Source organism: Telmatherina bonti (assembly GCF_933228915.1).
Source record: "Telmatherina bonti genome assembly, chromosome: 4".
NCBI lineage: Eukaryota > Metazoa > Chordata > Actinopteri > Atheriniformes > Telmatherinidae > Telmatherina > Telmatherina bonti.
In genome coordinates, this window is record NC_136622.1 from 9409431 (window position 1) to 9475806 (window position 66376).

The following is a 66376-nucleotide window of genomic DNA, read 5'->3' on the forward strand; positions in this document are numbered from 1 at the left end:
AGCAAGAAAAACAGCAGCAGCTCCAAACAGCAGCGAGCTGGGAGTGTGTATTAGTCTGATTTGATCAGCTTCTATCTGATATGAAAGTCTGAAAAGGAGCTGAAAGACTGGCTGATTCCTGCCAGTCATTTCCAGACTGTAGCCTCAGACCTCCTGAACAGACGTGACAGTGGAACCAGAAGAAGAAGAAGCACGTTTCCCCAAATTTACCTCAGAGTCTACCGCTGGCTGTGGTGCAGCGTCCACCATCTGCAGGACAGAGGAGGTGATGGATGTTCGTCACGTTGGCTGTCTACCAAAACTAATCAGATAACCCTGCTTCCAGAGATGTTTGGGATGTTTTTTTTATTAGAATTATGCAAATAGTTCATTTTGAGTTGTTTCTGCAGTTATATAGTTAAGTCTTCTCTCTTCCTCTCATTTACTATCTTGGACGTCTTCTGGGTTGTCATGGTGTTCGTAAGGCGAATGTGGGGTCTAATACTGGAATCTTCTGACTGATGAGATGTCCATCATCATCATCATCATCAGCTGATGCCTTCCTGACAGAGGTGGTGATTCCTGGTCCAGAAAGTAAAAGTCCTGCCATGTTTTCGGATCTACCTGGACATGTAGAACAGGTGTTTACCTGGAAAATAAACTCTGCTCATTAAATTCTATTATTTAAAAAGAAGAAGCGCTTGGACTCCTTTGCTGTATGTTTAATGCTTTAAACTGGGAGATTTTGGTAGCTGGCCTGCATTGCCTCCCTTACAGCCACCCATACTATTGGTTATGTGTCCAGTCTGTTGTCATGGTGAAACGATTTGGGCCAGTTCTGACTGTGAAACCTCTGCAGAGAACTTATTCTGCTCGGTTTGTTGCACGTTGAGGATTTGAGGAATGTGGCCTACAGGTAGACGTCACTGCACCTGTCTACCACTGCCTGTCACGTTGTTCCACTTCGTGCTCCCTACGGCGGTCGCTGCAACATCATGACCTCAAACTGAGAGATGAGGTCTGTCTGAACGGTTTTTCCAGATGTGGGGAACTGACTTCCTGGTTTCTGTTTTAGTTTCCTTCCTGTGTTGCTTTGAAAAAGTATTTACACCCGTCTTTGATTTTTCTTTATAAAACGGAGCTGCTGTGGAGTTTTTATAGTTGGAGCGACACAACGTCAACATCTTTGAAATGTGAATAAGCCTTCAAAGTCAGCGTCATGTACATCCCTGCTTCTGAAACCTTCACATAGGAAATGTAGTAAAATAATCTGAGGAAGAAGTCACAGTGCTGCTGTAGAAGATTAAAACTGGACATGACTAGTTCTCCAGGTGTTTAGTAGAGGTGTTATGCAGGTAAATATCTCAAGAAGGAGAGGAGGAAGTTCCTGGTTCAGAAAGTAAGAGTCCTGCCCGGCAGGTTTATTTATATAAGCAGAGTTTATTTGCCATGTAAACACATGTTCTACATGTCCAGGTAGATCTGAAAACATGGCAGGACTTTTACTTTCTGGACCAGGAATTCCTACCTCTGTCAGGAAGGCATCAGCTGATGATGATGATGATGATGATGATGATGATGATGATGGACATCTCATTAGAGTCAGAAGAATCCAGTGATAGACCCGACATTCACCTTACAAACACCATGACAACGCAGAAGAAGTCCAAGAGAGTAAATGAGAGGAAGAGAGAAGACTTCACCATATAACCCTCTTCATCTCCATGGAAACCAAGAGGACCCTCATGGTTATTAAAAAAAGAAGGAGACACATTAGCAGATTTAGAGCTGGCATTAAACTTCAGACATGATTTATAGTCCAGGCTTCCAGCTTGTGGTTTTTGTCCCACAGTGCAGATTATGAAGACGTCTGTCTCATCAGAGTCTCTGCGTTCAGACGACACCTGGTTTGTTCGAAGGGGAGAAATCAGCAGAAGCTCTGAAGAGGACGGTGCTGTTGTCATTCTGTTGGGATCTGAGGTGTGTTTCAGTGGTCGTACACCAGAGGTCCTCCTGCTGCAAAGTCTGCATGAAGTCGGACTCTCCAACAGGTGTGCAACCTGGCCGGATCTCATCTGGATCATCAGGGGAGGATAAGAGGAGTCTGCTGCCAGCTCTTCAGTGCCTGAGCCTTCGCCTCTGTGGGAACTTCCAGCCTACTGAGGGATTCTCTCAGATCTTTAGTGCCTCTGATGATCTGTACAATTTTCTTTCTTTAATAGGATGAACGTGTGAAACTTCTAGATCAGCTCCCACTGAGGCTCCCTGGCCTTCACAACCTTCCCTCTCTGTTCATGAGAACTTTGGATTTCCTCAAACTGCGACTGAATCAGGACCTTCTTCACCCGACTGCAGCGGTACCAGTGTGACCTGCAGCCATCCTCTTTACTCCGTTTCAGGAGCTGTTCAGATCTCATCCATCATTCACCACATTGTCACCAAGACTGCTGTAAATAAAGATCTTTTTTTTTATCTCCTAGAGTGTTGCATGTAGCTGCGTGATAAAACCATGACACTTTCCCGTCTAACAGCTTGGGGTTTGAGCTGCGTTTGGTTTGGATGCCAGTGCCTGGTGGAGTCTTTTAGCTGACTTTCTCCTCATCAGTTTGCTTTGCTGGATCATCTATCAGAAGTTTGCCTTAATTTCAGGTTAGTTAAAAAGCCAGAATGTAGTTTTTGGACATTTAATAAATATTCTTGGCCTTATGTTCACTTACAGGTAAATAAATTTATTTAGGAACTGAAAGCAACTAGTTCAGCTGTTTTTCATCCCACCATCTCTTTGGAAACTGGATTTTCTGTGATACAAACAGAAGTTTGTTCCTCAGCCTGCAGACTAAAGAAAAAGCCTGCGACTGAATATTTCTCTTTACCTGCACTTCTACAACTTGTTGGACCACCTCCACTGCTGCCCCCTCAGGTTCAACTTTACTGTCAATCTGAGCAAATAAGCAAAGACATGTAAAACAGCCATGCCGTCAAATAGCGCCACGATGAACGAAATCCTTCTCCATTCCCTGAAAGAGAAACAAGACTGTGATTTTTTTCCCCCTTTCATTTACCTGGACCTCTACAACAGGCTGTGACACCTCCACTGCCGTCCCCTGCAGAACAGAGCTGATGTTATTCTCTGAGCACATGCAGATAGATGGAAAACTAATCAGGCAGAAGAAACACAGTAAGCTCTATTTTAATTTCATTCTGCTCGTAGCGAAGCCAGAGAATACAAGCCTTACACTCACACCAGTATCCTGAAAACAGCAGCAACCATGAAGCAGACTTTTTAACATTACCTGTATGTCTACAGCTGCGAGGAAGTCCCGCTTTTACTAAAGCAGTGGTTAGAAATGACCCCAGCTCGGACATTTCTGGGTTTGTTTGAATGCGTTAGCATGGCAGTGGCTGCTGACGTGTATGAAGTGGTTAAAAAAGCAGCTCAGATGCATTAGATGAGGTGGAGGTGATCATTCCACACTGAACTCTGTTCATAAGAACAAAACTGAACTCAGGTCAAGTTAGCTTTGCAGTAAATTAATTAACAAACCAGCCAACACCTGTGAGACTATTAAACGCTGTCGGCAGAAGAATGTGGCTAAACTAGCAGCGTTCATTAGTCCAGCCCATGAGCTGGTCCAGTTCAACATTAACTGGACCATGGCTTTTGTCCTGCTGCACATGTGCAGGAGGGGGATCTGGTTAAATGTGTCTGACATGACATCAGCTGATTTCTCTGCATACAGTAAAAGATGCTGATAAATCAGGATAAATCATCATAGGCTGTTCAATCAGCTTTGGATGTGTTTAGTCATCTGGAAAAATATGCAAATGAGCAGTTTACTGGGAATTCAGCGAGATTCATTTAAATGTGCAAACACACATAATAACAAGAAAACAAAGGAAAAATCTAAATGTGGAGTCTGTGTGAGATGTTTCACACCTGCAGGAGGTTTTAATCTCTGACTCAACCGCAGATTTTCTCCCTGTTGGTGTCCTGATGGTTGTCTGCTTTGTTTTTGTACAGAGGCCATTGGAAAGGAGGGTCCAATCTGGCCTGCAGGGTCTGTCAGGCATTTTCTGAACCGCTTAGTCCAGGGGTGTCAAACTACAGTCCTGGAGGGCCGGTATCCTGCAGGTTTTGGTTGTCTCTGTGCTCCAACACACACCTGACCAACCAACAGGTTGACAAGAAGCTGCTGGATCCATTGATTTGAATCAGCTGTGTTGGTGGAGGGAAACAACAAAAACCTGCTGGATTCTGACACCCCTGGCTTGGTCCAATTAAGGGTCGCAGTTATTATCGGCCAAGAGGCATGGTACACCCTGGACAGGTCACCAGTCCATCACAGGAACAAACAACTATTGACGCTCACTCCTAGGGATAATTTAGAGGAACCAATTAACCCTCACCACCCACACCGTCTTTGGACAGTGGGAGGAAGTACCTGGTGAGAACCCATGCACACATGTGGAGAACATGCAAACTGCACAATGAAAGGCCGCCGTCCGTTCATCCGTTGCTGTGCGGCCACAGTGCTAACCACTACGCCACCGTGCAACCCAACATGCCATTTACACGTCACACTGAAACTAATCTAGGAGAATATAAAAGATGGTAGAAAATCTATCTATTATTTCACACTTTTCTGTAAAAACCTGATTCTCCAGAGAAAATGAGTTCTATAACAGGAAAACAAACAACTGCTGTCCTTGTGAAGAGACAGCAGTCAGCAGGTTTCTGCGGCCTCCAAGCTTCAGTTCAGTTAGTACCCGCATGAGGCACGCTCAGTTTAGAGGATAATAAACTACTGTACCACTGCTGCAGACTTGGCATTTCCTCCACTGGCTGAGGCACTCTTGCCTTTGTGTGTCTTGACTCCTAGCAGTACCTCAAATTGACATGTTTCACACTGTTATTATCCGGCACACCTTAACAGCTATCCCTCAGTATCTCCATGTGGCGTTACAGCTCTTCCTTTACCTTGGGACGGAAGAATTTGCTCAGAGCATCTTTGGCTGTTTTTCCTTTGGAGGGCTCGGCTTCCTTCGCAGCAGCTTTAGGTTCTTCTTTTGCCGCCGGCTTGGCAGGTTTGGCAGCTGCTTCTCCTTTGGCTTCCATTTTCGGCGGCTCTGGAGGAGGTGGTGGAGGGATGGGCATTCCTTTGGGGGCTGCAGGTGGTTCAGATGTTTGTGCAACCTGTTCCAAATGGAAAAGAAATATTTAAGTCTTTTCTATTTCAAACTGGAATCTGTAAACACATTTATTCATTTTGTTACAAAGCTTAGATTTTCTTCTTATTGCAGCCATTAAAAATGGATTATTTAAAAACATATTTAAAATAAAAAGCGTCATCTGAATGTGGACTAATATTCATGGGAACTGTTTGGCAAATGAAAATAACTGACAGGCTGTTTGCTCACAGTGGGGACTGCTGCAGGTTGGCTCTCCTTCTGCGACTATGTTGCAACAGAAAAAGAGGGAAGCGTTAGAAATGCAACATTAAACCGAAGCAAAAAGCTCGTGTTTGTGTTGTGCAAATATTAATCAGCCTTCCAGCATTCCAGCAGTCACTATTCCATGGTGTGATAATAAGCACCCAAAGGAAATAAATCAGAGGTGCCCAAAGTCGGTCCTCGAGTTCAGAAGTTCTGCAAGATTTCCATGTATCCCTGCTCCAACACACCTGGCTTCCATTTAATGCATCCAACAGCCAATGGAGTTCTTCACAATGATTAGTTTGAGAGTTGAGGAGCAGGGATACATGGAAAACCTGCAGGATTGTGGCCCTTGAGGACCGGAGCTGGAATAATAAAGCAGCACTGATACTGAGCACGTGTTCACCTGATCTTTAGCGGCGTCTGGAGCAGTTTCCTTTTTGGCTGTTTTGGTAGGATTCACCTGTAAAACAACAGAGTTAAGATAACAAACAAAATCCACATCTTAAAGTGCTAAATTGTTAAACGTGGTGCTAGTTTACGTGCATGTAGCTGCACCGGGAAGATTTCGGGGTCAGAGGATGTAGTCGATGTAACCAGAACAGAAAAAAAAAAACCCCGATTATTTAAAAGAAACAGCAGCCTTTCATGGATTCAGACATAGGCCTTTATGGAAGGCTAACGGAGGCAGACAGAGTGCACACTGAGGTCCCTGACAGAGCACATACAGTACATGCGCTGTCATTGTGACGGCCATTGTGCTCCGGAGATGGCGTAGGCCTGCCCTCGCTCTATCTTCACAAATCTCAACTTCCAACCGCACAGGCCTCCCTTGTGAGCTCACACTATGGGATGAACAATAGGCCACCACATTCCCGCATGTTCAAAGACTTGATTAGCATGGGGCTGGGGCAATGGTAACTCTTTAAAACGGCATGAGTCCAAAAGCCAACATGATGAAGAGGAAACACAATGGCTGCTTGTTGCAGGTTTTCCATCAGGCCTTGTCATCGTGGCAAATTTAGCTATGGATACTTTTACAGCCTGATACAGCAAAACTTCTCCTCTACACACAACAAAATAGTTCAACCTCACACATACACACCAAATGCAAACACACTTCCCTGTGCTGAGTTTTGTCCCATCAGATAGATGGCCTCAGTAATGAGATGCAGCATCACGAAAACCCAGAAAACTGGTTGGTTTTTCCAGATTCAGTCACACAACCTCTTTTTCTGAATTATTTCCAAACACTGATCCTACAACACACACATTACAACCATCTGGCTGAATATCTGACATAAGGCCACTTACTAGTGTTTTGAAGAAGTTCATAACTGGATTCTCCTCTGGGTCTCTCTCTGCTTGGCTTTCCACAGGCTGACCGTTTCCCTGGTCAGATTCAGGAACTTTGTCTTCCTCTGGACCCGAGTCAGTAGTCAGGCTCTCCGTCTTCGTCCCCGCTTCACACTTTGGCTGCAGGTTAGCTGTCTCCTGTACACCACCACAGAGAGTTAGCCTTTGAGAGCGATTTTAGAACCGCAGCGCAGATATGTGAGCAGTGAGTGTCTTAATCGCAGCATTGAGATGGGAGCACAATTCCAACCATGCCTCTGCCTACTCGGGCCTTTGTCAACAATCACCCTTTTATTAATGTGTGTGTCCCACCCCTCACTCATTGATATTCAACAATGTGTGAGAGTTATGCCCTGAGAAATGTCAAGAAAATCAGCCACCTTGCGTGTCCTCATCAGTGTCTTTAACATTTGGTTTTAGACCATTTTCAGTAAATTCAGCATCTATTTGACTGATTTTCTGTTCTTCTGCAGTTTTAATAAGAGATGTAAATCCACTCTGAAGCAAGTTTTTTTCTTTCATTTGATTGGAAATGAGTACATCAGGTTTGTTCAGATGATTAAAGGCCTTTTGGATAATTGGACGATTATCTTTCAGCATGGCATTTAACCCCAACTGATGCAATGAAGAGCTTCTTGTCTCCTAAACTACCATGTGAAAAGAAAAAGGTGTTGGAAAAGATGCTAGTCTGTTTTACAATGGGCATCAAGGGTGAAGACCTTTCCAACACATACTTAAAGACTGGAATAGTGGTGGGGAACAAATTCATCTTGGAACATTGCAGAAACTTATCAAAACAGCGTCACAGTTAACCAAAACCAATAACAGTCCAACAAAATATTACAGTGTGTGACTTTGGTGTGGCGACAGCTTTTTATTGGCCGGACAGCGTAGCCTCCACAGCGGAGAGTATGCTCTGCACTTGGGTTCCCACATCTCCATTGAAAGGGTTTAAAATGATGGATGTTTGGCCACAAACCACATCATCTCCACATCCTACATGCTTTTTTTTTTTTTTTCCCTTTTTCTGTTTCCTCCACAGATTCCTCAGAAGTGACATCCTCTCAGACCTTGTTCTCTACATCTCTAACAGCACTTCTTGTTGTATTATTAACTTCAACATTAGTTTCTTCAAAGTTGTCCAAACTAGATCCTTTAGACGTGAAAGGCATCACCTCCCCTCTTCGGTACGGTTGGATCGTGCTGCAGGTTCGTCTGGAATCAGATTGCTAAAAAACATTAAACTCCTCCTGTGGATCATCTTTAGCATTGAATCTCAGAACTGGTGGGACCGGCTTCGGATTCGAAAGCTGTGGTCCTAGTTCAGTTATCACAACCTCCCCAACCTCAGCAAACAGTTACGACTTCTAGAAAAGCTCCACGTCGACGCCAACATCTGGAAAACTGAAGCAGATCTCCAGAGCCGATGAGCCCGTAAAGAGCATCAGTAAATATTGTTTCTGCCTTTGCGCAGCTTTTCCAGTTGTTTGTACGCTAGCTAGCCGTCCCAGCAGCTCTTCTAGCTGACTTATTTTACTCCATGTACAGTCAGCAGTGAGATCTTTCAGGGCGTTTTGAACCTTCACAAGAATTTCATCCTCCTGTGGGAGTGGGAAATCTTTACAGACATGACGTGGTTTGCAGGTACAGAATGTGGCTTCTCATGAACTATGACAAAGTTTTTGCTACCATGGTAACTGGTTCTAGGAGAGGATGCTGCCGTTTCATCTGCTTCAGTCCCATGACTTATCTCCCACTCCTCTTCCTCTGCTCTGGATGTGTTTGCAGCTGTGAAATCGGTGGTTTTTAGAAGCTGCACCGACGCGGTCCACCACCACGTCATGAAGGCTGAAAGGGAAAGTCTTACTTTCAACAGCAGCTCTCTTATCTTCTGCTACGGACTCAGACTCTGGAGCTATTTCTGGGTTGTTTCCTGCAGGCTAAAATGTGACAAACATCCATTGTGTGTACATTTATATTCTCACACACTGTTCACCATAAAGATCCCAGCTAGCTGGTTGTTTAGAATGAAGGACTGAACTTTCCTGAATGTTTAGCTGAAGTATTGATGTGACCAGATGGAAAACCTGCAGATATTTCAGAAACCTAAACAGAAGTCTTGATGGACTCGCAGCGGCCGAGAAGAGACAGAAGAATCTGCTTCAAAGAGTTTTTATAACGTAAATATTAATGTTTAGACAACATACAGCTATGTTCTTCTTCAAGTGTTACGTGGTGAAACACAGAAAGTCTGGTTGTCAGAATAAGATAAAGTAACGTATCCTCCAGTCAAGAGTTTTCTGTCATTTCTTCTTCTTCATAAACTCCATGAGAAGACACAGTCTGGTGACATGTTGTAATGCTCTTCTTATCCTGCCGCAGCGAGACCAAAGCCAGTGATCTCTGCCAGAAACAACAAGCAGGAGGCAGAGCCTTTGGTTATCAGGCCCCTCTCTTATGGAATAAGCTCCCAGTTAGTGTTAGGGAAGCAGACACCCTCCCCACCTTTAAGACTAGGCTGAAGACTTATCTTTGTCACGAAAGCAATGGAGATGTGGTGTGGACCCAAACGCGGAGACGAGGGAACAGGGATGCAGGTTCAAGACTGATTTATTTTTAACCCAGGAAACTAAGAACAGACAAACTAACTGAGGTACAAAATGATCCAGCAAACAATGAGTGAACATGAGTGGTATAAATACACAGGAAAAACCGAACGAGAAACAGGTGAAACAAATGAACTAAATGAACCCAGGTGAACCAAATCAATGAACAGGAAATCTAAGAAGCTAACCAAGAAAGGAAAAACTACAAAATAAAACAGGAAGCCCAAAAACAAAGCACAGAAAAACCCAAATCATGACAGTACCCCCCCCCCTCAAGGGCCGGCCACCGGACGGCCCAAAAAGTTCAGAGTCCAGACACGGGTGGGAGGAGGGGGCCCGGAGGAGGGACCAAGGGAAAAAACAAAGTGCAGGGGCACAGGGCCGGGGGAAGAATCCAAACGGCCCAGCTCAGGAAACAGTCTGGGGGCAGCCTCGGCTCTGGAGGACGGCCGGGAGGCCCAGACGACGGGGGCAGCCTCGGCTCTGGAGGACGGCCGGGAGGCCCAGACGACGGAGGAGAAGGAGCGACCTCCTCGCCGGACACTGGAGACGGAGGAGAAGGAGCGTCCCGACCTGGGACCCCCTCGGGAACATGGAGCAAGGGAGGCGCGTCCCGTCCTGGGACCCCCTCGGGAACATGGAGCAAGGGAGGCGCGTCCCGTCCTGGGACCCCCTCGGGAACATGGAGCAAGGGAGGCGCGTCCCGTCCTGGGACCCCCTCGGGAACATGGAGCAAGGGAGGCGCGTCCCGTCCTGGGACCCCCTCGGGAACATGGAGCAAGGGATGTGGACGAGCTCTGAGCACTGGCGTGGGAGCCTGCAGCGCCGGACGGGTTCTGGGCGCTGGCGTGGGAGCCTGCAGCGCCGGACGGGTTCTGGGCGCTGGCGTGGGAGCCTGCAGCACTGGAGACGTGGGCCTCGGGGCAGGCGGGGACACTGGAGACGTGGGCCTCGGGGCAGGCGGGGACACTGGAGACGTGGGCCTCGGGGCAGGCGGGGACACTGGAGACGTGGGCCTCGGGGCAGGCGGGGACACTGGAGACGTGGGCCTCGGGGCAGGCGGGGACACTGGAGACGTGGGCCTCGGAGCAGGAGGCAAAGGGGAGCAATGTTGTTTGCAGTCCCGCCTCCTCCTGGCCATCCCAGCAGTCCATTTAAGCCCTAGCGATGGAGGAGACCAAATAGCCAATCTGGACCCCCAGTATGGATTGGGTGCTGGCTTACCCTGGCTTGGAGAGTTCATAGCAGCCCGTCTGCAGAAGAGCTCATATGGGGTCATTTTCTCCGCTGGATCCGCGTCTGGCTGGATCATTCTGTCACGAAAGCAATGGAGATGTGGTGTGGACCCAAACGCGGAGACGAGGGAACAGGGATGCAGGTTCAAGACTGATTTATTTTTAACCCAGGAAACTAAGAACAGACAAACTAACTGAGGTACAAAATGATCCAGCAAACAATGAGTGAACATGAGTGGTATAAATACACAGGAAAAACCGAACGAGAAACAGGTGAAACAAATGAACTAAATGAACCCAGGTGAACCAAATCAATGAACAGGAAATCTAAGAAGCTAACCAAGAAAGGAAAAACTACAAAATAAAACAGGAAGCCCAAAAACAAAGCACAGAAAAACCCAAATCATGACAATCTTTTTGATAAGTCCTATAGCTAGGGATGGTTAGCATCCCTTAGTTATGCTGCTATAGGTTTAGACTGCTGAGGGACATTTCCTGCTACACTGAGCTTCTTTCTCTCTCTCTTATTTCTCCCCCCAATAACAGTGTTTTTGGGAGGACAACAGCAGTTCCTGTTGTCTGTTGTCTTTCTGTCCTCTTCCCCCCACGCAGCAGAGGCAGATGGCTGCCTGTCCTTGAGGTTCTGCCGGAGGTTTCCTTCCTGTTAAAAGGGAGTTTTTTCCTTCCCACTGTCGCCAGTGTGCTCGTTCAGGATTGAGTTGGACCGTCCAACTCAATCTGTTGGTTTCCTTATATAGGCTATTATGAATTGGCTTTAATTATATTTTCTTCTCTGTAAAGCGTCTTAAGATGGCATTGTCGTGATTTGACGCTGAAATTGAAACAGAACACTAGCGAACTCCCGCAGGACTGGGACATTTACCGTGTACCTTACCCGTTAATGTGTTTTCTAACTATTTGTCCTTGAGCTCTTATGAATGGTAAAATGCCTCACTTTCAGTGTCTAATGTTTGTTTTCTACAGGGAATAAAATATCTTCATATCTAATGTAGATATTTCATAAAATATCTACATATCTACATATCTTTATTGTTTTTTTTTTTTATTTCCATTGTATGCAGTGCTCAGCATCTGGGGGATCAGATGCAGAATATGTTCCTATCCACGCTTCTGGACTCACCTGTTGGGCATCAGTGGAAATCTGGTTTACATCCACTTGATCTTTACCGGAGTTCTCCTTTTCTTTCTCTTCTGCCTCCTTGTCATGAGCTCTACGATCGACTTTCTTTTTGAACAGTTTACCCAAACCATGAACTTTCCCTTCCTTACTCTTCTTCACCTCTTCCTCCTTACTGGTGTCCTCTGTGGTTTCTGAAATAACTTGATGGTCTTCACTCTGAGTGTCTGACTCAACCACCGTGTGATGAGTTGAGTTTGAAGATTGGGGCTTTCCATTCTGATGGATTGTGATGTCGCTCTTCACTGGAAAATAAAAGGAACAATAACTACTGAGAATTACATTAAACTAGAGTAATAATTAGTTCTTAACACCTGCTGCTGCATCTGTAGGTCAGATAACAGACGTGTGTTTTTTATGAATAAATATTAAAGTTAAGACGTTTACAATCATGCCGTGTCATATATTATGTATTTTTTTACATCACTTTTTGGTAAAAAAAACGTAGCTCAAAACCTCTCTGTCGTCAACCTAATACTTGTCTTCTGCCCCCTGGTGACATATAACATGGTGATAAACTGCACAGAAATATACACAGACATACTTTAGTTTTTTTTTCTTTTACATTTTTTAAAGGTGAAAAGTGACACAAATGGGGAAAAAAAGGTTTCTGTGCTCAACAGCATGTAAACTCCTGCATGGTTTCTGACTCCTAAAGAGAGCTGCCTGGGAGTGACATTTCAGTGATTTCTTTGGATTTGCAGAACATCATCAAAGTGAAGTTATAGCACATCTGGATCTTTATGTTGGTCCAGTTTATGTGCTGCTTCTGTTAGACACATGAGATGCACTGATCCAGGTCCTGATAAGGCAATGCCGTCAGGAAATATGATGCTCATTACCATTGTTATGCAGACGACTCTCAGCTCTGTTTGTCCATAAAACCAAACAGCTTCAGGTTTGTGTTGAAGATGTCAAAATCTTATTTTTAAATCTAAAGTTGTTTTTCTCTTTGTTTTCATTCTGAAAGACTCATACACTCTCTGCTCTGTAAAAATTATTCCTATTATCATTATTATTTAAATCTAGAAAATCAGAATAATCATTCATAACACTCAGACAACTCACTTATAATCCTCCAGTTGATCAGTCAGAGCAAGGCAGACCACGTTCTCTGGATTTATCCTCCTAATTTAACATTTTCCCGACAACATACAAACTCCAGAATAACTCTTTGCCATCTTAACGGCAGGATTTTGTTCCACATCATTCTCATTAAGCTCCTCCTTCCTGTAAAGCTGCAGTTTATTCTTTTATTATTCATCTTCTGTTTTTTATTGCTGTTTACATTATGGGACATTTTGGAAAATATCATTTAAAAGTTACTGTTTTAAAGCACTTAATGTTGTAGTTATGTTTGAAAAGCATTGAGCAAATTTTCATTTGTGTCCACTTAAACATTCTACGTGAAGTATGTGGGCTGAATTTCGAAACCCACTTTTCCCATTTGTTACTGAATGCAGCATCAGTCAGGAGGGAGAGAAGTGTCACAATGAAATACAAGAACAAACAATTAAATGTTTCAGAAAATCATTGTGTTTTATTCTAATCATATTTGTTTTAACCTCATTTGTGTCTTTTCTGTCTATATTTTTATTCATTGAACTGTGTTCACATACTTATTTAAACATCCAAACTCATTTGAACATTATAAACTTATATGAACAACATATTTATTTGTTTTTCTACTTTGTTTTGTTTTTGTTTGTTTTGTTTCAACAAAGTTTATTTATTTTTATATGTTTGTTTTTATTTTTCTCATTGGTTTAGGCTTATTTGATTGAAATTTTATATAAGTTGTATTGCTTCTTTAATAAAAATTTTAACACATTTATATTTGATTTTTTTAATAATTAAATAAATAAATATGTTGGCACTGTGATAGACTGGCAACCTTTCCAGGGTGCACCTGCCTCTTGCCCGTGGATTGCTGGGACAGGCTCCAGTTTCCCGTGACCCGTAACTGGACTAAGCAATTAATGTCTCATTAATAAAGTAATACAGGAAATAAATTCATACACAGTAGTTAACAAAAAAGTGTAATAAATTAATAATTTATGGAATGAATAATTTAATGATTTAAATATGTTCAGTTTAATTAAGTCAATGTAAAACATACATCAGTTATCGGAATATTTAACTATTAATGTTTTCTGAAATGCACATTTATGATTATTTATTTATATATTTATTTCCATTTTAATGAAATAATGACAGAATAAATAAGTGAATAAACTCAGTATTTTTGTAATATGTTGTGACATTTCTTCCTCAGCAGTTTATTATGTTATTACAGAAGCAAACGTGTAATTCTTGGTAAAAGCTGCCAGCTGAAAGGAGATAAAGACAACAGTGGATCCCAGCATTCATGCAGCTGATCGGATGGAGGAATTTATGACATACTGGCTGCAGGTTATGTGACTCTGATGTCCCTGTCTGGACCAGTTCAAAGCTTGTCTTCAAAGCTAGAAGAGTCTGGAATCATGCTTTCATAACAGCCTGGATGAATCTTTAAGGAGCAGACTCTGCAGAAGACAGGGGTGTGGTGATGCGTAGCGACTAACTTCTGCCTTTAAAAGGTGCTGCTATGAACAGAAGTGAAAAAAAGGGAGGAAAATAAGCTGCTCCTGTGCATCGGTTTTGGATAAAAGCATGTCACAGATAAAGACCTCAGGAAGTTGCGTGAACAGACGTGAAATAACAATATTGATCGATCTCCTCTAATCATGTCCTGATTTTTTTTAATGTGCTGCTGCTCATTTGATGATTACACAGCTGTCGCTCTCAGGGTGTTCTGCTCCTTGCACACAGCATTAACCTGCCTAATTCTTCCTGAGGTAAACATGGGCTAGTCAGAGCAAGAAAGTGACATCTTTATCTCCAGTCAACATAACAGCTCTGCACAAACTTAGGAGTTGGTGTGAAGTGCACAGCGTAACAAAGCACACCACGGCAGGTCAAACAGTCGCTCCTTGTCAGAGACAACGCCTACAGCTTACATTAGGACATTCAGGACACTGGGAGTCACTGTGTTTATACAGTAGTATGTATGTATGTAGTACAGTGGATGCAACATACGGGTCAGGTGATGCAGAGCAACACGATACAGAATATTCATGACACACAAATAAAAGACATAAAATAAAGTTTAAAAATGTGTGTTTACTCATCCTTATTAATAACGTGGCTCAAATTTTTGCTCACACTGGAGTGACTTCATCATATATAGGTTTATGCTGAAGTCACTCCACATATGTATGTAATTATGAGATGAAAAGAATAAAGAATATGTCTCACCGTCAGTCTCCAGTCCGTTAGATGTGATGTTTGCAGACAGGCCATTTACTGATCCATTTTTATGTTTTTCTGAAACGTTCCCATTCTACAAGGTAAAAATGTAAATGTCCATGTGCATCAGCTGAAGGGAACAAACAAACTTTTTCCTCTTGCTGACATGGAGCAACATGGAAAGTGGTAGTTGGTGTCGTTTTACCTGGGTTGCATCTATGTTGTTGGACTGCTCGTTTCCCATGGTTTCCCTGTGGAGAGTTTACAGCTTTCACCTTCCAAACACATCCAGAAAAAGAGAATTGTTAGCCTTCGTCTGGGTACGCTGACAAAGAACCAAACAATGCTGAACTTCTTAAATATGGCACCTTGTTTCACCCCCGCAGGTTAAAGAAACGCTATCCTGTCTTGAACTACAGAAATGTGCTGTCAGAGAGACGGATGTTTCCCTCCTGCCTGACTGTGCATACAGGCTTCTGCTAACAGGCTGTTTTATGCCAGCTTTAAAATGGGTGTGACTGCTTTTAAGCCACCACTTGGATTACTTCCATCTACAGAAACATGGTTTTCCTGCAGAGCGTATTACTTCTCTTTAATAAACATGATCAATTCATGCAAATTTCTGTGAATTATGTGGAAAAAGCCCCAACATGATGGTAAATGAGGCTGCTCTCCTATTGGTTTGCAGCACAAACTGATGAGAGAGGCAAAAGTCATGAAGATGAAACAGGATGCATGTGGAGGATGTTCATCTGGCACTCGTCCATGCCTGCAAAACAAAACAACAAAAAACCTCCTGACGACTGACAGGAAGAGAAATCTTATGCATTTTCATATTTATCTCATCAGAGCCCATCATGACATTTATGATAAACACAGTTTCTGAGACATTTAGCATGACTTCTTTGTAAAAACTTTGCTTAAAGTCCAATGAAGCACAATCTATACTTGTCTTCTAACACTTAATGGGCATCAGAAAGTAGAAGAATACACTGTATGGGCCCCATTACATATGATATGTAAGGATCAAATCACATGGTAAGATATGGTAATTATTCCTAAAAGTCATGCTTTTCTTTTATATTTTGTAAAACGGACAAATAAACATTTCATATAAAAATATAAAACTTTTCTTGCCATTGTCTCATACAGGTCTTAAATGATTACGTTTTTATTGATCTCATTTTTATGTTTTTAAATCATATTGATGTTATTTAACCTAGTTTTGTACATAAACCACTTGAGTGGATATTAGTGAGTCACCCAAAATGTGACTGGAAAATAAATAAATATATGATATAATTGAACATAATTATGCAAGTGTGCCTTTTCGATAAAGAGGAAAAGAAATGATACAGCTATATTTTATAGATTTAAATGATAAAATTATGATAACATATCAACTTTTTAAATAAATTTTTTATAGAATACATTAAAATAAATCATAAATCATGATAAATTCTAAACATCACGAATAAACAAAAAGAAAACCTCATTGCATATGTCTGTAGAGGAAACGGGCGGTGTAGAGCGGTGCAGGGCGGTGCAGGGCGGTGCACTGGGGTGCAGAGCGGTGCAGGGTGGTGTAGAGCAGTGCAGGGCGGTGCAGAGCGGTGTAGAGCGGTGCAGGGCGGTGCACTGGGGTGTGGCCTGGCTGCTGCTCGGTGGCGGTCTCGGGGTCCTGGCTCTCCTTTTGCATGGGCTGGGCCCTCTGCCTGTCTGCCCTGGGTGGTCGGTGCCCAGTCTGGACCTGCTGGGGCCTGTTCCTCCTGACCACGGGGGGCTCTGGCAGGGGTCCCCCTCTGCCACCTCCTAGGTGGTTGCATGGATGGCTCGAGGGTGGGGCGGTCAGGGTCTCTGCTTGGGGTGGCAGCTGGTTGCCCGGGTCTCGGGGTTCTCCTGGTCTGCTTCTTGCCTTGTGTGGGAGGGGTCACATTGGCATGATCACTCTACTCCGAACACGTCCCACTCTGCATGTTCTGAATGTGACACAGTCTCTGAGTCGTCTTGGAGGTTTATCTACGAACAGCAGCTGGTTTTCTTTCTGTGTTTCTCATTTATATTTATCCTGTTAGTTTCTGGTGCTCCTGACAGTTGTTGGCTTTGTCCACCCACAGAGGAACCATGAATCTGTGGTTAGGCCCATATGTGTTTATGAGTGTGTCAGTGTGTATGTGCATGTGTAAATATGTATGTGTGTGGATGTAGATGTGTATGTATATGTATATGCGTATGTGGAAATGAATGTATGTTTTTTTTCTTTCTCTCTCATTCTGTCTCTATCTACAAGGTATTTTCTCTGTCTCCTCCCAACTCTCTCTCTGCTGTCTTCTGTTTTTCTTTTTTTTTTTTCTTTCACTTTCCCTGTTCCCTTTCTATCCTTTCTCTTTCCTCTCCGGTCTGGTCCAGCAGTACTATACGACCTCTGTAATACAAACACTTATGACAAATAAATGACAAAAGAATCCAGAATAACAAGGGGATCATTATATCTATAAAACTCCCCTTGGCAAAGTAAATTTGCTCATCAGAACACAGCATCCAAACAATCATTCTGCTTGCTTAAATGCTGGACAAGACAAAAAAAAAAAAAAGCAAACACTGTGAGAAAGGGCCATTTTCAGTATTGCACGTGTGCACGTAACTCAAACGAAAATGGTCGGACACTCAGAAAAACCCTACAGGGCAAGCTTCCAACAGGTAGTAAAATATATATAAGACTGATCCAGGTAAAGGAATCATTCCGGATATTATGATCCAGCATAGGGGCCTTTGGAATTTTTATCACAGCAAAAGTACAAATAACTACAACATGGGGAGAACTGTGGCCCTTGGCGGAGGATTGCCCTCTCCGAGTGCTTTCCTACTTTACAACAGAAACGTGTTTTACACAAACTACTCCCTCTCATGTTTAGTTGTCTCTCGTCTCCATTTACTTTGTCTTCTTGAGCTCGTTATACTCGTCCATCTATTCATCCTCATAAAACATTCAGTTAGCCATCAGTCAAGAAAAAAACGTGACTGATTGATACTATTCTCCATCTCATCTATGAAATATTTTTCAGTATTTTTTAAATGCCGCAGTTTTATTCCAAGTTCTGAGGAGTTTAATTACACCTGGTGTAATGACTCTGCAGGTAACCTTACCTGCCTGTGGATCCTTGTGGAGTTAAGGTGGGGACCTTAACATTATTATTGCTCTAATGTGTACGCTTACAGATATTTATTGTAATCCCAATAATTTATTTAATATCATGTTTATTTCTGCACATTTGAACAAACAGGAGGATGACTTAGTTTTTAGATTGTAGGAATCTCATAAACCCAGCAGCATACAGACGTCAATCCCTTCTCCTAAAACCAGGGAAAGTCTTTCCCTGAAACTTATACTAGCTTTAACACACACAAAATTATTGAATAAGAATACAATAATAACAATAATAACAAAGCAAAAGTTGTTAAAAATGCATAATAGTTGCTGAGGAGGATGTTAATCAAGAGATCTGTTTGTCCTGAAATGCAAATGTATTTCACTGCACAGCACAAGAGCACATTTAAAATAGTTGAGTAATAAAAAGTGCATTATTTATTGAATATTTAATGAAAGAACTTGGAATGTATGGAAACAATGTCCTGATTGTAGCCTATAGGCTGCACACTGGGTGGGAGTTGGATTCCCCCGTTGGGACTTCATGCACACGCTGCAGCTGAGGAAAAAAAAGAAAAACCAAAGCAGAAACTTTATGTTAGGAGAAAAAAAAGATAGAAAAATGGCATTTGTAGGAGCATGGTTTGACTCTTGATAATACAGGCTGGATGTAGACGGCATAACAATCAGTGGTGGCGATAAACTTGGATTAATGCTGCTCCTGCATTACAGATGTACAGTATGCAGTAAATATTTAACATTGGGTGCAGTCCTGTTTGCTGTCCAAATATGCACAGAGCAGCAGTTCCGGTTGATACTTCATCTGTTTACAATGATTGACAGTCATGATCATAAGAAGATGAGGGCTTAATCATTACTTGGGCTAACCGGTGGTGAAGTATTGCTTAGTGCTGTGACTCCATTGTTCACCTAAAAACTGCTACATGGTCAAGAAGATGCAGTTAACTGGTGATAGAAGTGACCATAACTGCTTCCCACAATGAACCAGATCCAGAACCAGGAAGGGAAACCTTCCTTTAAAAGAAACATAACTTTTGGATTTGAAACTTCTTTGTTTTGATGGTACAATGGCATTTATAATCTACATCAGTACATTGCCTTGCCCAGCTCTAATAAACCACACTTCATTACCCCCACCCCACCACCATCCTCATCCCAGTACATCAGCTGCTAACTGAAGGTTCTGCTTCCTGAAGTAAAACTAGGAACTGGTTCCACAGAGAGAGTTCTGATATCTGAAGGTTCGGCTACCTAAATAAAGAAAACCACGCCTCTTTGCAGCTCTGTCTGCACCACAGACTGTATATAAAGAGATGGACGGAGCCTCTGTGACGTCACTCATAGGTTTCTGAAGAGCTGAATTGAAGCTCGGTGGGCGGTTCCTACCGTCGCCATTTTGGCAGCGTCATGTGCGTCGTCTTGCCCGGAAAATACAAATATGGGCAAAGAGGTGGACCTGAAAGGGCAGCCATGATGCCATGGATGATTGACATCGAACGAACTCAGCTTTCTGGAGCTAAGAGCTAACCACAAGATAACAGGAGCTAACCAGCTAACGGAGGTAAGCGGGCTAAAGCTAAGTCACGTTGTTAACCGGCTAAAAACCACGGCTGTTCTATGTTCTTCTTACTTGAAGCTGGAGATTGGTACCTGTTAATCAAAAGGACACGCCCCTAAATTTGCCAGAACTTTGAGATTAAATTACTTTTAAACGGGCAATTTAGAAAAAAAATTCACTCCCCCCACAGTTGTCATTAAGGTAAACCTGACCTATAAACCTAAAATGGATTTCTGAACCAGGCTGTAAACATGTTTATTTCATTGGAGTCTATGGGGATTTGCTCTGTTTTGGAGCCAGCCCCTAGCGGATGAATGGGGAACTGCAGTTTTATGCACTTCCGAACAGGCTTCACTTTTAACTGCCGGAGGTTGCCACTTGGTCTGCACCCATTGGCCGAAGACGGTAAACCACGCCTCCCTGCAGCTCTGTCTGCACCCATTGGCTGGAGATGGTAAACCACGCCTCTCTGCAGCTCTGCCACACCCATTGGCTGGAGACAGTTAACCACGCCTTCCTCCAATGCCTCGTCGCTCCCATTGCTTTAGGTAATTAATTTAATATATATTAATAGTTAATATAAATAGCATGTTAGCATGTAAATACAAATAGTGAAGAAGAAACTCGGAAGGCAAACATGGCTGAGAAAATGCAGGAAGGGTTTCCTGATCTGGTTCGGTTTATTTGCCTCCTCCTGCTAAACAGCCAAGAAAGAGAAAATTGTTGGTGGAAAAAGCTGCGAACTAGAAAAACACTCGGAAAACACAAACCTCTGCCAAGGCCTTCAAAAAATTCCTGTATCCAAATGGTGATCCAGATCACCACCAAAGTTAAACCTGTTCTTCCTTTTCACATTTCCATCAACTCTTGATATTTAATTAAAATCCGTCCATAACTTTTTGAGTTATCTTGAACACAAACAGATTAACGTTTGCAAAAACCCAACCTCCTTGGCGGAAGTAAGAAAAAAGCCTTGGACCATGCAAGAAGCAAAACCAGAGGGGGAGGAGCCAAGACAGGGCACCACTTTCTCATCTTGCTAGCTCCCCAACATTACCTACCCTGGCTTAAAATTAATTCATGCTTTATTTTCCTGTATTTTCTATTTTTTTCTGAATACTAACTTTGGTTGAAAATCTTTTTTTGTTTTTTTTGTTTTTTTTGTCACATATTCCCTTTTTTAATCTTTAAATGTTCATATTTGATCTCATGTAGTTTGTGAAAAAGTTGCATAAATATATAAATAACTGGTCATTAGCTGTGGTTTCTGCTTATGTTCCTAAGTGTTGACTACCTGCACAATGTGATGTACCATCAAGAAAGTCTGTGGGACCGCTTAGCTGCCTGGCAATGTAAAGCAGAATAAATGTTCTGGACACTTTACCAGTTAGACTATTGTAACTTTGACAACTGTTGGAAAGGTCAAATGAGCGTTTTGAGACTTCTTACAAACTTGGGCAACACTGTGGTGCTGGGGCTTGAGTGGAGAGACAGGACATCTGCATGGGATGTGAACAAAAACAACAGAAAGGAAGACTTGCTTTCTAAACTAGACACAGTGTTGCTGAGAGAAGAAAAAGACCATGCTCACAAACCTGTTTTGACTAAATATGTAAAGTAGGATTTAAGTTCAGTCATCTTCAGTTATGCGTCATCGGGCAGTCTTTCAGATGGAGGTACAGGGAGGAGCTTTCTACGTAGAACTTCCCCCTTCAACCAGACGTGTGGTTAGATGTATTCTGGTGGCAGCAGAGAAGGATCTTGGCTACACTCCGGATCTCGACATGCTGCCCATTTTCTGTGTCACAGACAACCACTTCCTGTTTGTTGCTGTTAAATCTTCTAGACAGGTCTCAGAAAACACTCAGGTTAGCAAGAAGATGGCTAATAAATTCAAAAGGTGTGCTAGTCAGAAGCAAAGTCACAACAAGCTGAACATTTGGCTGAAAAGGTTCTTCTTAAAGCCCTAGATGGTGGGTGCATTGAGTTTTTTTGCACTAAATTGCACATGCAGGTTTTCTTTACTATGAAGTTTCAGTTTAAATCAGCACAATTAAGCTATTTCTTGAATGTTTAGTGTTGTTTAGGGAACGAAAATGTTGACTTCCTACAAAACGCAGGTACACATGTTATTCCGAGTTTCTGCAAAAACTCTCTGTTGCAGTTTTTCCAGGGAATATTTGTCAGCAGAATAAATGTTCTGTTAAAGATTTATTCTGCCATTCACTGTGTTTATGCTACAAACCATCCCTCCATACAATCTAACTGAGTTTAGAAAACATGAACAAAGACCAGAGGAAGTTAATGGCTCCACAGGCTGAGTAGCAGCGCCATCTGCAGGTGGAGTTGCAGAGACATCAGAACCGTTCAGGTCATTCCTTTGTGTCTCTGTGGAGTTGCAGCAGTGACAGCAGTAACTCATTAAGCTGAGAGATTTGTCCTTATATCTTCAGAAAGACTCCTATTTTGTTATTTTGATCTGAAACACTTGCACAAAACATACTACTGCTGTGGGCGCCCCACCCGACTGGACTGGGGATGTCGTGGGAGTTCTTTTATTTTATTTAAGGTGGCAACCCTAGTGGGTACTGAGGTACTTTTTGAGTATCTTTATAGCTATTCTGAGCTCCAGTGTTCAAATCTTGATTTACTGACTAATTTGTAGTCCCTAAATATGACATGGCTAAAGCTAACCTAGAGCTAGCGTATCACTAGATTAGCACAGCTGCGTAGCATCATGGGAACATCAGGTTAAAAACTTTCACAGAAACAAAATCTCCTCTAGAAATGTGCGGTCAGGTAGGCAGCATTTCTTTAGGAGCACTAGTTAGGAAATTTAAAGTGAATTTTATTTTAAACAGGTAGTGAAACTGGTGATCCATGAAGGTCTGGAAAGACGTTTCTGTCCTCCTCTAGTGACCTGTCAATCACCTGAGGTGGTATCTTGGGTGTTCAGTCAGATTACAGCTCCAGCTCTGAATGTATTCCAATAAAGTTGGGAAAAAAAGACAACAGGAGGTGATTTCTTTATTATTATTTAACTGCACATGCCGACAAATGAAGCGATACTTTATAACTTGCAAGATGTTGGTGCTGTACCCATTTCCAACACCAGAGGGCAGCATGCTTCAACTCAAGACTTTCTGCAGCAGCTCCTCGTTGAACCTTTAAATGTTTTCTGTCTGACCTAAAGACTAAAACAGGACATAACATTCAGCTTGGCTGTCACGCTCTGGTGTATTCTGTTCTTCAGTTTTCAGTGTTGGGTGTCTGGTTTGGATCTTGGTAAATTCTGTTACCTTTACATACTGCCTGCTTGTTGGGCCTGATTCATGGTGTCTGACTGCCGCACCTGCTGCTCCTGTCTTCAGTCTCTCAGTAAAACATATGCCTAGTTTGTCTGCCTCTTTGTTTTGTGTGTTTTTTCCAGTCTTGAGTTCTCTCCTGAGCTTTGTTTTTATTTTTTATTTTATTTTCAGTTTGTTGTCCATTCAGCCTGAGCAGCACTTGCTGTTAAACATAGATGTCTGCCTGTTGGTTCATGGTCCAGGGTTCGGGTCCCTTCTGACCGTAGACTGTAACAAGTTATTTCATGTTAATCAAAGCATCTCATTGTGGCATAGTTACTGTTAATCCATACCAACACAATGTCAGAAACAACCAGATTTAGAATTGTGGGACTTTTATTGAAACCAGTTTTTGTAAATACTCTTTTGTGTTTCCTTTTTTTAATCTACAGTCTTCATTAGCAAACCCAAAGACAGAACAACAACACCCTCTTCTCCCAGCAACCACTCCAAATACTTCCTTATTTTCCTCACTGTAAGACCTGGAGTTGGGAATCCTTTCCTTCATCTCAGCATCGAGGTAACCTGACAAATCTACCATGGCTGATTCCTTTTCCCTAAATTCATTTTAAGGTAGAGAGTTTTGAATGATGAAAAGGTGCACTTCAAAAAAGTACAAAAATACAGAACATGCACACAAAGTGCCCTCATGCGTACAAAAAGTTTGACTCGGAAGCACAACAGATGGTGACTATAATGCAGAAGCATGGAGTAAAAAGCTTTCTGAAACACTATTTCATCCCACTTCCAGCTGCATAGACACAAATCTATAGATTATACAGCTTGGATCACTTTTCCCCTTCACTTACCAAAGCTTTAAAACACTCATTTGTGGCTCTATAGGACGATGAAACACAGTGACAACTCTCAGCTGCGGTTTCTCTTCCTTTTCCCGAAGAGATGCGGCAGAATGACAACCATGCAGAGAAAAGAGGACGTTTCACAGTGTTGCAGACCTCACAGGAAGACTTTACAGCAGCTAAATAGAAGTCATGACACTTTCTCCTGGAAGTGAAAAGCAACAAATGAAAACATGGCCTGTGTTTACACTAGTGTTCTGAGAACACAAGCACACGCCGCTCCCAACACGTCTTTTAGCTATTTAAAACCAGACAGTCTAATCAGGTTCAAGGCACAGTGGAGACACATTTCAGCTTGTATACGTCATCAACATTCATTCAGCTGCAGCTAGCTCATAAAACATATGAAATCCCATTATCTGCTGATTGAGTGCTAGAATGAGCCAATGAAAGGTTTCATTAAAAGCCACAGCAGGGAGGCGGCAGGCTGTGACACACTGTGATGGAGTTAAATTCTGCAGCACTACCCTGCCTCTACAGCATCAGCTCCAAAACACACGCCACCATCCAGCCAGCAACATTTACAATGTTCAGATGAGGTTTTAGTCGTTCAGTGTCCTTCAGGGTCACCAAGTTCTGGAAAGAAAGGAGTTCCACAGAGCTTCACATGGCGACACCAACAAAACCTTGGATCAGGCTGCTCAATTCCTGCTGACCATCAGCGATGTCTCTGATCTGCGGTCCGAATGGAGGAGGAGCAGCAGCATCTGCCTCCCACACCACCGGGGACCTGCAGCAGACCCACAAAAATCACATCACAGAGTCACTTTTACAGTTTTAAGAAGAATTATACAGCCATGGTTCTAAACATGCAAACAAAAACAAACTGCAATAAATTCACCCTTAAGATAGCGCTGGGCGATTAATGGGATTTTAATCTCAACTACGATCTGGGTTTTTAACAATCATAAAAATAAAAGGGTGTGATTATTTTTCTCTCTGCAGTTTCCTCTCCTGCTGTCTTCAGCTGCTAATCGAGCGTCTCTGGCGTTGCAGCGCTGTGCTGTAAACTCCTCCCACAGCCGCTTTGCTTTCATTCAGACACTGTTGCCAACTTGGCGACTTTCTCGCTAAATCTGGAGACTTTCTTTTGTTAAAAGCGACAAATCTAGCAACTTTTACTGGAGTTATTAGAGACTTTTCTGGTGCTTTGGCGACTGACTTGAAGGCACATATTGTTCTGCAGTTACTGTAAGGAATGAGCAGCGGGAGCCTCTCCCGTCCTAAAGCACTCCCAGGCAGCCAGTCTCAGTCGGCTCCGGCTGCAGGTCAATGTAGAATAACTGCAGTAGGTTGTGGAAGTTCACCTAAACATAGTTTATACCATTGTCAGTGACAACTGGCTGCATTATTTTCCTATACATAGTTCGGCCAGTTAAACACTGTAATATCCCTCCGTTACGGGACGTTACCATAGCAACGCGTTAACCAGCTGGTTCAGATCAGCTGTCCTTTAACAGGTGAATGAGAGAAACGCGCTGCAGCCTGACAGCGGTTGTTTGGCATAAAACGTACATTGAGGTCAACGTAAAATAGTTCCTATATAAGCGGTAAAAGCAGATTAAACAACTCAGAACCGTGCATTAGACGGTTATAATGCACGACACGGAGTCAAGAACACCATGACGTGCAGCGTTGTTTAAGAAATACTGGATAATCGTGTTAAATAATCGAGATCTCAATTTCTGTCAAAGTAATCGTGATTATAATTTTAGTCATAATCGAGCAGTCCTAACTTAAGCTCGATCTTTTCAGTTCAAACTGGTAAATACATGAAATGTTTAAATGTTGGAGTCGTCATAACAGACCACAGAGGCTAAATCCAGACCTGACCCTCACTGAAAACAGAAAAATGAAGGCTCCATACTGTCAAGCAGCTGAGATTAAAAATGGTTTCCAGGAATGAAAACAGCAGCAGCTGCTCTCCTGAACTCCTGAATTTTCATGGTGTGTCTGCCAACGCTGTAGAAAACAGGCCCAAACGTGGCTCTGCCAAGTGCCAGAGCACTTTCTCAGGAAACACCCAAAGTTCTTGGTTTTAACTTTTGCTACATATTTTTCCACAGTTCTGAATGTAAAATGAGATTAAAGTGGTTTGCAAGTCATTGTGTGTGTGCTGCATTCATTTCATTCCATTGATACCTTTATTCTAACATTCAGCTCAGAGGACGGGGTGGGGCAGGGTGAAGGGCATGCACATGCACTTTGTTTGTGTGCACATGTGTGATTATGTGTGAAAGAAACTATAATGAAGTGTGTGATTTTAAATTGCTGTATACTCTGCTGTGTGAAGGCTTTTTATTTTCCTCTTGGTACAATGTAAAACTCTGTGTTGCTTTGAACATGAAAAGTGCTCTATAAAGAAAATAGATTTTATCATAAGCAGGGATTTATTTCCTACCTGACAGTGGAAGAGGTCTCAAGATAAAATGTGAACGAAGAGAATGGCCAGCCCGATGTTGAGCAGGATCACCATGCAGACCATAATGGTGTTTGGGCCCTTACAAAGACAGAAGCACATGTTGGAGAAGAACACATTCAGGAGATAATCAGTATAAATGCAACTTTTAGTCTTTTGTTTTCTGGTTAATCCTAGAACTTGTTTAAGAAAACAGGAACATAAACATGAAGCCGCCACAAAGAAGATGATGCAGGCAAGAAGTTGTAGCAGCTGTCACATAAACCATACAAATATATCATTTCAAGATGTTACAAGATTTAAAAAAAAACAACAATATGCTGATCATAGTGGCATTTGAAGGAGGGAGATTTGAGGTTTGTGGACCCTGACCACTGCTGGTTGGGATGTTGTGGGACGGTGAAGCCCAATAAGCCTTTCTCTGCGACGCCCCGTCACAGTCATGATCTCCAGCCTGAGTCCGAGTCAACCCACAGCCGTACGAATGGTCTGAGTTTTTGTTGCCACGGTTACCAACTAGCGTTTGAGCAAGTGCAACAATTTAGAACAATCAGGTTGTTTGACCAAAACATTTTTATAGGCGTCCTCCACAGTGGTGTGCAGTCAGGGTAGGCAGAGAGAAATAAATGTAATCATTCCATTTTAATACTTAGTTTATATAATTTTCACCATCTTTTGTATTTATTATCTTTAATATAATCTTTCAGATGATTATTTCATATAGCCTGAAGTACCTATCGATTTGAAATTTAAGGCATTTTATTTTATTTCATAGCTCAATAAAAATGACTCAACAGCACCTCCTCCTGGCCAGACAGAGAAGCTGCACAGTCCTGCCTTTTCCGCTTGTATTATTGCAATTATGTGTGTTCACACATGTGCAGTCCATTTCCCCATATAATCATACATGTAAAAAGATAGTGCACTCTAGCTGCACTATGCCAATGGTCTACATACATTTAAAAGGATTAATGAAAGTTGGTTGACGTGCTCAACGAAGGGATGACCCTGCTAGAGAGGCTTAAACATTTTCAAATCTTTCATTTGAGGAAAAATGACAACATACAGTACTGGTTGTGATGGCATACAAAGTTAAATAGTCTGGGGACTACTATTGAATTATTTGCAAGTTTTTAATGGTGACTCACTATCTTGATTGTGTTAGATTGAGCAGGCACAAAATAATAATAATAATCATAAAAATATTCAGATTATCAAGGGCAGCCCTATACATGAGATGTCTCCCATGACAGAGCAAATCTGTCTGGTAAAAATATGGCATGTAGATTGCTGTTCTGTATGCTGAGATCCTGGACAGGACAGGTTAAAAATTTTAAAAAAAAAAAAATCAAAAATCAAAAATCAAAAATTGAAAATCTGGATTTTTGGTTTCACAATTTTAAAATTATTTTTAAAATTTTTTTTTGTTGAATCTTTTTTTCAAACAAATAAAATAATCCATTATGAATTTTTTTTTTGTTATTTTTCTTGTTTTTATTGATCTTTTTATTTGTCTTCTTGGACATTACAGCAGCAGAATGATGATCTGGCTAAATGCTGTTTTTTTTCCTAATTAAAATCAAGAAAAATGACGAGCAAAAAAAAGTTTTATACTTTTTTTATTTTTTTATTTTAATCTACAAAAATCAGCAATATTGAAGAATTGTGAGAATCGCAATTTAAATTAAATCAGCACCTAAAAAGTCGGAATTGAATCGAATTGGGACAAAAGCATATCGTCACAGCCCGACTGCCTACACAATAAAATGATCATTTATGTGTTTGGTGCTATTTGCAACTGCCTGTCTGCCGAACCCTACAGCTCACGGCACATGCCTGGTCCTATAACACCTTTTACCTGACGCCTTGGAACAAATCGGAATCCAGTATTCACCCAGACCGTGATTTTACTTCATATTAACCAGTTTTCCAACGTATATGTAATTGTAGCTATAACTGAAGCCCTAAACCATAGAAACCATATGGTTCTGTGGTTAGACAGGGAGCTTTAGGAGATGACTTGGTCCCCTAATTCACTGGATCTTCATCCAGTCCAGCATTTTAGTGCTCCAAAACCAAATCTTTCAGAACTTCAAGCTGTTACTGTCGACAGCTTACTGTCAGATTACATAAGACTTTGAAGAGGTCCACCGGAGTCCATGTTCTGATGGTTCAGGGCTGTTTTGGTGGATCAGTATAAATCAGCTGATCGGGGTCATGGCAACCTGGATGATCACATTCCTTTCTGTCTTTCCTTTCTCAGGCGTGTACTGACATGGCTGCAGTGGGTGTATTATTGTAAATAACATTGCAGCTAACGAGCTAACGTGGACCAGCAGACTGTCTTCCAGTGGTGCAGCTGAGCTGCAAATGGGTCTAAAACGGAGGAGGATGTCCTCATGCCATCTTACCTCCAGTTCTGAAGATTCTGCATCGACCTCCTGAGTCAGGCTCACAGCCGCGGCTTTCAGGGATGGTTTGGCCGCCGGGGCTTTGGCTTCCACTTGCTTTGGGGCTGTTTTAGGTTCCAGACTGGGAGCAGGTCTCGGGGATGGAGCTGGACTGGGTTGTCGTTTTGGTAATGGCCTCGTCTCTGCTTTGCTGGACGGCCTGCTCCCTTCTCTGGACTGCACTTTCTTCTCTGAGGCTGATGGGGATCGTTCGTGGACTGATGGTGGGCTTTCGGTTTGTACCTCGGCGGCTTTCGGCTCGGGGGTCACAGCTTTGGGGGGAACACTGGAGCCGGGGCGCGGTGCTTCGTCTTCATCTGGCGAGATGAGGCAGTTTCTTACGGGCTCAGCGGGAGCTGGGATGACATCTGGAGCTTTTGGTTCAGCATCAAATTTCTGCAGTGGCTTGATCTCCAGGTCAGAGCCCTGCTCGTTCTTGTTGCTCTGACGACTGGGGGAGCGAGAGGGGCCACGGCTACCTAGGGACCCCCCTGCTTCAGGTGGAGCAGCTGAGGTGGAAGGAGTAGCTGGACGACTACTGGGTGCACTGTTGGGTTTACTGCTACTTTTACCGCCTTTACTGGATTTGTCTTCATTCCAGCCTTTTGGACCGAGGAGTTTCGGGTCCTCCTTGATGATGATAGCTGGACTGGGGGAGGGGGTGCGGCCCAGGGATGAACCTGGCATGAGGCTGTCCAGTTCATTCGGTAGGGGACTTTCAGGTGGGGTGGGCAGCGGCTCCTCTTCAGCCAACAGGGGTTCATGCATGATGGTCTCGACATTCTCACCGTCCTCCAAGACCTCCTGCAGTACTCTCTTCTTCAGATACTCCGGACCTGAGGAACCAGGCCAGTCAGCACATTAGACAACAAACAGTTTATTATTTTTGTTTCAGACTGTTGAAGAAGAAAAACGCGAAGTAACACTTCCATTAGTCATCTCAAAACACTCTTTCAGATTCAGTCCAGTTCACTGTAGTCCAGCTATAATCCACTTCAAATGGATCCATTATATGGTTTATATTAGTCCAGTTAACTGGACTGAACAAAGTGTTTCATAACGTAAAGAGCCGGCTGAGGAAACCAACGGATTGGATCAGATCTTCTGTAATTTGATTCTACATCTGCAGCTACATGAGGAGGCAATGAAGAGGAAAACCTCCATCAGGACCAGGATCAGGAACGAAAACCTCCATCAGAACCAGAACCAGGAACGAATTGGAGGAAGTGTTTGTAAGTATGCAGCCTTTCTCTCAGTAAAACTGCAGCAGACCTTCGAGCCTGTCATCGGATCAGAACTTCTTTCTGATGGTCCGTTTGTCTGTGTGAAGCTCTGGTTCAGGAGAGAAGCAGCTGCTTTACTTTTGTGTCGTATGTGTGTCAACAGTGAAACTGATACGGTCCCTTCAACTCAATAAGATGTTCCTTTTTTTAGACGTTCATATTTGACTCCCCTTGTGCTGAGCCTCAACAGGGAGGTCGACCAGCACAGACTGCCAGTAAAGTACAAACTATATGTGTTATTAACAGTTTATGTGAGCCAGTCCTTTCAAGATAAAGTAAACTCTGACTCTGCACCAAACATGGTGATTTGTGTTTGTATCCACAAATATAACCACGAAGAAAGGACTATTTTCTGTTTTAGGCATTGCATGGTGCTTTTGAGTGTCTTAAAATGATCATAACAGTAAAAAAATGGAAATCAGTTATTGAGTGTGATCTGCTTCATGTTATGTAGCGTTAGGATTTCCTTTTGGATGGTAAAGTGATGCGATTCACTGACCTGGTTGGTAGAAGGAAGGGGAGAGCTCTTTGGCCACCAGTCTGGCGATGCTGGATTCACCGTTGGAGGCCTGAGCTGCCTGTTCTGCTCCATCTGACTTGCCCTTTGCATGAGCTGTCCTGCAGTCAGAAGACAGAAAAGAAGTTCATCATTTACGGCTTCGTCTGGTTTAGGATTTATAATAATCTGGATTAACACTGTTGTTATATTAGTCTCTGTATCTGAATGACGCACTGAATCAGCCTGGTCGCAGCCAGTACTGGTAGGGAGGGGCAAACTTAGTTTGTTACAAAGGTCAGGAAACAGTACACAAAACATATCAATCAACATTAGCAAGTATATTTTTGGGATATTAAGAAATGAGTTAAAAGTGAGGAATTTTATGGAAAATATGAGCTAATTTTGAATCTTATGGCAGCAACACATCTGTAAAAAGTTGGAACAGGAGCAACAAAAGGCTGGAAAAGTAACTCAAATAAAAAAAACACTTAAGCAGAACATGACAACAAATCAGGTTCATTGGTCAATAATATGAGTATGAAAGGAGCATTTCAGTCTGTCTTTCAGTTGTAAAGATCAACACAGGTTCACCAATCTGAGACAAACTGGGTCTAAAAATGTGGAACAATTTCAGAAAAACGTTCCTCAACATAAAACTGAAGACCTTGAAGACCAAACCATCTGAAGTGTATAAAATTATAAAGATTCAGATATTCAGAAGGAATCTCTGTGTGCATTGGTCACGGCTGGATGCTGGGGATCCTGAAACTCGAGATTATCTACTGGAAATCACTGAATGGACTCAGGAAGTTTCCAGAAATCACTGTGAACCCAGTGCACCCTGAAATCAACACATTCAGGTTAAAGCTCCTTCATATGTGAACAGGATCCGGAAACACGCCGTCTTCTCTGGACTAAAGCTCATTTAACTCTTCCATGCATAGTGACCCTGTGGTGGAAACCTATTTACAAGCTTTTTCTTGCATATTCATGAATGAGGAGGGTATTTTCGTAAATAAACCACTTCAATGGATTTTAGTGAGTCATCCAAAATGTTTCACTCACTGTAGAATAAATAAATATGTGATATAATGGAACATAATTATGAAGTGTCCTTTAGCGATAAATAGGAAAAGAAAATGATACAGCTTTATTTTGTAGAAGATTTAAATAATATAATTATCATTATATATTATTTTATAAATATTTTATAGAATACATTAAAATAAATCATAAATCATGATAAATTGTAAATATCATCAATAAACAAAAAAAAGTATCATTCCATATGTCTGTAGAGGTAAAATACTGTATTGAAAAAATGTTGCATTGTTATTAATTCATGCATGAAAGGGTTAAAATGACAAAGTGGAACTCTCCTCTGTGATCAGATGATTAACATTTTCCTGTAAGACCAGAATGAGACGACATTCCTCTCCTACAGCTCCAGCCACTGGTCTCCTCGCCTCCCAGACCTTTACAGACTGGTGATGCTACACAGCCTGTTCAAACCTTTCTGGAAATGACGTTGTACACCAGCAATCCAACGAAAGCTTGCTCTTTTTTCCAGTTTGGTGAATTTAGATATTTTACATAAATAATTTCATAAATGAACATTACAGTTCAGGTAAAGCAATAAATCTGGAACTTTCTGCCACTGAAACATGAGAATATTGTGAGTTGCAATATTAAATCCTTACAGCAGATACATGATTTTTTTTTCTAGATGCTATTTATCATTATGACTCAGATTAACATGAGGACTTGTAACATTAAAATAATGAGCTGTAAGAGTTAGTGGTTTAAAATTGTGTAAACATGGCCTGCTGCGAATGTTGGGGTGAAGGACGGGCTCGGTTGCTGCTCGTGTGCCTCTGACGACAGAAATAAATTAGACTTGTTTTGTAGCTCAACAACACGAGTTACTGCACACCAAGAAATGAGGGTCAAAATGTTGTGTCTGTGTGTATGGCAGGGCTCCAGCATATACCTGGAGTTGATTCGTGTCATTTAATATTTTGCTTCCTTTCCATTTGTATTAAAACTGATGCAAAATGTCATGTTTTGAAGCTGAAAACAAGCTGTACAGTAATTAAGATAATACAAACTTTAGGACTTCTGCAGATCTAAAGCTGTTGCTGCTGTTCTTTTTTTTTTTACCACATTAACTCAGAGTATAACTGACTGTGATCAGGCTGCGGATACTGGACATACTGTAACTTTACACTGAACTGGAAATAGCTCCCTGGTCAAATTGAAGACTCAGTGGGAAGATGCTTCAGACTCTCCTGAAAGTTCCTGACTGATCCAGCAGCAACTTCATCCATATATACCTATTCATGACCTCTACCTAAAATAATCCAGTTAGTTTGATGTTTTCAAAGAAATCTCATGGCATTCCCAGAACCCAAGATACTGGCCCTGACAGTGATCAGGAAAATGGCTAAATAAAGGTGGTCACCATGCACATGCAAACTCTGTAACTGTGTGCAAATACAACAGCCGGGCCATAAAATAGTGGAAGACCAGTTTTTATCACTATATGGACTGTAACGTGCTAACACGACAAGTGAAAAGAAACCCTGATATTTTGGCCAATGGTTGTATTTACAACTGAGCGTACTAACCATTAGGGAGACAAATAAAGACAGAAAAGTTTATATAATATACAGAAACATGATTGTGGACGATTCTCCAAGTCCATTTATGTTCTATGTAAAAGACGAAAACCAAGCATTTTGTTCATCTTCTGCATCATTTATGTGTATAATTTGTCTCTGATGGAGCCAACGGAGCAGTATCTGCAGAAACCGAGGTGCAGTGTTGAGCAGTGTAGCTCACACCCGCATTAGAAGAAAAAAGAAGCCAGGAATGGTTGCACTGACCACCATGTTCCTGTTTTTTCTATAAACCTTTCAGCATGCTGCCACCTTTCATGTCTCTTCCTAAGAATGTACATAATCATCATCTCCTCTACTGATGCCATGTTTGCTGTTGTCTGAAACTGGCGGCAGAACTCAGAGGTGAACTTTGGACTGACCTCTGGCGGATGTATTGTCTGATAACCATGTTAACGTAAAGCAAACAGGTGACAAGCAAAGCGTGACAATGGTGGTATTTAAAACAGAAATACACATCATTACATAAAGGTAACAAAAATGAACCTTAACAACTGAAGAGTGAGGGTGTCAGGAATGGGTATAAAAGGAGCATCCACAACAGGTTTAGCCTTTCCAAACAGTTAAAGGGAAATTTCATGGCAGCACTGCATGTAAGCCATCAAGCCACCATTGTGTATATATATAAAACATATAGCATAGAAAAACATTTTCACTTGAACACCAGTTTAACCCAAGCAGCAGCCTCCAGCCGTTAAGACTCAAGCCTATGTGGAAGTGGCAAAAATTGCAGTTCCACCCTCATCCTCTAGGGGAAAGGGAATCAACGTCCTTTAAAAAGCCAACTTCTGAGCAGAAATAAACATGTTTACAGCCTGGTTTAAAAAACATTTTAGGTGTAAAAGGTCAAGTTTACCTTCATGACAAGTTAATGGGGGGCATAGGGGATCTTTTTTTTTTAAACCCATCTATTTAGAAATAATTTTATCTTGAAATTCTGTATAATAAGAGGAATGTCCTTTTGACTGACAGGTATTCCATATCCAGCATCGTGGCACACGACGCTGCCAAGATGGCAACGGTGGAAACCACTAAATGAGCTCATTGGGCAATATCCTAAATACAGCTTATTGTTTAACCAGAACAAAAGTGGGTGGACTTTAATACACAAAAGTAAAACGACACCTTGGAGATATGGTCCTGAAAGTTAATAGTTAAGTTGTCAGGCTCCATTATAACCACCAGTTTCTCCAAATAAACAATACATTATATTAACTAAGATGTCAACATGACAGCACAAGCTTATACAAATCCCCTACTTAAATTTAAACCTCTAGAATTGTTGAAAGCACCGGCATGTCCAAATCACATAACCACTTTTAGAAGCTCAACAGCAAGACGCATCCACAGAGTCTCCATTTCAGCTTCTGCCGACACACTTCCCACCACCTACCAGTTTTTAATGGTTTTAATTTGCTAGAAAAACCAGTAATGATAAAAACACCATACTTTTTATGTATATCTCCATCACATTTGGTGCAGGAAGAAATAGTAAAACCAGGACATTGAATGGAAAAAAACCAACATCTCTTCCCAGTTGTTGGATAAATGCATCACATCGACCAATTAAGAAGTTACATGACAGCGAGATGCTTTTGGTTAAAATTGTTGGAGTGCAGTTGACTAAAATCCCTCAAAGTCAGGCTGAAGTGTGGTTTCTTGGTGGACAGGATGAATAACACACCCCTGTAACATGTTTTTCTTCGTCTTATGCTGACACCTGACTGTTTCGTAAAATAGTTTAATAAGTCAAGAGCAGAAATCTGGAATGAATACTGATTCCTGAATCCCTCTCTGCAGTTTCCTCAGATCCTAAACAATCCATCTGTCAGTGAAACTGAGATGTTGGAGAAAATTAGAATAATGAGCTGTGGATGTCCAAGTTATCTTGCTCCACTGCCTCCATAGCGACTGTCTCCAGGCTGCAAGGCCAGATGATCTATTTCTGCAGCTTCTGTACACCGTGTGGTGCAGGATGTGTTTTCACTGAATTATACAGTAAATAAAAAGTTACAGTAGAAACAGCGACATTATGACCAGTTTTCAATCATTTTCCAATATGGCTGAAGAAAAACCAGCAGCATGGTGGTGTAGTGGTTAGCACTGTGGCCTCATCGCAAGAAGGTTGTTGGTTTGAGCCTCGGCTGGGGGGGTTTAATGGTGGTCTTTCTGTGTGGAGTTTGCATGTTCGCCCAGTGTATGTGTGGTTTCTCTCCAGCTTCCTCCCACTGTCCAAAGACATGCATGTTAGGTTTACTGGTTATTCTAAATTGTCCCTAGGAGTGTGTGTGAGTGGTTGTTTGTCTCTGTGTGATGGACTGGTGAGCTGTCCAGGGTGTACCCTGCTTCTAGCTGATGATTGCTGGGATAGGCTTCAGCTTGCCCAAAGTGGACAAGTGGTTAAGAAAATGACTGACTGAAGAAAAATGAGAAAATCAGCCCTTTTTGCAGTTTAAAAATATCTTAAAAATAATAAAAACAACATTTTGATTCGTCCGACTAAAATTATTCTTTTCTTAAAAAATAAAAAAAAATAAAAAAAATAAAAAAAAAAAAGATCCAGAAAGTGGAAAAACTGAGGAAACAGTGAGGAAAACTCTCGCAGTCAGGTTAAAAATGACAGAATCATTAACTTATAAATATTCAAGATGAAATAAAATAAAATAAAATGGATGGATGGCAAACCGACACTAACAACAGAAAATGAAAATCACACTCAATGAAGTCAATTTCTTTCATGTGAGATTAATGAATTAGAAATAAGAATATATTAAAGAATAACTAAAAGTCCTGTATTTGTGAAATTATTTCTTCTGACTGAGGCTTCCTTCTCAAATCAGGTCTGATTCATCTGTTCTACAAAACTCCACAAACACCAGAAATATCGGTAAAATCTTCCTGAACCACATAAACTATGGCTGAGACGATATGCTTTGGTCCCGATTCAATATTATTCCAATTTTTAGGGTGCAGATTCTATGTAAATTGAGATTCTCAAAATTCTTCATATTGCTGATTTTTGTAGATTAAAAACAAAAAAACAAAAAAAAAAACTTTTTATTTGCTCGTAATCTTTCTTGATTTCAGTTAGAAAAAAAACAACCCAGCAGCCAGACCATCATTCTGCTGCTATAATACCCAAGAAGACGAGTAAAAAGATCAATGAAAACAATAAAAATTACAAAAAAATTATAGTGGATTAATATTTTTAACTGAAAAAAAAAAAAGATTTTTTTAACAAAAAAGTCGATTTTCAAATTGTGAAACAAAATATCCCGATTTTCAATTTTTCAATATGACTTTCCCACCCTGAACATAAACCCCGGTGGATTCTGCACACAGACTGATGCTATAACAGCCTTAGTCCGCCTCCTCTGTTTGCCTCTGCTGGCGGTCTTCAGGACGGGTTGCAAATGGAGACTCTGAGATTACAGTGAAAAGTTTCATGTGTGCGTGCTGTGAAAGTGTAAAATCCTTTCATTGTTTACGTCCTGCATGCATTTTGCTTTGTCTGAGTTTGACCCGGAACCTCCAGGAGCGTTTCTGTCATGCTGGAACGTCCTGCTGGATCTTTATGGAGGGTCTTCAACAACATGAGGGAGCAAGGAAGAGACTCAGTCTATATAACTAAAAGAAACAACTTTTTAAAAATAAAATAAAAAAATGACTTTATTACCTGACAAGTTAATTAAACCTCCACATTTCTCAGAAGTCACATGATGAGGAGAGAAATCTCATCATGCCTTCCTCCTAAACAATCGATTTTCACCTTTTTTTTTTTATTGTTGTTTCGCATTAAATAAGGAACTTTTCAACCCAGTCCTGACCCGAGGAAACACATGAACTCTGCTTGATCACAATCCAACAAAAAGTGCTCACATCAGCAGTAAAGTGTGAAATCCAAGCTTCAACACTACAGCAAGGTGTGGTACATGTATCCGTCAATCCTTTATACCCAAGCACTTGTTTATGAGCTGTGTCATATTTTTATCCATTCAACCATCCGACACCACTGCTGACGCAAGACGAAGCAGGACTCTAACCGCTGCCGTCCAGCAGAGGAGTCGAAGCGCTCAGGAGGCGGCATGAGCAGAGAAATATCAGCCAGCTGACTTATTCACCATGTGGACAAACATCTGATCCACAACATCTGGCACACAGGAGGTGGTCGACATTAAAGCTTAGGTTTCTACTCTGTGTCCAGGCAGGGAAGATGGGCTCTAACAGGACGGGGGAGGGGGATAATCAGCTGTTGCATTCCCCTACGATTGTGATCCAGCCTGTCCATATTTAGTCAGGGCTCCTCTGTGACTGCACAGCCCGCAGTGTGCGTCATTTACACCCCGTCCTACCACGCAGGCTCCCCTCCAGACGGGCAGCTGGCAGCCCACGCTGAACAACAATGTCCACAGCGTGTGTGAATACCAGCAAACACTTTACCTTACTGCACTCCAACAGACAGTTCTGCCATCGGAGTGCTGGATGCACATGTATTTTTAACCCCTGACTTCACCGACAGGAGGAAACCGCTGCCAGGAACAGATGTGTCATGTCTCCTCTGATTATATAATAAAGGATTGGGTTTAGTGTTCTGGACCACTGGAGCACGGCTCTTTAGTTAGAGATGTAGAAGAAAAAAAATAATCTAAGAAGTCTAATAGAAGAAAAAATAAAATAAAGGATGAGGAAGAAAGGGGATTTAAGTGACTATGAATGACAGGTTGTTGGTCTGAGTGTTTATCCACACACAATCATCTCCAGGGTTTACAGAGAATGATCTGAAGCAGAGATAACATCCAGCGGGCAGCAGTTGTCTGGACCACAATGCCTCAGTTAGGTTAGAGGGCTGAAGACAATGGACAGACTGGTTGGAGATTATAGGAACAGGAAACTTAGCACTGCTTCCAAACAAGATATGCGATATGTGTTTGTGTGTGTGTGTGCGTGTGTGTTTGTATGGATGTAAGCCAGACCATCATTTTGCTACTATAATGGCCAAGAAGACAAGTAAAAAGATATACATATATATATATATATATATATATATATATATATATATATATATATATATATATATATATATATATATATATATATATGCCTCACAGCAAGAGGGTCACTGGTTCAATCCTTGGCTGGGGAGTGGTCAGTGGTCTTTCTGTGTGGAGTTTGCATGTTCTCCCAGTGTATGCGTGGGTTCTCTCCGGGTACTCCGGCTTCCTCCCACGATCCAAAGACATGCACGTTAGGTTAATTGGTTACTCTAAATTGCCCATAGGAGTGAGTGTGAGCGTGAGTGTGGTTGTTCATCTCTCTGTGTGGCCCTGCGATGGACTGGCGAGCTGTCCAGGGTGTACCCTGCCTGTCACCCAAAGCCAGCTGGGATAGGCTCCAGCTTCCCTGCGACCCTGAATTGGAATAAAGCGGTTCAGAAAATGAAATATATATATATATATATATATATATATTGGAGTATTTTCATTTATTTGAAAAAAATTTGGAATTTTAAACAAAAAAGTCCATTTTGAAATTGTGAAGCAAAAAAAAAAAAAATCCAGATTTTTTATTTTTGAATTTGATCTTCCCACCCCAACATCGGGGTCTCTCCTGTCAGCTAAAAACAGGAAACTGAGGCTACAATTCACACCGACTCACCAGAACTGGACAATAGAAGATGGAGAAACTGGTCTGATGAGTCTCCATTTCAGCTCAACATTCAGAAGGAAGGATCAGAATCTGCTGGAAACATCAAGAAAGTCTGGTTCATCCTGCCTTGGATAAACGCTTCAGGCTTTTGGTGGTGCTAATGGGGAATATTTTCTTCGTCCACTTTGGTCCCATTAGTACCAGCATGACCTGGTTTAATCAGCACAGCCTACCTGAGTCCTGCTGCTGACCATGTCCATCCCTTTAATGAGCACAGTGTAGCATCTTCTGATGGAAACTTCCAGCAGGACGATGCACCATGTCACAAAGCTCACATCATCTCCACCATGACGATGAGTTCACTGTCCTCTAACGGCTCCACAGTCACCAGATCTACATCCAGCAGAGCAGCTCTGGGATGTGGTGGAACGGGAGATTCTCATGGTGATGTGGTGGAACGGGAGATTCTCATCACGATGTGGTGGAACGGGAGATTCTCATGGTGATGAGGTGGAACGGAAGATTCTCATCATGATGAGGTGGAACGGGAGATTCTCATCATGATGAGGCGGAACGGGAGATTTTCATCATGATGAGGCGGAACGGGAGATTCTCATCATGATGAGGTGGAACGGGAGATTCTCATCACGATGTGGTGGAATGGAAGATTCTCATGGTGATGAGGTGGAACGGGAGATTCTCATCATGATGTGGTGGAATGGAAGATTCTCATGGTGATGAGGTGGAACGGGAGATTCTCATCATGATGAGGTGGAACGGAAGATTCTCATCATGGTGAGGTGGAACGGAAGATTCTCATCATGATGAGGTGGAACGGGAGATTCTCATCATGATGAGGTGGAACAGGAGATTCTCATGGTGATGAGGTGGAACGGGAGATTCTCATCATGATGAGGTGGAACGGAAGATTCTCATCATGGTGAGGTGGAACGGAAGATTCTCATCATGATGAGGTGGAACGGGAGATTCTCATCATGATGAGGTGGAACGGGAGATTCTCATCATGATGACGTGGAACGGGAGATTCTCATCATGATGACGTGGAACGGGAGATTCTCATCATGATGAGGTGGAACGGCAGATTCTCATCATGAAGAGGTGGAACGGGAGATTCTCATCATGATGACGTGGAACGGGAGATTCTCATCATGATGAGGTGGAACGGCAGATTCTCATCATGATGAGGTGGAACGGGAGATTCTCATCATGATGAGGTGGAACGGAAGATTCTCATCATGATGACGTGGAACGGGAGATTCTCATCATGATGAGGTGGAACGGCAGATTCTCATCATGATGAGGTGGAACGGGAGATTCTCATCATGATGAGGTGGAACGGAAGATTCTCATCATGATGAGGTGGAACGGGAGATTCTCATCATGATGAGGTGGAACGGGAGATTCTCATCATGATGAGGTGGAACGGGAGATTCTCATCATGATGAGGTGGAACGGGAGATTCTCATCATGATGAGGTGGAACGGGAGATTCTCATCACGATGAGGTGGAACGGGAGATTCTCATCATGGATGGGAAGCAACTGTGTGATGGACTTTGTGACTTTACAACCAATTCTCACCAGTAACAGGTATGTATTTCCATAATATTTTGCCAGCATCATAATGTCTCAAAGCATATTTAGTATTTCAAAGTTAAATGTGTAATTTCTCACCTCTGACCTTTGTGGGTAAGGGATGAAGCAAAAATGTACAGAAGGTGAATTAGACCAGAGGTTCTCAAACTGGGGGTCAAGACCCCAAAGAAGGTCGCCAGATAATCCAAAAACATACATTTATTGAATAAATCTGGGATTTATTTATTTTTCCTGTGAAAATGTAACCATGTGTGCAGAGATAAATCTATGAAATTAGTGCTGCTAACTTTTTAACACATTAATCTGAGTTAATAAAATTTTGGTGCGAATTTTGTTACAACGATGAACCAAATCCACCAAAAACCACTTTATCCTCTTTATTTATGATATTCTGACAGTTTTTCAGTTTTACATTTAGATGATGCTTCAGGAGGACCCATCTCGTATGTCACACAAATAAACAATCGATTTTGATAAGGGGGGGGTTAAAAACACTAACTTGTGTTAGCCTGGGGGTCACGGCTGAATTAGCCAAGTGAAATGTGGAAAATGTTGAACAGGGTGAGTCATGACTGTGAGCAGACTAACATCATCCACCATCACATCGGTAGGTAGACAGCGAATGTTTATGTGGTGACATGACCTGTCGGTTGAAGTGAAGGCACTTAGTGTGGAGACAAGGACATTCATGTGAAATCTTCTTTTCTGAAATTACTCCCCTTCATTCTATTTTTAAATCTTTTTTAGTTCACTTGATTTTAGATCATGCATTTAGTCATTTCTTAAAAAATCTTAATTGATCTATTTTTAATTCTATTTAAAGGGGTGCTATTATGGTATTTGGAGTTTTCTGAGCTTTCTACAGTGTTACAGTGTTGAATCCTCATCAGACATGTGAACGGCACTGTTTTTTATCACCTAAACGCATATTTGAGTTTAAGTTCCAGCACTCTCTCCGTTCGGTTTCCATGGCGATGAAAAACGTGTTGTTTTAGAGAGCTTTTTCTACTTCGAAATCCTTGTGACATCCCGGGGGATAAGGTTCGGTGATTGGTTACCTTCTACTGGTTAACTAGGGCATGTACAAATACATCAGGCTGGTGGAAAACGTGGGATAAAGTTATTTCCAACGATGGCTGGTGAGTTTACCAAAGAGAGACATCCTGCTGCATTCGTTGCTGTGGGTTGCTGTTTTCCACTTCGTTTTCAGGGTCTGATTCAGGTTCCAACATGTAGGGCTGTATGCTATGTGTTGACATTGTATTTTGTTTTTTTTATTGAGTTCATATTAGCCTAATCCTTCTGTTTATGAGATGTTACAATGACAGCGAAAGCAGTTGCTGTACACGCTCTTGATGTAGTGCAGTGTCAGCTGACCAATCAGTTGCAACTTCTATCTGGCGGGAGGCGGGGCTTAAGGCGGAAGAGTCTCAATCCACTCGTTTTGCCCACAGGCTGATCTGACAGCCTACGGAGAGGGTCGGTCTGAAGTAAATAAAGCGATTTGTGGAAATAACTTGATCAACCCCAGCCCTTCTGGTCTCAGAAATAAAAATAAATTAGCCTGAAATGCACAGAATAGTTCCACTTTAAGTATTTTACAATGTTTTCATTTTAATTAGTTAGTTATTGGGGTTTTTACTTGTTAAAATGTATTAAGTTATTTAATTGAAGTTTATTTCTTGTTAAGGCCCATGGCCTGTCATCTATCTCATCATCACTCATCTCATCATTACCTGGGAGATTAGCTACACCTGGTGTTCTCCTTGGCGCTGCCCTTAGACTGATGTGCTGGTTGCTGATTGGTCGCCTACACTCCTACCTACCCGTGATTGGCCGGACCTCTGCTGAGCAACAGAAAAACGACTGTCAACATTCTTCATTCAGGGCAGCTGTGTTTGGTTGGTGTCACAGTGTGCCACTCATTCACTACCAATGAATGAGTTTTGACTGTTTGCGGTTTGAACTACTGTGTTTAGTGAACTTTTTTGTTTTTATGATTATTTATTGATTGGTATAAGTTTTGGTTTATGCTTTTGTTGTTAGGTTTGTTTTGGCTTTTGGGTTAGCTCTTTGACTAACGCCTGTGGATCCTGATGCCTTTCAAGGACCAGTGTGTCCTAAATAAAGCCTTCATCTTTGTATGTTTCTTGGTTTCTTGGTATTAATGTTGTTACCCCGGACAATCTCCATCTGGGGTCGTAACAATATTAAGTCATTTAATAAAAATATTATTTAATCTTATTTTCAGTGTTATCCAGATTTTATTTTTTAAATGTATTTAGTTATTTCTTGGTATTTTTAACTTAGTTTTAATCATTTATAAAGTTTTGTTTGAAGTTTTAATATAATTGTTTCGCAAAAGTTCATTTTGTTTTATTACTGAAATGTTTTTCCTTTTATTTATTTACTTATTTATCAAAGGTTTTGTTTTATGTTAGCTTATTTAGTGAGTTATTTTATCATTTCTTTAAATGATTTTAATATATAGACCTGTCACAATACGGAATAAGTCTATTAATCGCATGAAAAGAAAAAATGCTCGCAATAAGTTTCATGTCTTTCTTTTCTCTCTAACTAACTCCGAGCGAGAGCCGCATTTGTTTTAAGAAAATCTTAACTAAACAGGGCAATACTAAAAGATTCCATCAGTGCTTAAAACAACCATTAACTGCAGTTTTCCCAGCTGGGAGGAAAACACGAACAATCTGCCTGAATGAACATACATGTTACAAACGTCAATTCCACAACTTTACGATGACATGAAAAATGACATAATTAAGGCAATCAAAGACATTCAATTTTACCATTTCCCTTCTGGTCAAGTCCAAACATATCCCCGTATAAGAGGTCTCTAAACATCATGTAATTGTGTCACATGGTGTTTAGAGACCATATGTTTCAGGTAATAACATTGCCAAGGAGAAATCCTGATGTGTTTTATCAGACTCGGGACTGTAAGAGTCTAGTCGGCACATCGAGCTAAATGTTCTGTAGAAATTAAAGTATGTTGATCTCTGAAAGGATGTACATGTATTATTATGCATTATTGTTATTTTACTTGAAAATGGTCTCAAAATGACAACAATAATCACTTAGCGCAATATTATCGTCTATCGCAATAATTTCTGAGACAATTAATCGCATGGGTTAATTTGTAACCATGACAGGCCTATTATTATATATACATCAGTTTATCTTCAACTGTGTCTGACTGTTCTTCCCTTGTCATCACATTGTGCCTAGTCTGGTAAAAACAGATATGGGCAAGTACTTAGGTTCAGTTTGTTTGTCTTTATTTGTTTGTTTTTTATTTTAATCTATATTTTAATTAAGTTAAATTAATTCAAATAAAGGCTGCACAGTGGCGCAGTGGTTAGCACTGTGGCCTCACAGCAAGAAGGTCACTGGTTCAATCCTTGGCTGGTTTGGTCAGTGGCCTTTCTGTGTGGAGTTTGCATGTTCTCCCCGTGTATGCGTGGGTTCTCTCCAGGTACTCTGGCTTCCTCCCACCATCCAAAGACATGCATGATAGGTTAATTGGTCACTCTAAATTGCCCCTAGGAGTGAGTGTGAGCGTGAGTGGTTGTTCGTCTCTCTGTGTGTGGCCCTGCGATGGACTGGCGAGCTGTCCAGGGTGTACCCTGCCTGTCGCCCAAAGGCAGCTGGGATAGGCTCCAGCTTCCCCGCGACCCTGAATGGAATAAGCGGTTCGGAAAATGAATGAATGAATGAATAATTTAAATAAAATGAAAAATACTTTATTTCCCCAGTAGGAAATTTCAAAATATAAAGATTTATATTCTTTCTGTCAGATTCACTTTATTCAGGGTCTAATATCTGCAATCCACTTTTTAGTTGCATGTTTGTAATAACAAAAACATCTGCAAAACATTTAATCAATGATCTGCTTTTAGGTCACATCCTAATTTAACAGCTTTGATGTAAAATGGAAAAGCCTTGACCTTCCCAAGACGAACATTTCTTTCTAACAATGTGAATAAATCATGAAGCAAGGGAACTATAAGTTGTGTGTCTGCTTCTATCCTCAGACATGCTGAAGGTGAGCTTAAAGGACTGAATTACTCCTGCGCACTGCTTATCCAAGCAGTACAATATTTAGATTTCAATCTGCTGGGACAGTGGTCTGCCATCTATCAGTGCAGCGTCTCGCTTCTGTAAACACTGAGCTGAGCTGCAGACAGAAACACCAGCACCTTGTTTGGTCACAGTAAAACTAAAGGCAGATATGAAGAACACACACCAACACTGACAAGCAGCTGATTTCTTTTGACTCTGTGTCACAGTGCACTGAGGTTTAAAATCATCTGTTAGAGAGGCTGTATGTGAACACCATTGTTAGACAACATTTTGCTTCTGTTTCTTTCTCTTTTTGTCATCAGAGCAGCATCTGAACTCTGATGTTAAAGGTCGCTCTATGGCGTAGCTTCATCAGAAACCCACCTGAGCTAAAGACCATTCGTAACGACTCGTTTATCATCACACACATGTACAACGTCCCAGCAGACAGATGGGGGATGTGGCACATGATTCAGATTTTCAGATTTCTTTATTGTTATTCAACATAACATCATAGATGCACTGTAGATCGAGCTTACGATGCATTTTATGGCCACAACAAAACAGACTGGACAAGCACTGAGAAAAAAGACAAAGAGAATAACAGAGTAAAAAAACAGCTAAGATGCAGGATAAATACATAAATATAAATATCAGTGCAAAAAAATATATATCTGTGCAAGGTGTCTGTGCAAAAAGTGGTGATGACAGGAGGTGGCCGACATAAAAGAAGAGAGTTTGTATCCAGGCAGGGAAGATGGGCTCTAATAGGACGGGGGAGGGGGATAATCAGCTGTTGCATTAGGTCAGTGTTTCTTAAATCCAGTCCTCAGCCCCCCCCCTGCCCTGCATCTTTTAGACACGATCCACCTCCAAAGCACCTGAGCCAGATTATTGAACTTCCTCATCAAGTTCTTTGCAGCCTGTTAACGAGTCCTTTATTTCATTCAGGTGTGTTAAAATAGGGTTGCCTATAGAACATGCAGGGCGGGGGGGCTCCTGAGGACCGGAACTGAGAAACACTGCATTTGGTAAACAATAATATTTTAATTTTATTTCTTCTCATTTACCTGTAGGTTGAAATCAACAGCTCCTCAGGCTGAGAGCGCACCCTGTCCACCTCACGTTAACGTCAGGAAAAATATTGCTGGTCAGACCGGTCGAATTAAATTCATTTGTTGTCATTAAGCGGGCCACAGTCCAACGCTGCTGCCACCCCAGCGTGTCCACAGTGGCAAAGGGAACTGAACTTTGTTTAATTATTAAAAATAAAATTTACCTTAAAAAATGACCCAGTCTGTTGATAAAAATAGACACATGCAGCTTTGTTCTTTCTGCATTCTGATAAAAAAATGTTTAAAGTGAAGCGATAGAATCAGATTTTCAGTACAGAAAATATAATCATGTAGCCTAAAGGCTGAATATTAAGCAGGTTATGTCCCAGCAGGAAACAGGTGACCTCCAGCAATACACATGACCACACAAAGTCATGGTTACACCTTGTTTTCACAAGAAGCACAAAGTAAAACTTCTTAGTTAAAAAAAAAAAAATCACTTTTCATTGTATGTTAGAATATTTCCATCACACATATGCAGTGTGTTTCCTTACAGCTCAGTCTTGTCTTAACCGAGTCTTTATGCAGGAAGTATGTTTGATTTTAGCCAAACTCCACTGTCTTTTATACATAAAGGAGGTGAAAAATGTGGTATTTAGTGTGAAATGACTACTGCATCTTCAGGGCAACTAGACTGCAATCAGTAATCCCTTTTCACTCACAACACTTGCCATGTTTCCATGGACACTTTTCCATCATTCAGTCTGAAATCATCCTGATTAAGATTTCAGGGCAGCTGTTTCCATGGGAACTAATCTATTCCGATCTGGTTTGTACATGCGCTAACATTTAAGAAGAACAGTCTTCTGACATGCACAGAAATTTGTTTACATGACGGGATTTATCAAAAATGGAGATGTCTATGAACTGATGGGCACACTCGTGGTTTTTGCAGTACTTTTAAGCAGCAGCTTGCGCTCCTCATGTGCTCCTACTGCAAACAACAAAGAGGAAAAGGTGTAGAGACAGAGTTTGAATTGTCTCTGTCCAGTTAATTTGTATTCACCACCATCTTCCCAAATTAGGAAATGTCACTCTAGTCAGAGTCATGCGCTGTAAGTACGCAACCTGACAACTTTCTGATTCAATGTTGTCATGATGCAACAATCGGTTTGGGAAAAAGGAATATTTTACCCCTGTGAAACTGATCTGAACCCCAAACCGAACAATTTGGTTGAGATATACACATTTTCATTCTGATAGAGCTTTCAAACCGATTGTAATCGACATTCTGCTGATAAAGATGCAATCCTGGCTGTGTCTCAGTTTAGGATCCACGCCAGGGGTGTCTAAATTCACACCTCCAGATCCACCATCCTGCCACTTTTAGGCGCAACCTTTGTCCAACCCATCTGAATCAAATGAATGTCGTTACCAGGCCTCTGCAGAGCTGGATCACATGCCGAAGAGGAATTCAGCTGTTTGATTCAGGTGTGTTGGAACAGAGATGCATCTAAAAGCTGCAGAATGGTGGATTCCGAGGACCGGACTTACGCACCCCTGCCAAGTGTACTAAGCCAGTGTAGGCCAAAGTGCATAGACCCTTAGTAAATACACTTTGGCGTACACTGGCTATGTGGGCAACGGCGTTGCCTACGTAGTTCTAGCCTTCCTTGGCCACTTGCCATTCATGAAATGGGACACCCTACCAAGCCATACCACTGTGTTGGCCAGTGTTACGTCCCATTTCTTGTTATGCAAATCTGACTGTGTGATCTCTGCTAGACCATTGGTTGACTGCCATGTTTCCACCCTAGTACTGGCTGCACTGCTCCTTCCGGGATTGGCCGCTTCATCCTCATCTTCAGCTGGGCCAGCTCGTCAGCCCTATTTAAGGAGCAGGCTAGCATCATTCAGGGCAGCTGGGTGTTTGCTCTGTCTGCCTCCCTTGTCAGCCTGGAAAGTGGTTTTGTGGTGTGGTAAAGATTTGTACTTTGTATCTTTGTGTTTGTGAGCCCCGTTTTTTGTAAGCTGTCTTAAGTAACTGTGGTTTTGCTTTGAATAGTTTGTCACCATTTTGTTGTTTGGGGTGTGACTTGTAGCAGGTAAAGCCTGTTACCACTTTTGTTTTGGTCCTTCATTTGTCACGGGCAAATTTCATGCCTGCAAATAAAACACCTTTTAACTAAAATAATTTATCTGTAGGTTTAATGCTTACAACCCTCTCCCCCTTTTCACTGGCGAGCTGGGGGTTTGTAACAGCCAGCAACTGAAGATACGACAGCAGCCAAAAGATCGATCAAGAAGCAAGCCATTCCAATTCTTCCCCGTGTTAAGTTCACGGTACGAAACCCAAATGAAATGATCATTTTATTTCTCATCATTTACCTGTTCCTTGAAACTGAAAGCATTTTTTTTAGTCAGTTGACACTTGAAAATGCATCAGTCGCCCCTGATCCTTGTAGAGGACGCGGTTGCATTTGCATGACCACAAAACACAACCGACCCATAACATGTAGTACACACACACACACACACCCATGCGCATAGTCGCACGCCTGCAAACATACGCACACGTAGACGCACACCCACACCACTGCACACATAGATACACACTTATATCCACACACACATGATGCTGCTGCTCTATTCATGGTTTTTACCATTTCTCCTCCTAATGATGTCTGCTGTGTTTTCTTGGAATCTTTACAATACTTAATATTTCTTTATATGTGTAAAAAATGTTCAGTTTGTCTGTGAAGGATTTGTTGCTGTGGCATGTTTTCTACTTTTGTTCTGTTCTCCTCTTTTCTTCTTTTTCTCCACTTGTTTTTCTATTTTTTCTTTTTCCATTCTTTCCCTCGGCTGTGTCTCCCATTCTGGTCCCGTCAAGCAGTTATAAGAGCAGAAATGGCAAAAAAAACAAATTTATAAAATGAATAATTAAATAAAGAATAATATTTAAGAATCAACTCTCATTTCCAAAAGAATTCTCTTGGAAGAGTAAATTTGTTCAGTAAAACATGGCAGCCAAACCATCACTCTGTTGTCATAATGGTGGACAAGACAGGTTAGAAAAGAACAATAAAACTAAAATAAAAAATTAGAAACCCTCCTTTGAATGCTAAATGGAGTGCAGGTCTGTTAGGTAGATTCAGAGGTGCCTTCTGAGTGGGACTTTGCTTGGTGGGCCACTGGGACGCATGTTGCCACGACTGAAACACAATGTCTATTTTACACATAGTCTGAAAAATTGTGTCTGTCTGCTAGTTTATGACACAGAGACATAATAATAATAATAATTAAACTATTATTATTATTGTTGTTGTTATTATTATATTATTCATAATAAAAATAAGAAGAATTACTTTATTTTCATTATAATATTATCATATATTGTGTATTATTATTGTATTATAAAAAGAAATTAAACTAAAGAATCAGGAGAACCAAAACTGAAAATACTCGACACATTACTTTAGCAGCTGACAGAGATCTTTCATCACTTGTGTTTTCTAGCTGACGTGTCACAGTTGCCCTACTGAAGGAGGGGGGTTAACTGGTTTTTCTGTCCATTTGGATGATTTCCACCATTGTCTGCAACCAGTTTGTACCAGTCATTTCTGTTAAGCTGTCAGAGCTAAAGTTCTGTGTTCAGAAGCATGAAAACATGAGTCTTTAGCAACAGGTTAAATTTTTCCACACTCTTAAGTAAACTGAGTATTTCTTAACTTTAGTTTGTAAAAGGTAAAACTGATGCTTTAGCTTTATGATCTACTTACCTGGAAGCAGCAATCTCTGCCTTCTGCTTGGCAATGGCTGCAGCCCTCTGAGCACCCTCTACCGCCCGCTCCACCTTTTGCTTGATCTTGGTTCCCTTCAGCTGAATCACTCTCTTCTTCATGGCCTTCACCAGCATGTTATTCATGTACTTGCCCTCCTCCTTCCCTCCTTCAGCAAACGTGGTGCAGCCATAGCCGTGTCTTTGGTTGTTGAGCCACTCGCCCTCATACTTCAGCCCACTGGATCTTTCACTTATTCCATACCCTGAACGCTTGTCGTTCTTCCATTCGCCCATGTAGACCTCCGTAGTGGTAGCGTCAATGTCAGACTCCACTGGGGGGAAATCCTCGGCTCCGGCTAGGCTCTCATCCCCGCTGATAGTGGAGTTAGTGTCACTAGCGTTGGAACTGAGAGCTGACTCCGTTCTCAGGAAGCTAATCTTGCTTTTCTGGCTGGACAGCGATGTGCTCGACTCAGACTTCTTCAGCTTTCCCAGCAGGGAGCCCCGGCGAAACAGGCCTTTCTTCTTGGGTTTCACTGCCTCGGGATCCACCTGGAGAGTGAGAGCGAAGCCTCCACGGGATGGTCCCAGGTGGGTAGGGGTTGCAACAGGTGTCTCTTCACCAGAGGCATTGGTGGTGGTGATGACAGGGATATCTTGCTGTAAGACGGTGCCATTGCTGTGCTCACTACGAAGTGAAGTTAAGGAGGTACGAAGAGGGGAGCGGACAACTGCCGCCATGCCATAGGGAACGCTCTGACGAACACCGTAGCCGTGACGCATCCCACCAGTGAACTGACCCTGGAAAGTACCTTGAGACATCAGAAAGAAGGAGTAAGTCATCTGACAGCAGCACAAATAAAACCAGCGACATGATGAGATGTCAACCCCTTTGCTCCAAACCAAAACCAGCAACTACTGGGAGGTTTACTGGGAGTATAAATCCATACAAACATTCATAATCCTGTTGAAGTTAGTTTTCCATGGCTTTAGCAGTCACATTTGCTTAAAAGGGTCAACATTCTTAAGATGGTAATATTTTCTGTTATTAGCTCTTTGCTTAGGTATGATAGACCAATATTTATCCAGTTTTTATTCATAGACAGTTCAAGAAAAACACACGACCACATTATGAAAGTGTAATGTTGTGTACATCTATTGGCACAAAAAGTGAGATTTTTTTCTGCTAATGCCGGCTTTTGATTTGACAACTGGTTCCTGTGTTGTTATGCTACAGTTATCCATCAAATTTTGCAAAAGAAAGACTCAACAGAGACATCTGTACAAGCAAAATTAAATCTTACTGTGGAAGTTCTTATGACGTTTCTTTTTTTTTTTTAATCTAAAATATTAAAATGTCTGAAGAAGAAAAAACCAATTCTGCTCTCAAATAAAAAAGCACTTGTTTTTATCAAAGATACACCATTTGTTGATTTGTTATCTTAATAAGTGCTCCGACAGGATTTGATCATTTTATCAGGCATATGAATATATTACAGTAAATTTTATCCAAACAACAAAAAAAATAATTAACAATAAAATATCACTGAAACCATTTAGCATTTGGGCGTTGCTATCATTACTAGTTGTGAATGTTGCACTTACTAAAACTCTTTCTTTTAAATGTCTGATATGTTTCTGTCAAAACACATTTAGGGATCAGAAGCATTATCCTAATTTTCAACTATGCATTGAAGCAGTGACAATTATGGTGATTAAGATGATCAGCATCATGATATGGTAATTTTGTGCTTGTTAGCCAGTTAATGTTAGCATTAGCTAAAAAAAAGAACCTGACTAGCACACTTTTAATGCTAACATTTGGAAGCTAATGCAAACACAACCTGGTAAACACATATTCAGAGCTAAAATTAGCCAGCTACTGCAAGCTTTCCATTCAATACAGCTTTCTTTGTATAGCACCAATTTACAAAGAAGTCATTTCAGTGCATTTAACAAACAAAAATCATTTAAGGTGATCCAAATTAAACAATTCCACATTCTTCCTATTTATATCAACTGTGTTTCCACAAGCTGATTCATGTAGGCCAGGCAAGGCTATTTCATTTGTATAGAACATTTCATTTAAAAAAAACAATTCAACCTTCTTGACATAAAAACATCAAAATCATTACAACTGTTGTAAAGAGAAGACAGCTAAAATAGAGAAACATGCTATAGATAGATAGATAGATAGATAGATAGATAGATAGATAGATAGATAGATAGATAGATAGATATGTGTTGTGTTTTTCTGTATCACTATAGGCTATGTTGTAAGACTTGAAATAACCAACCATCCTACGGGGATGAATAAGTTTACTTTGACCTTGACCTAATGACAAAATAATAATAGCATTAGCTAACATAACCTGGCTATCATCTTTTTCATGCTAACCTGAGCCAGCTACTGTTAGCATTAGCTGGCTAAAATTAGCATTTGTCAGAGCTGAGAGTTGCTGGCACTTGCTGTCATTAAAACTAGCCGCACCTTAGCCAGAATGCCATAGTTATTTTTAGAATTAAACGTCTCATTCGTTAATACCCTCACTGACAAGTCATCTAAGGGACTATTCTCAGGCTAAAACTGACGTGTGGATTTCAGTGACAGCGAGGACTCAGTCCCTAAGGCCAAGGGGGCATGGAGCTTGTGGGTTATTATTACATCCTGGCATCTGGTGCTATCACATCCCCCACCCCAGCTTCCAGCAGACTGGGGTTAAAGTTGATGAGTCAAGGAAATCACTGCTATTGTAGAAACATAATAAATTTTATGCTTTACTTCTTTGTTTTCTCATTCAAACTCAACTGACTAAGCTGCAAGGACAGAAAATTTACTTCAAGCTTTAAGAAAAGAGTTAGAAACTGTAAAAAAAAAAAAAAAAAAAGAACTTCCTCTGAGTAATTTTGTTTTAAAAAAATCTCTCATCTCATTTGTAGGAATTTGAAATATTAACAAAACATTACTGGTTTTTGGTGAATATTCAGTAAGACTTTCATTTTATTTTTACTTATCAGTAACAAGAAGGAAAGATGGTGGTCTTCATGCACTTTATTAGTAAATTGGTAAGTAAATCAACTGCAGTTTAAAATACGGTGACATGCAAACAGTCTGCTGTGTACCTGCAAACTGTTCATTCGTTACTTCATTGCACAAAATTTAGGATATTTTGTTTTAGCAATTTTGTAGATTAAAATCCATATTTTTCCCTCACTGTGGGCCAAGGAATAGTTTAAAAAAAAAAGGAAATATTCCCATGGGGTTTGATTTCCACAGCATCGCTTGACTGACAGCAGCAGGGTGGTATTTTCTTCTGGTTACACACACATTATAAAGACCAGGAAGATCTTCAGACCTCTGTTATTTGTCTGCAAGACTCAGTAGAGTGAGAAGAACCATGTTATATGTTTGTGTAGTCCACAGCTGTAATCAGCATATAACTAACAGGTAAATTGCATTTAGCCAAACTTCAGTAACATCCCAACAAAAACTGAATGGGACCAATTTGCAAACTATGCCTTCTCTTCATACTGCTTAGTAAAATGGGTAAATAAAATGGGGTTTAAAGTTGAATTTACAACAGAGCAAGGTTAGATAGTTGATATCTGTAACTATTTTTACTTCAGGACTCACTTCCTTTATGCTGAATGTAACCAGGCGATGAGGGATCATTAATAATCAAATATGACTATTCTACCTCATACCATAAAGTTACCCTGAGACCCAAACCCCCAACACAATGCACACACAGCAACAAATGTTGACAGTTTTAATTACTTTTGACACATTTTACTGTATTTTATTATTGGGTGGCGCAGTGGGGGTAGCAGTTAACACTGTGGCCTCACAACAAAATGGTTGGTGGTTCAAGCCTCAGCTGGGGGGAGGTTTAAACAGCGGCCTATATGTAGAGTGGACTTTGCATGTGTGAATGTGTGGGTTCTCTCTAGGTACTCTGGCTTCCTCACACCATCCAAAGACGTACATGTTAGGTCAACTGGTCCCAAGGAGTGAGTGTGAGCATGAATGGTTGTTTGTCTGGATGGACTGGAGACCTGTCCAGGGTGTACCCTGCCTCTTGCCCAGTGGTAGCTGCGATAGGCTCCAGCTATCAAGACCCTGAACTAAGCGGTAAAGAGAATGGATGGATGTTCTTCTTTTTCTTCTTCTTCTACTTGCTCAAAGTGTACTTACTGCTTCAAGTAATCTTACCCCTCCCCCTCCACACAAACACACACTAACACACACACATCCCCACCCCTCATGCCACTCCGACATCAAATATTTTGCATAATCTCTTGTAAACTACATACACCCAAATGCAAGTGAATGCAACATGTTATGTATTTAATGTAGCTCTACATTACCATCATATCATGTTCTGGATCAGGGCTACTTGGTGCAGTCCCAACACACACACACACACACACACACACTCACACACACACATACACACACCACCACCACCATAACCTTTCAGAACCCCAGGTTAGACTATGGACAGCATTTTGAAGCAGAATAACACCTTATTAAACCCACAGGGTGAAAATGTACTCTCATGAGATGCTAAAACCGCTAAAGAAAACCTTAATTCCGTGATTTAACGATTTCTTTTTTTTTTTTCTTTTTTTTTTTACTTTCTGTGGGTGTTTCTCAGGACTCTCACCTCCATCTGCATAAGTTTCTGTTCCGTATCCATCCTGGAGGCCGTTATTCCAGGTTCCTTCATACTTGGCCCCGCTGCCAACACTGACCCGGACCCCGTACCTGCCCTTGAAGCCATGAGTCCATTCCCCCTTGTAAATCCAGTGTCCTTTGGTTTCCACTCCCAGACCGTGGCGCTTCCCCTGCGACCAGTAGCCCTCGTAGGTGTTCCCGCTGGGCCACGTGTAGACCCCCACCACTTCGAAACCATAGTTCCAGGAACCGGAGTACTCCCCCTGGCCCTTGGGTCCGGTGCAGATGCCGTGGCCGTGGGCTTTGCCCCCCTCCCAGCCTCCGCAGTAAGCTCCGCCGTCATCAAACTCAAAGCGACCTCCGCTCATTCCGCCCCGCTGCCCGAACCGAAGCGCGCCGGTCTTAGTTGGTTGGAGGAATTTGGGGTTGTTCTCTGTGACCTGCCAGCCCCTCCACCTGGCATCTAACCGGACTGGGGTGTCCTGGCGTCTTCTGGAGTTAGATTAAGGACTTTCTTTGCGAACACATTTAACATTTCATGTGTTTTTTCCTCCCTCGTCTCCAGGCGGCTCTTGTCTTTAGTTAGTCGATGAATTAACTTTACATGTCTCCCGGTTTGTTTCTGTCTGGATAAGCCAGGGGTCTCACATGGCTCCTCGGGCCCCTCTCCCCCTGTCCCTGCCACCCAGCTATCTCCTGACAGTCGCTGCTGGTGGAAATACTCCTGCAGACCTAACAAGGCGACCAGTCCACACACACACACACACACACACACCCTTCCAAAAATACAACCCAATCCTTACTCTGCTGCCTGCAAGGAGCCATGCCAGAGTCTGAAGTGCATGCCATTCAGGGTTTTACCCTGCGCACCTCAAACCACTCTCACTTTAACACACTTCTTCTCACATAAATCCACCTGGAGAAGTAAGCAGAAGTATCTATTCTATTCTATTCTATTCTATTCTGCAGTCATTTAGCAGACTCTTTTATCCAAAGCGACTTACATATGTGTGAGAACAACACAAGCACTAAATAAAGCAGTAGAGCAAAAAAATGAAAGTCCTTCATTCAGTAGCAATGTATGGTATTAAGTTCCAGGACAAGTAGAATTCTTTTTAACTAGCTGATAAATGTTTATCACAAGAAAACTTGTGAAACTCATTTTAGTTCAGTTCAGGTTCCACGTTCAGTAAGCCAGTAAGCCGGACCAGTAAAATAACATCATCTATAAAAATAAATATTCACCTCATGTTCTTAAGTAAAAGTAAATAATCAAGAAATATATATATATATATATATATATATATATATATATATATATATATATATATATATATATATATATATATATATATATACATATATATATATATATATATATATATATATATATATATATATATATATATATATATATATATATATATATATACACTATTCACAAAAAGTTAGGGATATTCAGCTTTTGGGTGAAATTTCACAACAAGCCTAAAATGCATTCAAACCTGTACAGGTGAACTTAATGTGATCTTCTCTAAGCTTTTAAATGCACATTTCCAACTGTTAAATGTTTCAATAAATTTTGCACAAGTTGCTGTTCTCTAACAAGGAGCTTAACGGCAAAAATCACGGCAGGTGTGTGATCCTTGAATTGACCAATAAATGTCCTGGTTCAATTAGAGCTGGTGTTTAAACAGTTGTCCTCATCATGCTGTTCACATTTTGACATCACGAGACCAAGACGACACCTAACAATGGAACAACAGTCCCTTGCCATTGCGATGCTTCAAACAGGACGTTCTCAGACAGAAGTGGCCACTGAGCTTGGAGTGTCACAGAGTGTCATCAGCAGGTTGCAACAGAGATATGGAGAGACTGGAAGAGTCACAGAAAGGCCTAGAAGTGGACGTCCTTTGGCCACATCCCGTGCTGATGACCGCTACATTGTGAACACTGCCCTGAGAAACCGGATGATGAATGCCACTCAACTCCAGGCACGTTTAAGAGAGGTGAGAGGCACCCAAGTGTCACGTCAGACCATTCGAAACCGTTTCCATCAGCGTGGTCTGCGTGCTAGACGACCTGCACGGGTACCTGACCACACCACCAGGCACAGGCATCATCGTCTTGCATGGGCCAGGGAGCATTTACGCTGGACGAGGAACCAGTGGGCCTCAGTGCTGTTCTCTGATGAAAGTCGATTCACACTGAGCAGAAATGATGGCCGGCAACGATGTTGGAGACGTCAGGGAGAGCGCTATGCATCAGCCACTGTTGTCACCAGGCCAGCTTTTGGTGGTGGCGGTGTTACAGTGTGGGCAGGGGTGTCCACTTGGTACAGAACTGCCCTACACTTTGTGAATGGTACAGTGACAAGCCCATACTACCTGAATAACATCATTAATCCAGTGATTGTGCCCCTACATGAACAGCACAGGCCTAATTTCATCTTCATGGACGACAATGTTCCTGCTCATCGAGGCCGCATCATCAGGGAACGGCTGTTGGAGACTGGTGTACCTCAAATGGAACGGCCTGCACTCTCTCCAGACCTGAATCCCATTGAAAACCTGTGGGATCAGCTGAGCCGTCGTGTAGAGGCTCGAAACCCTGCACCCCAGAACCTCAATGACCTGAGGGCTGCCCTTCAAGAAGAGTGGGATGCCATGCCTCAGCAGGCAATAAGTTGCCTTGTGAACAGCATGAGACGTCGTTGTCAAGCTGTAATTGATGCTCAAGGGCACATGACGAGATATTGAGACGTTCAAATTTTTTGTTGTGGTGTAACTACCATTGTTGTTACCTTTTGTGCTGAATGAATCTTTTGAGATGAGGAAATCAGTAGTGCATCCTTCTACTTAAATGTCTTACTTTTATGATATTATATCACTGTAGCATGAACATATTGCATTTTCCATAAATTTCACCTGAAAGCCATATATCCCTAACTTTTTGTGAGTAGTGTATATATATATATATATATATATGTGTGTGTGTGTCCTATATATTCATGTACATCTCAGAAAATTAGATTATAAAACAGTTAAATTTTTTTGTTACTCATTTCAGAATGTAAAACCCATATATTATATAGATTCATGACACATAGAGTGAAACATTTTAACCATTAATTCTGTGAAATTTTGAAGATTGTGGCTGAAAGATAATGAAAACACAAATTGCAGTGTCTCAAAAATTAGAATATTACATCAGATCGATGAAAAAAGGATATTTTAAACAGAAATGTCAGGCTTATGAAAAGTATCTTCATTTCCATGCACTCAGTACTTGGTTGGGCCTCCTTTTGCGTGAATTACTGCATCAATGCGGCATGGCGATGGAAGCGATCAGCGTGTGGAACTGCTCAGGTGTAATGGAATCCCAGGTTGCTTTGATAGCAGACTTCAGGTCATCAACATAGTTGGGTCTGGTGTCTTGCAACTTCCTCTTGACAATTCTCCACAGATTTTTCATGGAGAATTCAGATTAGCTGAGTTTGTTGGCCAATCAAGCACAGTAACACTGTGGTAATTGAAGCAGCTTTTGGTACCCTTGGCAGTGTAGGCAGGTGCAAAGTCCTGCTGGAAAATAAATCAGCATCTACATAAAGCTTGTCAGCAGAAGGAGACATGAAGTGCTCTAAAATGTCCTGGTAGATGTCTGTGTTGACTGTGCACTTCAGAAAACACAGTGGACCAACACCAACAGATGACATGGCTCCCCAAACCATCACTGACTGTGGAAACTTCACACTGGACTTCCAGCAACATGGATTCTGTGCCTCTCCACCCTTCCTCCAGACTCTGGGACCTTGGTTTCCAAATGAAATACAGAATTTGCTTTCATCTACCAGTCCAGTCCTTTTCCTCCTTAGCCCAGGTGAGATGCTTCTGTTGTTGTCTCTGGTTCAGGAGTGGCTCGACACGAGGAATGGGACATTTGTAGTCCATGTCTAGGATCCGTCTGTGCGTAGCGGCTCTTGATGCGCTGAGTCCAGCTTCAGTCCACTCCTTGTGAAGCTCCCCATATTCTTGAATGGATGACCCCAGTCTGACCCAGACTGAGAGACCATTTAAAGGTTTAGGATACCTTTGCAGGTGTTTTGCAGTTAATTAGTTGATTAGGGTGTGACACCATGACTTTCCAACATTGAAGTTTTTCACATTATTCTAATTTTCTGGGACACTGCATTTTGGGTTTTCATTATCTATAAGTCACAATCATCAAAATTTCAAGAACTAAATGTTTGAAAGATTTCACTCTGTGTGTAATATCTATTATATTGGTTTCACATTTTGAAATGATAGACAAAAAATACCCCTCCCTGAGCCGTCACCTTATCGTGGTGGAGGGGTTTGTGCATCCCGAAGATCCTAGCAGCTATGTTGTCGGGGGCTTTATTCTGGATCAGCTGAAGGCTTTTCAGGGCATATTTAGGACAGCCCAGTAATAGAGAGTTACAGTAATCTAGTCTCGAAGTAACAAAAGCGTGAACCAGTTTTTCTGCATCACTCTGAGACAGAATGTCCCTAATTTTGGCTATATTACATAAATGAAAGAAGGCTGTTTTAGTAACCTGCTTAATATGTGGACCAAAGGACAGGTCAGGGTCAAATATTACTCCAAGGTTTCTCACTGTAGCACTGGAAGCTAAAGTAATGCCATCCAGGTTCATTACAAAACATTATCATCTGGTCGTGATCTCCAGTTCTCGCTTGAGCGATTCGCAGCCGAGTGTGAAGCGGCTGGGATGAGAATCAGCACCTCCAAGTCTGAGACCATGGTCCTCAGCCGGAATAGGGTGGATTGCCCTCTCCGGGTCGGGGGTCAGGTCCTGCCTCAAGTGGAGGAGTTTAAATATTTCGGGGTCTTGTTCACGAGTGAGGGAAGGATGGAGCGTGAGATCGACAGACGGATCGGTGCGGCGTCTGCAGTAATGCGGACTCTGCGCCGGTCTGTCGTGGTGAAGAAGGAGCTGAGCCAGAAGGCGAAGCTCTCGATTTACCAGTCGATCTACGTTCCTACCCTCACTTATGGTCATGAGCTGTGGGTCGTGACCGAAAGAACGGGATCTCGTATACAGGCGGCTGAAATGGGTTTCCTCCGCAGGGTGGCCGGGCTCACCCTTAGAAATAGAGTGAGGAGCTCAGTCATCCGGGAGGGGCTCAGAGTAGAGCCGCTGCTCCTCTGCATTGAGAGGAACCAGTTGAGGTGGCTCGGGCATCTGGTCAGGATGCCTCCTGGACGCCTCCCTGGTGAGGTGTTCCAGGCACGTCCCTCTAAGAGGAGACCCAGGGGAAGACCCAGGACACACTGGAGGGATTATATCTCTTGGCTGGCCTGGGAACGCCTCGGGATCCCCCCCGCAGAGTTGGCAAATGTGGCTGGGAAGAGGGAAGTCTTGGCCTCCCTGCTTAGGCTGCTGCCCCCGCGACCCAACCCCGGATAAGCGGTTGAAGATGAAGATGAAGATGAAGTAGACAAAAAATATAAAACTTTATTTTACAACATTCTAATTTTCTGAGATGTACCTTTACATAAAAATTATTTTCAACTTTAAAATATATATTTTCGTTTACATTCAATAATATAAAAATAACTAATCATATATTTATAATAAAAATGTAAATTATGAAGGTAATCCTTTTTAATTTAATATTAATTACAAATAAATGTATCAACTTCAAATGTTAAATAAAATATATATTTATGATCATACAAGTACATTTTCCAGATCTGGAAGTTATATAAAGTGTACATACATTTTCACATGTTTGCAGTAATCCTGACTTGCCTCATAAATATACATAAAACATAATACATAAAACTAAAGTCAGATATATCACTGGGAATTAGAACTACTTTCATTGAAATATTACAAGTACTTTCAATAAACTATTACAGGTACAGGTACAGGTATTTTCAAGCCATTGTCATGTTCACTAGATTCATCTTGCAGGTCAGGTTGGCCCCTCTGCTGGACCAGTGTGTTTATACTCGTGTAATAACATATGTGATGTTATTGTAACTTTATATACTTAAGGAAATACCTCCTGCATAGTAGTGCATTATAAATTCATTTGCTAATCTGCCCATGAATAATGGTGTTATGACCTTGTGGATTACTGCAGGAGTCCATCAGAAGTCGAATTGCTTATATATCCAGTCATGATGACTTTTCTTGTAAGGTGAGTGCAGAGCTCACCTGTGCCCTCTGATGGATGTGCTGGTCCATACAATCATATGACTGAAGTTCCCTAAATAAATAAAAGCATTAAGCACAACAAACCTTAAAGCCCCATTGAGCCCTGCAAGAAGAAGTAATTGTGTCTTTTATTAAAGTGAAATATATATATATATATATATATATATATATATATATATATATATATATATATATATATATATATATATATATATATATATATATATATATATTTCACTTTAATAAAAGACACAATTACTTCTTCTTGCAGGGCTCAATGGGGCTTTAAGGTTTGTTGTGCTTAATGCTTTTATTTACATTCTGTTTTATATCTCAAATAAAGAATTCAAAGTAAAAAAAAAACAAAAAAATCCAGTCTTGGGGATATAATATGACCACCATTCAGAGGGATTTTAGGTTATATGTCAAATGACAAAATGACAGACTTAATTAAAAAAAAAGTATCCTTATCTGCAATCATATATATATATATATATATATATATATATATATATATATATATATATATATATATATATATATATATATATATATATATATATATATATATATATATGTATATATATATATATATATATATATATATATATATATATATGTATATATATATATATATATATATATATATATATATATATATATATATATATATATATATATATATATATATAAAAGTATCCTTATCTGCAATCATATATATATATATATATATCATATATATATATATATATATATATATATATATATATATATATATATATATATATATATATATGATTGCGGATAAGGATACTTTTTTTTTAATTAAGTCTGTCATTTTGTCATTTGACATATAACCTAAAATCCCTCTGAATGGTGGTCATATTATATCCCCAAGACTGGATTTTTTTTTTTTTTTTTTTACTTTGAATTCTTTATTTGAGATATAAAAACCAAGTGAAGACAAACACAAACTATCTTTAAAATAAAAGACAAGCCATCACATTGATGAACACAATGTTAACAGTTTAAATTGAGATCCATGTATTGTCGTCACAATGAAAATAATTTACCATTTTATATTCAAAAGAGAGTAAGAGGAAGCCATCTTATTTCATCCTTTCCTTATTTATTATACAACCAGCTAAAGCCATACATGCAGTAAGTACGCACAGATTCAATATTTTCTTTTGCTCCATACATAAGTTTATATATATGTGCCAGAATGCACGAGTTTGTAGGTTTGATGTGGAAACTTGCAGAATACAATGTGAGAACATGCACAAGGAAAATTTTAAACTTCCATCCATTCATCCATTTATCCAGAGAAGGATTTGACTCTATTGAAGGTGAGGGAGAGGAGAAAGGAGAAGAGTATTAAAGGAACATGAATGGAATCAAACAGGAAATGTTGGTCTTTTTTAAACTCCTGAAAATATCAAGTTTGGTCTCGTTCTGAATAAAATTTCTGTGATGTGAAGTTTTTTTTTTTTTTTTTTTTGTCTTTTTATTCATTACAAATATTCCTACTCTGGTACAGGATTAGAAAGGCTTGGTGTTATCTCCAGTGAAGGCGATGAAGAGGAGGATGAAGAGCAGTAGTGCAAGAGACACGGAGTATTTTTAATCATGATTAACAGGAAAGTTTAGAGCGACTGGGTCACCCTGGACTGGTCACCAGTCCTCATTAAAGTTTGTTCTGAATTTACAGCTTTAAGAGTTTTTATTAAGTAGTAAAACAATCTGAATAGATCATGAATGTTCCATGTAGAGACTTCCAGCAGAAATGTAGCTACATAACGCGACATAACGCATGCAGCCATGTTGGCAGACGGACCTGGTTGGCATGGTAACAGGTGGTGTGTGGAAATGTCTTGATCTGTTGGAACCCATCAGAAAACAATAACTGCACACACTTCAAACAATTCACGGCTTTGCTGCTTTAACACAGTTTAAAGGTGCACGTATCTGTAGATTTATGATGATTAAACATACAGTGGATCATATTTATACAGATAAAATGCTTTTGCATTAGAAATGGAGCAGATGAATCGTAATATGGGTATTTAGTCACAATGCGTAAGTTTTTAACTTTAAAACTTCACGTTATGGATGTGTACGAAGGAACAGTGACATCTTTTATGCCCTCTTGTCGGGTTGTCGCTGCCCAGCAGCATCCCAACGCTGAAAAACACATTGACAACTTTTTCTTGTAACAAATTTTTCCAGCAACGTGCAGAAATGATGAGGATCATCCTTCACAATGAAAGCTCAGATCTCTGACTCACATCATGATGAGGTGAATCAGAAACATGTGAAATGAAACCTTTAATCTTCCAGATTAACAGCTGCAGTCAGACAGTTTAGTGAGAAGACATTTCACGCAACATGTCGCTCGTTTCCATCACGGAGGTACCAGCAGGGGGCGCACGTGCACCAACAACTGGAGATCATTTCCAGGCCTCGCGAGGAACTTTGTGGGCTCAGTGCTCATCAGTTGTGTCAGATAATTTCACGACAGCTTTATTTGTACAAAAACTCACAACAAAGTCAGTCTCAAGTCACTTTTATAGATACAGTCCAATTAAATGTAGTCCAACACAGACCTCCACCGAGCTGCTCATTCACTCAATCACTGTGTGATTTCCAGTCTGTGTTCTCATCCTACATTTATTTTATAGGGATATACTTAGATTTCTAGATTCATTAATAAAATAATGCATATTATCTGTGGTATATTGTGGTTTTGTTGCAGGTTTATATCTTAATTTGTTCTCATGCAGCGATAAAGAAAAAAAAATCTTTTTTCCCCCTCATCTGGAACACAGTCTTCAGAATTTTGCCAGGATCCAGATCTATCATTGACATCTTGTAAAACCTGTTGACAATTTTTGTTTTTGTTTTTTTTTTTTTCATGTCCAAGAACTCTGACCCTTTTTTGTAGATTTATATGCATATATACACTCGCAAGGACAAAGAATACTTCATAAAAATTTCTGCACTTAGATGGTTTTCCAGATCACTTACAAAATAATGGAAGCTAACTTAGACCCAGCATTCTCAGAAAGAAAGAAAAAAATTATGGAAATCTGTCCAGTAGTTTCTGCATAAAGTTGCTAAAAGACAGACAAACACTGGCAAAAACATAACCTCTTCCACCATATCCTCGGTGGAGTAAACAAAACTAAATCATTACATGATCCACATTATCTAAACTGGAAAATATTGTGTTTAAATAAACCCATTCCTGAAAATAATTTCCATGGAAAGTGAGGAAACTAGTGAGGAAACCAGGGGATTAAATTAAAAAAGGCAGAAAGCAGCACACCAGACCCAAGCCACCCTCTACATGCACAGTGCTTGTTGCTGCTATCTGCGTACCTGTGCAGCTGACTGATGCATTGATCGCTTTTATGATGTCACCATCAAATGTCCAGGTTTATTTGGTAATGTGTTTGTGGTGTTTAATGTTGTTTATTTGGAGGTAAATGTGGCTTGAAATGTTTGTAATCTTCTGTTGGAGGCAGATATCTTGGATGGTTTAATTTTTTTAAACTGGCTATAAATCAATAAAGTTTTTATTTTGTGCAAGTTTTTTTGTCCAGTTTTGTTTTTGTTTGTTTGCATTCAAAATGTTCAAATAAAATTTTCAATCAATCAGTCAAACTGTAAAAATAAGACTTGATAAAACGCCTGTTTTTAACAGACTATTGCATTGTTAAAATGCATAAGTTAACATTGAAATTTGCTCACCTAAAACTCTAATGCAAATGTTTTCCTTAAATCCTAAATGTACAACTTTTAGCTTTACTTTGTTTCATTTTTGTATGAAGGAAGGGTTTCACCTTGTCAAGTATTCACTGGAGGTATTTTTCTTTTGTCATGTATGGTTCCAAGGTTTTTTTGTTTTTTTTTACCTACATAGCATTGTTTAGTCAACTAATGAAAGACCATCCAAAGCCTCTTTAATGCAAGTGGAATCCAGTGTTTCCATGAGTAAGAAGCCTTTTCAGGAGTAAGCCAGTGTAGCACAGTAACACCTGACACTTGGTGTGGTTCCTGTTGCTGTAGACCATCTTTAAGGCTGGACATGTTGTGTGTGTGCGCAGAGATGCAGGTCTGCAAACCTTGGCTGGAACCAGTGCTAACCAGGACTTCCTGTTGCCTTTCTGTCCTCTCCAACCAGCCTTCCCGTTCTCCTGTGATGTCACAATGACTTCCACAGCTAATGTCTATTCAGTAAATTCAATTAAAAATTTTATTTAAAAAAAAAAAGGTTTTTTTATACAAAAAGTAGCACAAAGTTCTTTACATAACAAAAACAATGATTTTTCCATATAAAAAAACACAAACTGTTACATGCCAAACATAACGTAGCAATTTAAAGACACAGAGCAGAGCAGAGAGTGACAAGTGTGGGGGTGGGCGTCCTTTGTGGCCGACACATCCTTCATGCATGATGGTGCAGTTTAATCTATTTTATCTTAAAGTCTGAAGAAAAGTACAAATAAGTGGACATAAAAAGAGATACTGCAACAAATTCAATATAATATGGATCTGTGTATGTATGTGTATCTATATATAAACTCCTCTCTCACCCCCCCCTCCCATCTCCCCAGGGTAGGGCGGGTAGCTGTTCATCTCACAAGCTCAGGTTCTCTACCAGAGTCCTGGGAGCTTTAGGGTCCAACACAGTATCTTAGCTGTTCCTGGATCTGTGCTTTTCTGGACAGAGATGTCTGATGTTTCACCAGGTATCTGTTGGAGCCACTTCTCCAGTGTGGAGGACACATGCTCCGATCACTATGGGTACTACTTATGAGCCCTCGCAGATGTCCTCAGGTACCGGCCTTTTAAATATACCAAAGGTTAGAACTAAAACATACGGCGAGACCTCGTTCCAGTTTTATGGTCCTTGCCTTTGGAACAGCCTGCCAGAGGACCTCACGGCCGCAGAGACTGTAGATGTTTTTAAAAGGAGGCTCAAGACCTTTTTAGTTTAGCTTTTTCTTGATTTTTTTTCTTTTCCTTTTTATTTGCCTGTTTATTTATTTAATTTTTAAATAAATACTTTTTTTATTGATTTTTATTTTTTATATATCATTGTCTTACCTAAATTTTATGACATATTTTATACTTTTTATGTATGTCCATATTACGTTTAATCCTATTGTTCTAGTTATTGTTTTACAGAATTATTGATTTAGTTATTTTATCTTGTGTGTCTGTTTATTTTATCTTTTTAACCTTTTAGCTCCAGTGTTTCTTCTTCCTCATGGGAACCCTCCTTGTCAGGGGCCGCACCTGTTTGACCGGCGGGGTCATTGTGGCGGGGGCGTAGGTAGGGGTTCTACAATGCAGCCATATGGCTGTGGTGTGGACCCCGGCCTGGGCGTTAGCTGTAACTGTGTCCCTGTTGGTCATTCCAGGGGCGGCTCCTGACATGTACAGATTCTCCAGATGTTGTTTCCTTGCAGCAGCCAGATGTAGAGACAGAAAAATGAAGTTATTAGTTGTTATTTTGGCATAAATGTTCAGAGGAAGGGTTGGGTTGTATGCTTGTGTGGGTAACGTGCGTGTATGTTGTTAAGTGAGAAACTTTTTATTTTATGTTGTATATATAAAATACATATTTTAAATAAATAAATACATATATAAAATACATATACAAATATATAAAATACATATACAAATATATATTATATATATATATATATATATATATATATATATGTATATATATATAAATATATATATATATACATATATATATATATATGTATATATATATATATATATATATTTATATATATATGTATATATATATATATATATATATATATATATATATATATATATATATATATATATATATATATATATATATATATATATGTATGTATATGTAAATTTGTCTGGGAAAAAAAAGGGCCAGAGGAGCAGCTCCTTGCTTTG

General features: G+C 40.8%; 2 protein-coding genes across 5 annotated transcripts in view; both read right to left on the minus strand.

Annotated features, from left to right (window-relative positions):
* The window catches only part of bcas1 (brain enriched myelin associated protein 1), a 10937-nt gene extending 3925 nt beyond the window's left edge, over positions 1-7012 (minus strand). For 3 of the 4 annotated variants that reach the window (XM_079239268.1, XM_079239270.1, XM_079239267.1), the window contains exons 1-4: positions 6727-7012; positions 5819-5875; positions 5383-5433; positions 4958-5173 (exon numbers count right to left, since the gene is read on the minus strand). In XM_079239268.1, coding sequence (XP_079095394.1) covers positions 4958-5173; positions 5383-5433; positions 5819-5875; positions 6727-6747 — 345 coding nt within the window. In that variant the 5' untranslated portion in view covers positions 6748-7012. The remainder of the gene's footprint in view (positions 1-4957; positions 5174-5382; positions 5434-5818; positions 5876-6726) is intronic. The other variant, XM_079239269.1, reaches the window with a different exon arrangement.
* A 16475-nt stretch (positions 7013-23487) lies between these two features.
* jph2 (junctophilin 2) lies at positions 23488-54937 on the minus strand. The gene is made up of 6 exons (XM_079239190.1): positions 54206-54937; positions 49537-50350; positions 30681-30799; positions 28860-29734; positions 26431-26529; positions 23488-24759 (listed from the first exon to the last, which is right to left on the minus strand). Exons 1-5 carry the CDS (start codon positions 54582-54584, stop codon positions 26449-26451), a joined length of 2268 nt encoding a protein of 755 aa, XP_079095316.1. The 5' UTR covers positions 54585-54937; the 3' UTR covers positions 23488-24759; positions 26431-26448.
* Between the last annotated feature and the right edge of the window lie 11439 nt (positions 54938-66376).

Bases quoted from the DNA above. Each gene is read 5' to 3' on its own strand.
- jph2 (XM_079239190.1), bottom strand. From the start codon at position 54,584: ATGAGCGGAGGTCGCTTTGAGTTTGATGACGGCGGAGCTTACTGCGGA. The intron at 30,800-49,536 runs GTAAGTAGATCA...TTCTGACTGCAG, and splicing joins GCAGAGATTGCTGCTTCCAG to GACAGCTCATGCAAAGGGCA. The intron at 26,530-28,859 runs GTAAGATGGCAT...TGTCTTTGTAAG, and splicing joins CAGAATCTTCAGAACTGGAG to GGCCCAAACACCATTATGGT.